The following is a 70,503-nucleotide window of genomic DNA, read 5'->3' as shown; positions in this document are numbered from 1 at the left end:
GGAGTGTTGAGGGGAAAAGTAGGGGTTTGGTGGATTTCTGAGATACAAGTGCGATTTTAGTGGAGCTCTGAGGGGAAAAGTGGGGGTTTTGTGGAGTGTTGAGAAGAAAAGGGGTTTTAGTGGAGTTCTGAGTGAACAAGTGGCGATTTGGAGGATTTTTGAGGGTAAAAGTAAGTTTTTGATGTGGTTCTGAGGGGAAAAATGGATTTTGGCAGAGTTTTGAGGGCAAAAGTGGAGGGTTTGTGGACTTCTGAGGAACAAGTGGGAATTTGGAGGAGCTTTGAGGGTATAAATGAAGTTTTGGTGGAGTTTTCAGATGAAAAGTGGAGTTTTGGTGGAGTGTTGAGGGAAAAAGTGGGGTTTTGGTAGAGCTTGGAGTGAAAAAGTGGGGGGTCGGTGGGTTTTTGAGGGTAAAAGTGGGGTTTTGGTGGGGTTTTGAGGGGAAAATGGGTTTTTTGTAGAGTTTTAAGGAGAAAAGAGTGGGATTGGTGGTCTGCTGAGGGGGAACAGTGGAGATTGGTGGGGTTCTGAGGGGAAAAGTGCAGGCTTGGTGGAGTCTGGAGTGGAAAAGTGGAGGTTCGGTGGGGTTTTGAGGGCGAAATTGGGTTTTTGATGGGGTTCTGAGGGGAAAAGTGGAGTTTTGGTGGAGTTTTCAGATGAAAAGTGGGGTTTTTTGTGGAGTGTTGAGAAGAACAGTGGGTTTTACTGGAGTTTGGAGTGAAAAAGTGGGGATTTGATGAATTTTTGAGAGTAAAAGTAGGTTTTCGGTGTGGATCTGAGGTGAAAATGAGTTTTTGTGGGGTTTTAAGGGGAAAAGTAAGGTTCTGGTGGAGTGTTGAGGGCAAAAGTGGGGTTTTGGTGAGATTCTGAGAGGAAAGAATTGGGTTTTGATGGTGTTGTGGGGAGAAAGTGGGATTGTGGTGTAGTCTTGAGAGGAAAACTGGGTTTTGGCAGAGTTTTGAGGGCAAAAGTGGGGGATTTGTGGACTTCTGAGGAACAAGTGGGAATTAGGAGGAACTTTGAGGGGGAAAGTGAAGTTTTGGTGGAGTGTTGAGGGAAAAAGTGGGGTTTTGGTGGAGCTTGGAGTTAAAATTGGCTGTTCAATGGGTTTTTGAGGGCGAAAGTGGATTTTTGATGGGATTCTGAGGGGGAAAATGGATTTTTTGGTGGAGTTTTAAGTGGAAAAGTGGAGGTTTGAGAAGAAAAGTGGGGATTTGGTGGACTTAAGAGGAACAAGTGGGATTTTGGAGGAGCTTTGAGGGGAAAAGTGGAGTTTTGGTGGGGTTTTTAGATTAAAAGTGTGGGTTTGGTGTATTTTTAAGGGCAAATGTGGGATTTTGTGGACTTTGGAGTGGTAAGGTGTGGGTTTGGTGGATATTTGGGGCAAAAGCGGGGTGTCTTGTGGTTCTGAGGGAAAAAGAGAGGGTTTGGTGGTCCACTGAAAGGAAAATGAGTTTTTGTGGAGTTTTAAGGGGAAAAGTGGGGTTTTGGTGGGGTTTTAAGATGAAAAATGCAGTTTTGGTGGAGTTTTCAGATGAAAAGTGGAGTTTTGGCTGCCCTCACGCCCCCCCAATCTCCGGGGTCCCCTTCAGCTGCCCACACCCCCCCCAATCCCTGAGGCCCCCCTCAGCTGCCCTCACGCCCCCCCAATCCCCGGGATCCCCCTCAGCTACCCTCACACTCCCCCAATCCCTGAGGCCCCCCTCAGCTGCCCTCACCCCCCACAATCCCCGGGATCCCCCTCAGCTACCCTCACACTCCCCCAATCCCTGAGGCCCCCCTCAGCTGCCCTCACGCCCCCCCAATCCCCGGGATCCCCCTCAGCTGCCCTCACGCCCCCCCAATCCCTGAGGCCCCCCTCAGCTGCCCTCACCCCCCACAATCCCCGGGGACCCCTCAGCTGCCCTCACGCCCCCCAGTCCTCGGGGACCCCTCAGCTGCCCTCACGCCCCCCAATCTCCGGGATCCCCTTCAGCTGCCCTCACGCCCCCCCAATCCCCGGGGACCCCTCAGCTGCCCTCACACTCCCCCAGTCCCCGGGGACCCCTCAGCTGCCCTCACCCCCCACAATCCCCGGGGACCCCTCAGCTGCCCTCACGCCCCCCAGTCCCCGGGGACCCCTCAGCTCACCTCCCGCCCGCCGCCCCGCTCCCGCCGGGCCCCTCACGGCCGCGCTTCCAGGCATGCGCACTGCACCCCGGCACCGCCCCTCCGCCAATCAGAGCGAGAGTTTCACCACGGAAGGCGGGCCCGGCGTCGTTACTAGGTGCCGCCTGCCATCCTCGCCCGCCCATTGGCTGCCGCCGTGTCTGTCATCGCTTCCTCCCTTCTTATTGGCTGAAGGGCGGCGGCAGCGGGAAGTTCGATCTGAGCCCCAGACGCTGCGGTCCCTGCGCGGCTCCGGGAGGTCTCGGATCGCCCCGGGCCGGGGAACGGCCCCGCTCCGCACGCCATGGAGCGGCAGCGGGAGGTCAAGGCCCTGCTGAAGAGCTGGGAAGCGGCTTTTGTCCGGGAGCAGCGGAGGAAGCCCGGCCAGGTGCCCGCTGCGGGGGGCGGGGATGGGGAGGGGCGGCGGGGCAAAGTGGGGTTTTAATGGGGTTCTGAGGGGAAAGGTGGAGTTTTGAGAGGAAAAGTGAGGGGTTTTGTGAATTTCTGAGGAGCAAGTGGGAATTGGGAGGAGCTTGGAGGGGAAAAGTGGGGTTTTGGTGGAGTGTTGAGGGGAAAAGTGGGGGTTTGGTGGATTTCTGAGATACAAGTGGGATTTGAGTGGAGCTCTGAGGGGAAAAGTGGGGGTTTTGTGGAGTGTTGAGAAGAAAAGGGGTTTTAGTGGAGTTCTGAGTGAACAAGTGGCGATTTGGAGGATTTTTGAGTCTAAAGGTAAGTTTTTGGTGCGGTTCTGAGGGGAAAAATGGGTTTGGGCAGAGTTTTGAGGGCAACAGTGGGTTTTACTGGAGTTTTGAGGGGAAAAGTGGGGGTTTGGTGGAGTTTTGAGGGGAAAAGTGTTTTACTGTGGGGTTCTGAGGGGAATAAAGGTTTTTGTAGAGCTTTAAGTAGAAAAGAGTGCGGTTGGTGGTCTGATGAGGGGGAACAGTGGAGATTGGTGGGGTTCTGAGGGGAAAAGTGGGGGTTTGGTGGAGTTTTGAGGGGAAAAGTGGAGTTTTGGTGGAGTGTTGAGGGGAAAAGTGGGTTTTTTTTGTGGAGTGTTGAGAAGAACAGTGGGTTTTACTGGAGTTTGGAATGAAAAAGTGAGGGTTTTGGTGGAGTGTTGAGGGGAAAAGGGGTTTTAGTGGAGTTTGGAGTGAAAAAGTGGCGATTTGGTGGATTTTTGAGGGTAAAAGTAGGTTTTTGGTGTGGTTCTGAGGGGAAAAATGGGTTTTGGTGGAGTTTTAAGGAGAAAAGAGTGGGGTTGGTTGTCTGGTGAGGGGGAACAGTGGAGATTGGTGGGGTTCTGAGGGGAAAAGTGCGGGCTTGGTGGAGTCTGGAGTTGAAAAGTGGAGGTTCGGTGGGGTTTTGAGGGCGAAAGTGGGTTTTTGATGGGGTTCTGAGGGGAAAAGTGGAGTTTTGGTGGAGTTTTGAGAGGAAAAGAGGGGAGTTTGTGAATTTCTGAGGAACAAGTGGGAATTGGGAGGAGCTTGGAGGGGAAAAGTGGGGTTTTGGTGGAGTGTTGAGGGGAAAAGTAGGGGTTTGGTGGATTTCTGAGATACAAGTGCGATTTTAGTGGAGCTCTGAGGGGAAAAGTGGGGGTTTTGTGGAGTGTTGAGAAGAAAAGGGGTTTTAGTGGAGTTCTGAGTGAACAAGTGGCGATTTGGAGGATTTTTGAGGGTAAAAGTAAGTTTTTGATGTGGTTCTGAGGGGAAAAATGGATTTTGGCAGAGTTTTGAGGGCAAAAGTGGAGGGTTTGTGGACTTCTGAGGAACAAGTGGGAATTTGGAGGAGCTTTGAGGGTATAAATGAAGTTTTGGTGGAGTTTTCAGATGAAAAGTGGAGTTTTGGTGGAGTGTTGAGGGAAAAAGTGGGGTTTTGGTAGAGCTTGGAGTGAAAAAGTGGGGGGTTGGTGGGTTTTTGAGGGTAAAAGTGGGGTTTTGGTGGGGTTTTGAGGGGAAAATGGGTTTTTTGTAGAGTTTTAAGGAGAAAAGAGTGGGATTGGTGGTCTGCTGAGGGGGAACAGTGGAGATTGGTGGGGTTCTGAGGGGAAAAGTGCAGGCTTGGTGGAGTCTGGAGTGGAAAAGTGGAGGTTCGGTGGGGTTTTGAGGGCGAAATTGGGTTTTTGATGGGGTTCTGAGGGGAAAAGTGGAGTTTTGGTGGAGTTTTCAGATGAAAAGTGGGGTTTTTTGTGGAGTGTTGAGAAGAACAGTGGGTTTTACTGGAGTTTGGAGTGAAAAAGTGGGGATTTGATGAATTTTTGAGAGTAAAAGTAGGTTTTCGGTGTGGATCTGAGGTGAAAATGAGTTTTTGTGGGGTTTTAAGGGGAAAAGTAAGGTTCTGGTGGAGTGTTGAGGGCAAAAGTGGGGTTTTGGTGAGATTCTGAGAGGAAAGAATTGGGTTTTGATGGTGTTGTGGGGAGAAAGTGGGATTGTGGTGTAGTCTTGAGAGGAAAACTGGGTTTTGGCAGAGTTTTGAGGGCAAAAGTGGGGGATTTGTGGACTTCTGAGGAACAAGTGGGAATTAGGAGGAACTTTGAGGGGGAAAGTGAAGTTTTGGTGGAGTGTTGAGGGAAAAAGTGGGGTTTTGGTGGAGCTTGGAGTTAAAATTGGCTGTTCAATGGGTTTTTGAGGGCGAAAGTGGATTTTTGATGGGATTCTGAGGGGGAAAATGGATTTTTTGGTGGAGTTTTAAGTGGAAAAGTGGAGGTTTGAGAAGAAAAGTGGGGATTTGGTGGACTTAAGAGGAACAAGTGGGATTTTGGAGGAGCTTTGAGGGGAAAAGTGGAGTTTTGGTGGGGTTTTTAGATTAAAAGTGTGGGTTTGGTGTATTTTTAAGGGCAAATGTGGGATTTTGTGGACTTTGGAGTGGTAAGGTGTGGGTTTGGTGGATATTTGGGGCAAAAGCGGGGTGTCTTGTGGTTCTGAGGGAAAAAGAGAGGGTTTGGTGGTCCACTGAAAGGAAAATGAGTTTTTGTGGAGTTTTAAGGGGAAAAGTGGGGTTTTGGTGGGGTTTTAAGATGAAAAATGCAGTTTTGGTGGAGTTTTCAGATGAAAAGTGGAGTTTTGGCTGCCCTCACGCCCCCCCAATCTCCGGGGTCCCCTTCAGCTGCCCACACCCCCCCCAATCCCTGAGGCCCCCCTCAGCTGCCCTCACGCCCCCCCAATCCCCGGGATCCCCCTCAGCTGCCCTCACGCCCCCCCAATCCCTGAGGCCCCCCTCAGCTGCCCTCACCCCCCACAATCCCCGGGGACCCCTCAGCTGCCCTCACGCCCCCCAGTCCTCGGGGACCCCTCAGCTGCCCTCACGCCCCCCAATCTCCGGGATCCCCTTCAGCTGCCCTCACGCCCCCCCAATCCCCGGGGACCCCTCAGCTGCCCTCACACTCCCCCAGTCCCCGGGGACCCCTCAGCTGCCCTCACCCCCCACAATCCCCGGGGACCCCTCAGCTGCCCTCACGCCCCCCAGTCCCCGGGGACCCCTCAGCTCACCTCCCGCCCGCCGCCCCGCTCCCGCCGGGCCCCTCACGGCCGCGCTTCCAGGCATGCGCACTGCACCCCGGCACCGCCCCTCCGCCAATCAGAGCGAGAGTTTCACCACGGAAGGCGGGCCCGGCGTCGTTACTAGGTGCCGCCTGCCATCCTCGCCCGCCCATTGGCTGCCGCCGTGTCTGTCATCGCTTCCTCCCTTCTTATTGGCTGAAGGGCGGCGGCAGCGGGAAGTTCGATCTGAGCCCCAGACGCTGCGGTCCCTGCGCGGCTCCGGGAGGTGGAGTTTTCAGATGAAAAGTGGAGTTTTGGTGGAGTGTTGAGGGGAAAAGTGTGGTTTTAGTGGACCTTGGAGTGAAAAAGTGGAGATTTGGTGGGTTTTTGAGGGCAAAAGTGCGTTTTTTGTGGGATTCTGAGGAGAAAAAGGTTTTTTTTGTAGAGTTTTAAGGAGAAAAGAGGGACGTTGGAGTTCTGCTGAGTTGGAAAAGATGCAGATTGGTGGGGTTCTGAGGCACCAGTGGGATTTTGGGGGAGCTTTGAGGGGAAAAGTGGAGTTTTGTTGGTGTTTTCAGATGACAAGTGTGCTTTTAGTGGATTTTGGAGTGAAAAAGTGGGGGGTTGGTGGATATTTGAGGGCAAAGGTGGGTTTTTGATGGGGTTCTGAGGGGAAGATGGGTTTTTGTGGAGTGTTGAGGGGAAAAGTGGTGCTTTGGTGGGGTTCTGATGAAAAAGTTGGGCTTTGGTGTAGTTTTGAGGGGAAAAGTGAGCTTTTTGTGAGTTTTGAAGGGAAATGTTGGGGTTTGGTGGAGTTTTAAGGGGGAAAAAGTGGGATTTTGGTGGAGTTCTGAGGGGAAAATTGGGGAGGTGATTTGAGGGAAAAAAAGTAGTGTTTTTGTGGTGGTGTTTGGACAAAAAGATAGAATATTGGGGTTTTGGTGGTGAAATCTCTACCAGGAGGCTGCAGTGAGTTGGAGGTCGGTCTCTGCTCCCAGTTAGTGAGTGACAGGCCAAGAGGAAAGGGGCTCAGGGTGCCCCAGGGGAGGCTGAGGCTGGAGCTGAGGCAGAACTGTTTCCCTGAGAGGGGTGTCAGCCCCTGTGCCAGGCTGCCCGGGAGCTGGGGGAGTGCCCAGCCCTGGAGGGACCCCAAAGCCCTGGAGCTGAGGTGCTGAGGGCTGTGGGTCAGTGGTGGCCGTGGCAGGGTGAGGGCTCAGGGCTGGGCTCCAGCAGCTCAAAGGGCTTTTCTAACTCAAATGATTCTGTGGTTTGCTCCCTGCAGCTGTGGCATCATCACAGATGCCAGTCCTGGGTCGCTCAGCACCATCTGCTGCCACGGCCTCCGCGGCCGCTACGTCACCGTCACCATCCTGGGCCGGGAGGAGCAGTTCACTCTCTGTGAGGTCGAGGTCTACACTGTCCACCCCGAGCCATGAGGGGCTTTTAAGGGGGACAAGGTGAGGAGTTTCCCCCCTGGCACCAGGACCCTCTGACATCAGATGCCCCTGGAGGCTCCCTGTCGTCAGAACCACCCTAATAAACATCCCCACGGGGCCTCTTTGTGCATCACCATCCCCACCCCATAGGCTCCAGAGGACCATGGCATCACCATCCCCACCCCGTGGGCTCCACAGGACCATGGCATCACCATCCCCACCCCGTGGGCTCCACAGAACCATGGCATCACCATCCCCACCCCGTGGGCTCCACAGGACCATGGCATCACCATCCCCATCCCATAGGCTCCAGAGGACCATGGCATCACCATCCCAACCCCACGGGACCTCCAGCCTCTTTCCATCACCACCCTTGAGGCCCATGGGGTTCCACCATCCTCATCCCCACTCTGTGGCTCCCCAGGACCTGTGGTGGCCACCTTGGGGTGGGGGTGGCCGTGGGAGGTCACTCACTCGCCCGTGAAGCCTTTGGAGATGGAGTGGAAGGAGGTGAGTTCCACCGAGTCCAGGTAGGGCGGCCCCATCTCTGTCAGCACCTTCCTGAAGGAGTGGAAGGCCGAACCCTCAGCATACACGTTGTCCTGGTACACCTGGAGGAGGGGGGAAACTGGTGGGGTTACCTAGATGTTGGGGTCCACCTCACATACCCCCCGAGTCTGAGGGTCCCACTCACCTCGTCAGCCATGAGGAAGAGCCTCTCCTCGAAGGCGAATTTGATGACGGCCTCAATGCACTGACGGCTCTGGACCTGCCCTGGGAGGGGGGAGAAGGGGGGAGGTTGGCATAGCGGAGTGGGGGGGTCCAGTCCCACTCCCACCATGGGTTTGGGGGGCCCAGTCCTGCTCCTGATGGGTTTTGGGGGGCTCAATCCCTTTTCCTGATAGGTTTGGGGGCCCAGTCTTGCTCCCTATGGGTTTGGGGTATGGGCTCAGCCCCACTCCTGATGGGTTTTAGGGGACTCAGTCTAGTTTCCCATGGGTATGGGGGGGCTTAGACCCCCTCTCCTGATAGGTTTGGGGGACCCAACCTGCCTCCCTATAGATTTGGGAGGAGAGTCATCCCCACTCCTGATGGGTTTGGGGGGGCTTAGCCCCTGCTCCTGATGGGTTTTGGGGCCTTCACCCCACTCCTGATGGATTTGAGGGGACTCAGTCCCACTTCCTATGGCTTTTGGAGGGTCTCAACCCAGTTCTTGGGTATGTTTTGGAGGTCTTAGTAGGACCAGTAAAGCACTGGGGGTCTCAGAATGGGACTGGGAGGGCACTGGGAGCTCACAGCCCTGGTACCAGAAGTCCCATCCCAACCTCAGGGTCCCATCCCAGCCCCAGGGTCCTATCCCCAGGGTCCCATCCCAGTCCCAGGATCCCATCCCATCCCTGATATCCCACCCCTGGGGTCCAATCCCACCCCTGGGGTCCCATCCCAGTCCCATCCCATCCCATCCCTGGGGTCCCATCCTAACCTCAGGGTCCCATCCCACCCCTGAGATCCCATCCCTGGAGTCCCATCCCATCCCTGGGGTCCCATCCCATCCCACCCCTGAAGTCCCATCCCTGGGGTCCCATCCCAACCTCAGGGTCCCATCCCACTCCTGGAGTTCCACCCCTGGGGACGCATCCCACCCCTGGGGTCCCATCCCAGTCTCATCCCACCCCTGGAGTCCCATCCCAGTCCTATCCCGTCCCACCCCTGGGGTCCCATCCCACCCCTGGGGTCCCATCCCACCCCTGGGGTCCCATCCCATCCTGTCCCATCCCATCCCACCCCTGGAGACTCATCCCATCCCTGTGGTCCCATCCCATCCCACCCCTGGGGTCCCAACCAGTCCCATCCCATCCCAAACCTGGGGTCCCATCCCACCCCTGGCGCCCCATCCCACCCCTGGGATCCCATCCCATCCCACCCCTGGGGACTCATCCCAACCCTGGGGTCCCATCCAGTCCCATGCCATCCCACCCCTGGGGACCCATCACATCCCATCCCACCCCTGGGGTCCGATCCCAACCCTGGGGTCCCATCCGTCCCATCCCATCCCACCCCTGGGGTCCCATCCCACCCCTAGGGTCCCATCCCACCCCTAGGGTCCCATCCCATCCCATCCCACCCCTGGGGTCCGATCCCAACCCTGGGGTCCCAGCAGTCCCATCCCATCCCACCCCTGGGGTCCCATCCCACCCCTGGGGTCCCATCCAGTCCCATCCAATCCCATCCCATCCCACCCCTGGGGTCCCATCCAGTCCCATCCAATCCCATCCCATCCCAGCCCTGGGGACTCATCCCATCCCAGCCCTGGGGACTCATCCCATCCCACCCCTGGTGTCCCATCACATCCCATCCCACCCCTAGGGTCCCATCCCCTCCCAACCCTTGGGTCCCATCCAGTCCCATCCCATCCCACCCCTGGGGTCCCATCCCATCCCAACCCTGGAGACCCATCCCATCCCTGAAGTCCTATCCCTATGGTCCCATCCCAACCTAGGGTCCCGTCCCACCCCTGGGGTCGCATCCCACCCCACCCCTGGGGTCCCATCCCATCCCTGGGTTCCCATCCCATCCCACCCCTGGGGTCCCAACCAGTCCCAACCCATCCCAAACCTGGGGTCCCATCCCACCCCTGGGGCCCCATCCCACCCCTGGGGCCCCATCCCATCCCTAGGGTCCCATCCCATCCCACCCCTGGGGTCCCATCCCACCCCTGGGGACTCATCCCATCCCTGTGGTCCCATCCCATCCCACCACTGAGGTCGCATGCCATCCCATCCCACCCCTGGGATCCCATCCAGTCCCATCCCAATCCTGGGGTCCCATCCCACCCCTGAACTCCAATCCTTGGGGTCCCATCCAAACCTCAGGGTCCAATCCCACCCCTGGGGTCCCAGCCCTGTGGTCACATCCCACCCCTGGGGTCCCATCCCAGTCCTATCCCATCCCACCCCTGAGGTCCCACCCCTGGGGTCCCATCCCACCCCTGGGGTCCCATCCAGTCCCATCCCATTCCATCCCATCCCACCCCTTGGGTCCCATCCCACCCCTGGGGTCCAATCCCACCCCTGGGGTCCCGTCCCATCCCACCCCTGGGGTCCCATCCCATCCCACCCTTGGGGACTCATCCCACCCCTGGGGTCCCATCCCATCCAATCCCACCCCTGGGTTCCCATCCTATCCCAACCCTGGGGTCCAATCCAGTACCATCCCATCCCATTCCATCCAACCCCTGGAGTCCCATCCCACCCCTACGGACCAATCCCAACCCTGGGATCCCATCCCACTCCACCCCTGGGGTCCCATCTCATCCCTGGGTTCCCATCCCATCCCACCCCTGGGGTCCCAAACCTGGGGTCCCATCCCATCCCAAACCTGGGGTCCCATCCCATCCCAAACCTGGGGTCCCATCCCATCCCACCCCTCGGGCCCCATCCCACCCCTGAGGCCCCATCCCATCCCTAGGGTCCCATCCCATCCCACCCCTGGGGTCCCATCCCACCCCTGGAGACTCATCCCATCCCTGGGGTCCCATCCCATCCCACCCCTGGGGTCCCAACCAGTCCCATCCCATCCCACCCCTGGGGTCCCATCCCACCCTGGCGCCCCATCCCACCCCTGGGATCCCATCCAGTCCCATTCCAATCCTGGGGTCCCATCCCACCCCTGAACTTCAATCCTCGGGGTCCCATCCCACCCCTGAACTTCAATCCTGGGGTCCCATCCCACCCCTGAACTTCAATCCTCGGGGTCCCATCCAAACCTCAGGGTCCCATCCCACCCCTGGGGTCCCACCCCTGGGGTCGCATTCCATCCCCGGATGGGACGCCAGGGGTCGGATGGGACCCTAGGGGTGAGATGGCACTGGATGGGACCCCAGGGGTGGGATGGGATGGGACCCCAGGGGTGGGATGGGATGGGACCCCAGGGGTGGGATGAGTTTCCAGGGGTGGGATGGGATGGGACCCCAGGGGTGGCATGGGATGGGTCCCTAGGGGTGGGATGGGATGGGACCCCAGGGGTGGCATGGGATGGGTCCCTAGGGGTGGGATGGGATGGATCCCATCCCATCCCACCCCTGGGGTCCCATCCCACCCTTGGGGTCCCATCCCACCCCTGGGGACTCATCCCACCCCTGGAGACTCATCCCACCCCTGGGGTCCCATCCCATCCTGTCCCATCCCACCCCACCCCTGGAGTCCCATCCCACCCCTGGAGACTCATCCCACCCCTGGGGTCCCAACCAGTCCCATCCCATCCCAAACCTGGGGTCCCATCCCACCCCTGGCGCCCCATCCCACCCCTGGGGCCCCATCCCATCCAATCCCACCACTGGGGACTCATCCCAACCCTGGGGTCCCATCCAGTCCCATGCCATCCCACCCCTGGGGACCCATCACATCCTATCCCACCCCTGGGGTCCCATCCCATCCCACCCCTGGGGACTCATCCCAGCCCTGGGGTCCCATCCCATCCCATCCCACCCCTGGGGTCCCATCCCATCCCACCCCTGGTTTCCCATCCAGTCCCATCCCATCCCACCCATAGGGTCCCAACCGATCCCACCCCTGGGGTCCGATCCCAACCCTGGGGTCCCAGCCAGTCCCATCCCATCCCACCCCTGGGGTCCCATCCCATCCCACCCCTGAGGTCGCATCCCACCCCACCCCTGGAGTCCCATCCCATCCCTGGGTTCCCATCCCATCCCACCCCTGGGGTCCCAACCAGTCCCATCCCAAACCTGGGGCCCCATCCCACCCCTGAGGCCCCATCCCATCCCTAGGGTCCCATCCCATCCCACCCCTGGGGCCCCATCCCACCCCTGGGGCCCCATCCCACCCCACCCCTGGGGTCCCATCCCATCCCACCCCTGGGGTCCCAACCAGTCCCATCCCATCCCAAACCTGGGGTCCCATCCCATCCCACCCCTGGGATCCCATCCCATCCCACCCCTGGGGACTCATCCCAGCCCTGGGGTCCCATCCCATCCCAGCCCTGGGGTCCCATCCCATCCCACCCCTGGGGACTCATCCCACCCCTGGGGTCCCATCCAGTCCCATCCCACCCCTGGGGTCCCATCCCACCCCTGGGGTCCCATCCTACCCCTGGGGACTCATCCCTTCCCACCCCTGGTTTCCCATCACATCCCATCCCACCCCTAGGGTCCCATCCCCTCCCAACCCTTGGGTCCCAGCCAGTCCCATCCCATCCCACCCCTGGGGTCCCATCCCATCCCAACCCTGGAGACCCATTCCATCCCTGAAGTCCTATCCCTGGGGTCCCATCCCAACCTAGGGTCCTGTCCCACCCCTGGGGTCGCATCCCACCCCTGGGGTCCCATCCCAGTCTCATCCCACCCCTGGATTCCCATTCCAGTCCTATCCTATCCCACTCCTGAGGTCCCACCCCTGGGGTCCCATCCCAACCCTGGGTCCCATCCACTCCCATCCCATCCCACCCCTGGGGTCCCATCCCACCCCTGGGGTCCCATCCCACCCCTAGGGTCCCATCCCATCCCATCCCACCCCTGGGGTCCGATCCCAACCCTGGGGTCCCAGCAGTCCCATCCCATCCCACCCCTGGGGTCCCATCCCACCCCTGGGGTCCCATCCAGTCCCATCCAATCCCATCCCATCCCAGCCCTGGGGTCCCATCCCATCCCAGCCCTGGGGACTCATCCCATCCCAGCCCTGGGGACTCATCCCATCCCACCCCTGGTGTCCCATCACATCCCATCCCACCCCTAGGGTCCCATCCCCTCCCAACCCTTGGGTCCCATCCAGTCCCATCCCATCCCACCCCTGGGGTCCCATCCCATCCCAACCCTGGAGACCCATCCCATCCCTGAAGTCCTATCCCTGGGGTCCCATCCCAACCTAGGGTCCCGTCCCACCCCTGGGGTCGCATCCCACCCCACCCCTGGGGTCCCATCCCATCCCTGGGGTCCCATCCCATCCCTGGGGTCCCATCCCATCCCACCCCTGGGGTCCCATCCCACCCCTGGGGACTCATCCCATCCCTGTGGTCCCATCCCATCCCACCCCTGGGGTCCCATCCCACCCCTGTGGTCCCATCCCATCCCACCCCTGGGGTCCCATCCCACCCCTGGGGTCCCATCCCACCCCTGGGGTCCCATCCAGTCCCATCCAATCCCATCCCACCCCACCCCTGGGGTCCCATCCCACCCCTGGGGCCCCATCCCACCCCTGAGGCCCCATCCCATCCCTAGGGTCCCATCCCATCCCACCCCTGGGGTCCCATCCCACCCCTGGGGACTCATCCCATCCCTGTGGTCCCATCCCATCCCACCCCTGGGGTCCCATCCCACCCCTGTGGTCCCATCCCATCCCACTCCTGGGGTCCCATCCCACCCCTGGGGTCCCATCCCACCCCTGGGGTCCCATCCAGTCCCATCCAATCCCATCCCATCCCACCCCTGGGGTCCCATCCCATCCCAGCCCTGGGGACTCATCCCATCCCAGCCCTGGGGACTCATCCCATCCCACCCCTGGTGTCCCATCACATCCCATCCCACCCCTAGGGTCCCATCCCCTCCCAACCCTTGGGTCCCATCCAGTCCCATCCCATCCCACCCCTGGGGTCCCATCCCATCCCAACCCTGGAGACCCATCCCATCCCTGAAGTCCTATCCCTGGGGTCCCATCCCAACCTAGGGTCCCGTCCCACCCCTGGGGTCGCATCCCACCCCACCCCTGGGGTCCCATCCCATCCCTGGGTTCCCATCCCATCCCACCCCTGGGGTCCCAACCAGTCCCAACCCATCCCAAACCTGGGGTCCCATCCCATCCCACCCCTGGGGCCCCATCCCACCCCTGGGGCCCCATCCCACCCCTGGGGCCCCATCCCACCCCTGAGGCCCCATCCCATCCCTAGGGTCCCATCCCATCCCACCCCTGGGGTCCCATCCCACCCCTGGGGACTCATCCCATCCCTGTGGTCCCATCCCATCCCACCACTGGGGTCGCATGCCATCCCATCCCACCCCTGGGATCCCATCCAGTCCCATCCCAATCCTGGGGTCCCATCCCACCCCTGAACTCCAATCCTTGGGGTCCCATCCAAACCTCAGGGTCCAATCCCACCCCTGGGGTCCCAGCCCTGTGGTCACATCCCACCCCTGGGGTCCCATCCCAGTCCTATCCCATCCCACCCCTGAGGTCCCACCCCTGGGGTCCCATCCCACCCCTGGGGTCCCATCCAGTCCCATCCCATTCCATCCCATCCCACCCCTTGGGTCCCATCCCACCCCTTGGGTCCCATCCCACCCCTGGGGTCCCGTCCCATCCCACCCCTGGGGTCCCATCCCATCCCACCCTTGGGGACTCATCCCACCCCTGGGGTCCCATCCCATCCAATCCCACCCCTGGGTTCCCATCCTATCCCAACCCTGGGGTCCAATCCAGTACCATCCCATCCCATTCCATCCAACCCCTGGAGTCCCATCCCACCCCTACGGACCAATCCCAACCCTGGGATCCCATCCCACTCCACCCCTGTCCCATCTCATCCCTGGGTTCCCATCCCATCCCACCCCTGGGGTCCCAAACCTGGGGTCCCATCCCATCCCAAACCTGGGGTCCCATCCAGTCCCATTCCAATCCTGGGGTCCCATCCCACCCCTGAACTTCAATCCTCGGGGTCCCATCCAAACCTCAGGGTCCAATCCCACCCCTGGGGTCCCACCCCTGGGGTCGCATTCCATCCCCGGATGGGACGCCAGGGGTCGGATGGGACCCTAGGGGTGAGATGGCACTGGATGGGACCCCAGGGGTGGGATGGGACCCCAGGGGTGGGATGGGATGGGACCCCAGGGGTGGGATGAGTTTCCAGGGGTGGGATGGGATGGGACCCCAGGGGTGGCATGGGATGGGTCCCTAGGGGTGGGATGGGATGGATCCCATCTCATCCCACCCCTTGAGTCCCATCCCACCCCTGGGGTCCCATCCCACCCCTGGGGACTCATCCCACCCCTGGGGACTCATCCCACCCCTGGAGACTCATCCCACCCCTGGGGTCCCATCCCATCCTGTCCCATCCCACCCCACCCCTGGGGTCCCATCCCACCCCTGGAGACTCATCCCACCCCTGGGGTCCCAACCAGTCCCATCCCATCCCAAACCTGGGGTCCCATCCCACCCCTGGCGCCCCATCCCACCCCTGGGGCCCCATCCCATCCAATCCCACCCCTGGGGACTCATCCCAACCCTGGGGTCCCATCCAGTCCCATGCCATCCCACCCCTGGGGACCCATCACATCCCATCCCACCCCTGGGGTCCCATCCCATCCCACCCCTGGGGACTCATCCCAGCCCTGGGGTCCCATCCCATCCCATCCCGCCCCTGGGGTCCCATCCCATCCCACCCCTGGTTTCCCATCCAGTCCCATCCCATCCCACTCCTAGGGTCCCAACCGATCCCAACCCTGGGGTCCGATCCCAACCCTGGGGTCCCAGCCAGTCCCATCCCATCCCACCCCTGGGGTCCCATCCCATCCCACCCCTGAGGTCGCATCCCACCCCAGCCCTGGGGTCCCATCCCATCCCTGGGTTCCCATCCCATCCCACCCCTGGGGTCCCAACCAGTCCCATCCCAAACCTGGGGCCCCATCCCACCCCTGAGGCCCCATCCCATCCCTAGGGTCCCATCCCATCCCACCCCTGGGGCCCCATCCCACCCCTGAGGCCCCATCCCACCCCTGGGGTCCCATCCCATCCCACCCCTGGGGTCCCAACCAGTCCCATCCCATCCCAAACCTGGGGTCCCATCCCATCCCACCCCTGGGGACTCATCCCAACCCTGGGGTCCCATCCAGTCCCATGCCATCCCACCCCTGGGGTCCCATCCCATCACACCCCTGGGGACTCATCCCAGCCCTGGGGTCCCATCACATCCCATCCCACCCCTGGGATCCCATCCCATCCCACCCCTGGGGACTCATCCCAGCCCTGCGGTCCCATCCCATCCCACCCCTGGGGACTCATCCCACCCCTGGCGTCCCATCCAGTCCCATCCCACCCCTGGGGTCCCATCCCACCCCTGGGTTCCCATCCTACCCCTGGGGACTCATCCCTTCCCACCCCTGGTTTCCCATCACATCCCATCCCACCCCTAGGGTCCCATCCCCTCCCAACCCTTGGGTCCCAGCCAGTCCCATCCCATCCCACCCCTGGGGTCCCATCCCATCCCACCCCTGGGGTCCCATCCCATCCCAACCCTGGAGACCCATCCCATCCCTGAAGTCCTATCCCTGGGGTCCCATCCCAACCTAGGGTCCTGTCCCACCCCTGGGGTCGCATCCCACCCCTGGGGTCCCATCCCAGTCTCATCCCACCCCTGGATTCCCATTCCAGTCCTATCCTATCCCACTCCTGAGGTCCCACCCCTGGGGTCCCATCCCAACCCTGGGTCCCATCCACTCCCATCCCATCCCACCCCTGGGGTCCCATCCCAACCCTGGGTCCCATCCACTCCCATCCCATCCCACCCCTGGGGTCCCATCCCAGCCCTGGGGTCCCATCACATCCCACCCCTCGGGGTCCCATCCCAACCCTGGGGTCCCAGCCAGTCCCATCCCACCACACCCCTGGGGTCCCATCCGATCCCTGAGGTCCCATCCCACCCGTGGGATCCCATCCCATCCATCCCATCCCATCCCTAGGGTCCCCTCCCATCCCACCCCTGGGGTCCCATTCCATCCCCTCCCATCCCACCCCTGGGGTCCCATCCCACCCCTGGGGACTCATCCCATCCCTGGGGTCCCATCCAATCCCATCCCACCCCTGGGGTCCCATCCCAACCCTGGAGACCCATCCCACCCCTGAAGTCCTATCCCTGGGGTCCCAACCCAACCTAGGGTCCCATCCCACCCCTGGGGTCGCATCCCACCCCTGGGGTCCCATCCCAGTCTCATCCCACCCCTGGATTCCCATCCCAGTCCTATCCCATCCCACTCCTCAGGTCCCACCCCTGGGGTCCCATCCCACCCCTGAGGTCCCATCCCATCCCACCCCTGGGGTCCCATCCCACCACTGGAGACGCATCCCACATTTGGGGTCCCATCCCAAGCCTGGGGTCCCATCCATTCCCATCCAATCCCATCCCATCCCACCCCTGGGGTCCCATCCCAGCCCTGGGGTCCCATCCAGTCCCATCCAATCCCATCCCATCCCACCCCTGGGGACTCATCCCAACCCTGGGGTTCCATCACATCCCATCCCACCCCTGGGGACTCCTCCCAGCCCTGGGGTCCCATCACATCCCATCCCACCCCTAGGGTCCCATGCCATCCCACCCCTGGGGTCCCATCCAGTCCCATCCCATCCCACCCCTGGGGTCCCATCCCATCCCACCCCTGGGGTCCCATCCCACCCCTGGGGTCCCAACCAACCCTGGGGTCCCAGCCAGTCCCATCCCATCCCACCCCTGTGGTCCCATCCCATCCCACCCTTGGGGTCTCATCCCATCCCTGAGGTCCCATCCCACCCGTGGGATCCCATCCCATCCATCCTATCCCTCCCTTAGGGTTCCCTCCCATCCCACCCCTGGGGTCCCATCCAGTCCCTCCCATCCCACCCCTGGGGTCCCATCCGAACCCTGGGGTCCCATCCAGTCCCATCCAATCCCATCCCATCCCACCCCTGGGGTCCCATCCCATCCCAACCCTGGAGACCCATCCCACCCCTGAAGTCCTATCCCTGGGGTCCCATCAAACCTCAGGGTCCCGTCCCACCCCTGGGGTCGCATCCCACCCCTGGGTCCCATCCCAGTCTCATCCCACCTCTGAATTCCCATCCCAGTCCTATCCCATCCCACTCCTGAGGTCCAAGCCCTAGGGTCCCATCCCACCCCTGGGGTCCCATCCCATCTCACCCCTGCGGTCCCATCCCACCACTGGGGTCCCCTCCCATCCCACCCCTGGGGTCCCATCCCATCCCCTCCCATCCCACCCCTGGGGACTCATCCCACCCCTGGGGTCCCATCCCAGTCTCATCCCACCCCTGGATTCCCATCCCAGTCCTATCCCATCCCACTCCTGAGGTCCCACCCCTGTGGTCGCATCCCATCCCACCCCTGTGGTCGCATCCCATCCCACCCCTGTGGTCGCATCCCATCCCACCCCTTTGGTCGCATCCCATCCCACCCCTTTGGTCGCATCCCATCCCACCCCTGGGGTCCCATCCCACCCCTGGGGTCCCATCCCAACCCTGGAGTCACATCCCACCACTGAAGTCCCATCCCTGGGGTCCCATCCCAACCTAGGGTCCCATCCCACCCCTGGGGTCCCATCCCACCCCTGGGGTTCCATCCCGTCCCATCCAGTCCCATCCCATCTCACCCCTGGGGTCCCATCCCATCCCACCCCTGGGGTCCCATCCCACCCCTGGGGTCCCATCCCACCCCTGGGGTCCCATCCCGTCCCATCCCGTCCCATCCCATCCCACCCCTGGGGTCCCATCCCAGCCCTGGGGTCCCATCACATCCCACCCCTCGGGGTCCCATTCCAACCCTGGGGTCCCATCCAGTCCCATCCCATCCCACCCCTGGGGTCCCATCCCATCCCACCACTGGGTCCCATCCACTCCCATCCCATCCCACCCCTGGGGTCCCATCTCAACCCTGGAGTCCCATCCCACCCCTGAAGTTCCACCCCTGAGGTCCCATCCCACCCCTGGGGTCCCATCCCATCCCACCCCTGGAGTCCCATCCCATCCCAACCCTGGCGTCCCAGCCAGTCCCATCCCATCCCACCCCTGGGGTCCCATCCCATCCCACCCCTGGGGTCCCATCCCACCCCTGGGGTCCCATCCTTCCCCTGTGGTCCCATCCCAACCCTGGGGTCCCTTCCAGTCCCATCCAACCCCTGAGGTCCCATCCCAACCCTGGGGTCCCATCCCATCCCACCCCTGGGAACTCATCCCACCCCTGGGGTCCCATCCCATCCCACCCCTGGGGACCCATCCCATCCCAACCCTGGTTTCCCATCCCGTCCCATCCCACCCCTGGGGTCCCAACCCGTCCCATCCAGTCCCATCCCAACCCTGGGGTCCCATCCCACCCCTGAAGTCCCATCCCTGGGGTCCCATTCCAACCTCAGGGTCCCATCCCACCCCTGGGGTTCCATCCCTAGTGTCCCATCCCATCCCAACCCTGGTGTCCCATCCAGTACCATCCCATCCCATCCCACCCCTGGGGTCCCGTCCCAGCCCTTGGTGCCGCAGGGTACCGGTGGGGTTGCCAGGGTTGATGATGCACAGCACCCGTGGGCAGCAGTGCCGGCGGCCCTCGGCCAGCGCCCGCCGCAGCTCACTCAGCGCCAGTGCCCAGCACCGTTCCTCGTCCAGGTAGTAGCCGAGCTGCACGGCCCCCAGCTCGGCGATGGTGGCCGAGTACAGCGGGTACTGCAGGATGGGCATCAGCACCCGCGTGCGAGAGGGCGCCGAGCCCGTCACCAGCAGCTTCAGGATTGTTTGAGGGCACAGGCATGGCATGATGGGGGGCGACGGGGGGCTGCGGACACGATGGGGGGGGACACGGGGATGGTGAGGGGAGAAGGGGGTGGTGAGGGGCACAGTGTGAGCACAGGGATGGTGATGGTACACGGGGGGGGTGAGGGGACATGCGGCTGGTGAGGGGACACGGGGGTGGTGAGGGGAGAAGGGGAAGATGAGAGGACATGGGGGTGGTGAGGGGATAAGGGCATGTTGAGGGTATACGGGGATTGTGAGGGGACACGGGGCTGGTGAGGGGACAAGGGCGTGGTGAGGGAAGAAAGGGATGATGAGGGGATACCGGGGTGGTGAGGGGAGAAGGGGATGGTGAGGGGACACGGGGGTGGTGAGGGGACATGGGCGGGTCAGGGTACAAGGCGTTGTGGAGGGGACATTGGGCAGGTGAGGGGACACGGGGCTGGTGAGGGGACACGGGTGGGGTGAGGGGATAAGGGGATGGTGAGGGGAGACGGGGATGGTGAGGGGACATGGGGATGGTGAGGGGAGACGGGCATGGTGAGGGGAGAAGGGGAGGTTGAGGGGAAAAGGGGGTGGTGAGGGGCCACGGGGCTGGTGAGGGGACACTGGGATGGTGAGGGTACAAGGGAGTAGTGAGGGGAGAATGGTATGGTGAATGGACACGGGGATGGTGAGCAGAGAAGGGGATGGTGAGGGGACATGGGACTGGTGAGGGGACACAGCGGGTGGTGAGGGGAGATGGGGATGGTGAGGGGAGAAGGGGAGGTTGAGGGGACAAGGGAGTGGTGAGCGGACAAGGGGGTGGTGACGGGGCGTGGGGCAGGTGCGGGGACACGGGGGTGGTGAGCGGAGAAGGGGACGGTGAGGGGACACGGGGATGGTGAGGGGACATGGTATGGGCATAGGGATGGTGTGGAGCACGATGTGGGCACAGGGATGGTGTGGGACACTGTTTGTACATGGACAATGAGGGGACATTGTGTGGGCATAGGGACAGTGTGGGGGCACAGTGTGGGCACAGGGATGGTGAGGGACATGGTGTCGGCACAGGGATGTTATGGGTCATGGTGTGGGCACATTGATAGTGAGGGGACACAGTGTGGGCATAGGTAAGGTGGGGGGACACGGTGTGGGCACAGGGACAATGAGGGGACACGGTGTGGGTACAGGGATGGTGAGGGGACATGGTGTCCGGGCACAGGGATGGTGGGGGGCCACAGTGTGGGCACATGGATTGGGAGGGGCACAGTGTGGTCATAGGGATGGTGTGGGACATGGTGTGGGTACAGGGATGGTGAGGGCACACTGTGGGCACAGGGACAATGAGGGGACACGGTGTGGGCACAGGGATGGTGTCAGACATGGTGTGGGCATAAGGATGGTGTGGGACAAGGTGTGGGCACAGCGATGGTGTGGGACACGATGTCGGTACAAGGATGGTGTGGGACACGGTGTGGGCACAGTGACAATGAGGGGACACGCTGTGGGCACAGGGATGGTGTGAGACACAGTGTGGGCACAGGGATGGTGAGGGTCACAGTGTGGGCACAGGAACAATGAGGGTCCCATCCCAGTCTCATCCCACCCCTGGAGTCCCATCCAGTCCTATCCCATCCCACCCCTGAGGTCCCACCCCTGGGATCCTATCCCATCCCAACCCTAGGGTCCCATCCAGTCCCATCCCATCCCATTCCATCCCACCCCTGGGGACTCATCCCACCCCTGGGGTCCCATTCCATCCCATCCCAACCATTGGGTCCCATCCCAAATCTGGGGTCCCATCCCACCCCAACCCTGGGGTCGCATCCAATCCCAACCCTGGGGTCCCATCCCACCCCTGGGGTCCCATTCCATCCCACCCCTGAAGACTCATCCCTCCCCTGGGTTCCCATCCCATCCCACCACACCCCTGGGTTCCCATCCCATCCCACCACACCCCTGGGGTCCCATCCCACCCCTGGGGTCCCATCCAATCCCACCCCTGGGGTCCCATCCCATCTCAACCCTGGGGTCTCATCCCACCTCTGAGGTCGCATCCCACCCCTGCGGTCCCCTCCCATCCCACCCCTGGGGACTCATCCCACCCTTGGGGTCACATCCCATCCCACCCCTGGGTTCCCATCCCATCCCAACCCTGGGGTCACATCCCATCCCACCCCTGTGGTCGCATCCCACCCTTGGGGTCCCATCCTAGTCTCAATCCACCCCTGGAGTCCCATCCCAGTCCTATCCCATTCCATCCCATCCCACCCCTGGGATCCCATCCCATTCCATCCCATCCCACCCCTGGGGTATCATCCCATCCCAACCCTGGGGTCCCATCCAGTCCCATCCCACCCCTGTGGACCCCTCCCACCCCTGGGGTCCAATCCCACCCCTGGGGACCCATCCCAACCCTGGGGTCCCATCCAGTCCCATCCCATCCCACCCCTGGGGTCCCATCCCACCCTTGGGGTCCCATCCCATCCCACCCCTGGGGACTCATCCCACCCCTAGGGTCCCATCCCAACCCTGGGATCCCATCCAGTCCCATCCCAACCCTGGGATCCCATCCCACCCCTGAGGTCGCATCCCACCCTTGGGGTCCCATCCCATCCCACTCCTGGGGACTCATCCCACCCCTGGAGTCCCATCCAGTCCCATCCCAACCCTGGGGTCCCATCCCACCCCTGAAGTCCCATCCCTGGCGTCCCATTCGAACCTCAGGGTCCCATCCCACCCTTGGGGTCCCATCCCACTCTCATCCCATCCCTAGGGTACCATCCAGTTCCATCCCATCCCATCCCACCCCTGGGGTCCCATCCCACCCCTGGGGTCCCATCCCACCCCTGGGGTCCCATCCAACCTCTGGGGTCCCATCCCATCCCACCCCTGGGGACCCATCCCATCCCACCGCTGGGGTCCCATCCCATCCCACCCCTGGGGTCCCATCCCAACCCTGAGGTCCCATCACACCCCTGGAGTCCTATCCCATCACACTATTGGGGACTCATCCCACCCCTGGGGTCCCATCCCATCCCAACCCTGGGGTCCCATCCAGTCCCATCCCAACCCTGGGATCCCATCCCACCCCTGAGGTCGCATCCCACCCCTGGGGTCCCATCCCATCCCACCCCTGGGGACCCATCCAGTTCCCATCCCACTCCTGGGGTCCCATCCCATCCCACCCCTGGGGACCCATCCCACCCCTAAGTTCCCATCCCTGGGGTCCCATCCCAACCTCCGGGTCCCATCCCACCCCTGGCTCCCACCCCTGGGGTCGCATCCCACCCCTGGGGTCCCATCCCAGTCTCATCCCACCCCTGGAGTCCCAATCCAGGTCCCATCCCAACCCTAGGGTTCCATCCAGTCCCATCCCATCCTATTCCATCCCACCCCTGGGTATCCATCCCATCCCACACCTGGGGTCCCATCCCATCCCACCCCTGGGTACCCATCCCATCCCACCCCTGGGTACCCATCCCATCCCACACCTGGGGTCCCATCCCAACCCTGGGGTCCCATCCCATCCCACCCCTGGGGACCCATCCCAACCCTGGGGTCCAATCCAATCCCATCCCACCCCTGGGGTCCCATTCCATCCCACCCCTGAAGACTCATCCCACCCCTGGGGACTCATCCCACCCCTGGGGAACTATCCAACCCTGGTGTCCCATCCAGTCCCATCCCACCCCAGCGGTCCCATCCAGTCCCATCCCACCCCTGGGGTCTCATCCCACCCCTGAAGTCCCATCCCTGGGGTCCCATTCCAACCTCAGGGTCCCATCCCACCCTTGGGGTCCCACCCCTGGGGTCGCATCCCACCCCTGGGGTCCCATCCAGTCTCATCCCACCCCTGGAGTCCCATCCCAATCCTATCCCATCCCACCCCTGAGGTCCCACCCCTAAGGTCCCATCCCATCCCAACCCTAGGGTCCCATCCAGTCCCATCCCATCCCACCCCTGGGGTCCCATCCCATCCCACCCCTGGGGTCCCATCCCATCCCATCCAACCCCTGGGGACCCATCCCAACCCTGGGGTCCAATCCAGTCCCATCCCATCCCACCCCTGGGGTCCTATCCCACCCCTGGGGTCCCATCCCATCCCACCTTTGGGGACTCATCCCACCCCTAGGGTCCCATCCCATCCCAACCCTGGGATCCCATCCCACCCCTGAGGTCGCATCCCGCCCCTGGGGTCCCATCCCATCCCACTCCTGGGGACTCATCCCACCCCTGGGGACCCATCCAGTCCCATCCCAAACCTGGAGTCCCATCCCACCCCTGAAATCCCACCCCTGGGGTCCCATTCCAACCTCAGGGTCCCATCCCACCCTTGGGGTCCCACCCCTGGGGTCGCATCCCACCCCTGGGGTCCCATCCCAGTCTCATCCCACCCCTGGAGTCCCATCCCAGTCCTATCCCATTGCACCTCTGAGGTCCCACCCCTAAGGTCCCATCCCATCCCAACCCTAGGGTCCCATCCAGTCCCATCCCATCCCATCCCACCCCTGGGGTCCCATCCCATCCCACCCCTGGGGTCCCATCCCATCACCCCCTGAGGACTCATCCCAACCCTGGGGTCCCGTCCCATCCCACCCCTGGGGTCCCATCCCATCCCACCCCTGGGGACCTATCCAACCCTGAGGTCCCATCCAGTCCCATCCCACCCCTGGGGTCTTATCCCACCCCTGAAGTCCCATCCCTGGGGTCCCATTCCAACCTCAGGGTCCCATCCCACCCTTGGAGTCCCACCCCTGGGGTCGCATCCCACCCTGGGGTCCCATCCCAGTCTCATCCCACCCCTGGAGTCCCATCCCAGTCCTATCCCATCCCACCCCTGAGGTCCCATCCCTAAGGTCCCATCCCATCCCAACCCTGGTGTCCCATCCAGTACCATCCCATCCCATCCCAACCCTGGGTTCCCATCCCGTCCCATCCCAACCCTGGATTCCCATCCCAACACTGGAGTCCCATCCCATTCCACCCCTGGGGTCCCATCCCATTCCACCCCTGGGGTCCCAACCCGTCCCATCCAGTCCCATCCCAACCCTGGGGTCCCATCCCAGCCCTGAATTCCCATCCCTGGGGTCCCATCCCAACCTCAGGGTCCCATCCCACCTCTGGAGTCCCACCCCTGGGGTCGCATCCCACCCCTGGGGTCCCATCCCAGTCCTATCCCATCCCACCCCTGAGGTCCCACCCCTGGGGTCCGATCCCAACCCTGGTGTCCCATCCTATCTCACCCCTGGGGACTCATCCCAGCCCTGGGGTCCCATCCCATCCTACCCCTGGGGTCCAATCCAGTCCCATCCCATCCCATCCCACCCCTGGGGTCCCATCCCACCCCTGGGGACCCATCCCCCCCCTGGGGACTCATCCCACCCCAAGGATCCCATCCCACCCCTGGGGTCCCATCCCATCCCACCCCTGGGGTCCCATCCCATCCCACCCCTTGGGACCCATCCCAACCCTAGGGTCCCATCCCAACCCTAGGGTCCCATCCCACCCCTTGGGTCCCATCCTATCCCAACCCTGAGGTTCCATCCAGTCCCATCCCATCCCACCCCTGGGGTCCCATCCCATCCCACCCCTGGGGTCCCATCGCACCCCTAAGTTCCCATCCCTGGGGTCCCATCCCAACCTCCGGGTCCCATCCCACCCCTGGCTCCCACCCCTGGGGTCCCATCCCAGTCTCATCCCACCCCTGGAGTCCCATCGCAGTCCTATCCCATCCCACATCTGAGGTCCCACCCCTGGGGTCCCATCTCATCCCAACCCTTGGGTCCAATCAAGTCCCATCCCATCCCATTCGATCCCAACCCTGGGGTCCCATCCCATTCCATCCCATCCCACCCCTGAGGTCCCATCCCACCCCTGAGGTCCCATCCCACCCCTGGGGTCCCATCCAGTCCCATCCCAATCCTGGGGTCCCATCCCATCCCTGAACTCCCATCCCTGGGGTCCCATCCCAACCTCAGGGTCCCATCCCACCTCTGGAGTCCCACCCCTGGGGTCGCATCCCACCCCTGGAGTCCCATCCCACTCCTATCCCATCCCACCTCTGAGGTCCCACCCCTGGGGTCCCATCCAGTCCCATCCCATCCCACCCCTCGGGTCCCATCCCATCCCACCCCTCGGGTCCCATCCCATCCCACCCCTGGGGTCCCATCCCATCCCAACCCTGGGGTGCCATCCCACCCCTGAAGTCCCATCTCTGGGGTCCCATCCCAACCTCAGGGTCCCATCCCAGTGTCATCCCACCCCTGGAGTCCCATCGTAGTCCTATCCCATCCCACCCCTGAGGTCCCACCCCTGGGGTCCCATCTCATCCCACCCCTGGGGTCCCATCCAGTCCCATCCCATCCCATTCCATCCCATCCCACCCCTGGGGTCCCATCCCACCCCTGTAGTCCCATCCCATCCCACCCCTGGGGTCCCATCCCACCCCTGGAGTCCCATCCCATCCCACCCCTGGGGTTCCATCCCTAGGGTCCCATCCCATCCCAACCCTGGTGTCCCATCCAGTACCATCCCATGCCATCCCACCCCTGGGGTCCCGTCCCAGCCCTTGGTGCCGCAGGGTACCGGTGGGGTTGCCAGGGTTGATGATGCACAGCACCCGTGGGCAGCAGTGCCGGCGGCCCTCGGCCAGCGCCCGCCGCAGCTCACTCAGCGCCAGTGCCCAGCAGCGTTCGTCGTCCAGGTAGTAGCCGAGCTGCACGGCCCCCAGCTCGGCGATGGTGGCCGAGTACAGCGGGTACTGCAGGATGGGCATCAGCACCCGCGTGCGAGAGGGCGCCGAGCCCGTCACCAGCAGCTTCAGGATGGTCTGAGGGCACAGGCATGGCATGATGGGGGGCGACGGGGGGCTGCAGACACGATGGGGGGGGACACGGGGATGGTGAGGGGACACGGGGATTGTGGAGGGGAGAAGGGGGTGGGGAGGGGACACGGGGGAGATGAGGGGACATCGAGATGGTGAGGGAACATGGGGCTGGTGAGGGAACACGGGGGTTTTGGAGGGGAGAAGGGGGTGGTGAGGGGACACAGGGATGGTGAGGGGAAAACGGGGTTGGTGAGGGGACAGGGGGTGGTGAGGGTAAAAGGGTTGGTGAGGGGACACAGGGGTGGTGAGGGGAAAATGGGTTAGTGAGGGGACACGGGGGGCGTGAGGGGACATGGGGGGGTGAGGGGACACGGGGACGGTGAAGGGAGTAGGGGATAGTGAGGGGACACAGGGGTGGTGAGGGGAGAAGGGTTGTGAGGGGAGAAGGGGATGGTGAGGGGACATGGGGGTGGTGAGGGGACACGGGGGGGGTGAGGGGAAAAGGGGCTCGTGAGGGGCCACGGGGCAGTTGACGGGACACGGGGGTGGTGAGGGGAGAAGGGGAAGGTGAGGGGACAAGGGGGTGGTGAGGGGACATTTGGCAGGTGAGGGGACACGGGGGTCGTGAGGGGTCACGGGGCTGGTGAGGGGACACGGCGGGGGTGAGGGGACACGGCGGGGGTGAGGGGACACGGGGATGGTGAGGGGACAATGGGATGGTGACGGGTACAGTGTGGGCACAGGGATGGTGAGGGTACATGGGACTGGTGAGGGGACACAGCGGGTGGTGAGGGGACACGGGGGTTGGTGAGGGGAGATGGGGATGGTGAGGGGAGAACGGGGTGGTGAGGGGACACGGGGATGGTTAGGGGACAAGGGGATAGTGAGAGGACACAAAGGTGTGGGCACAGGGATTGTGAGGGGCACAGTGTGGGCACAGGGATGGTGAGGGGACATGGTATGGGCACAGGGATGGTGTGGAGCACGGTGTGGGCACAGGGATGGTGTGGGACACTGTACATGGACAATGAGGGGACATTGTGTGGGCATAGGGACGGTGTGGGGACACAGTGTGGGCACAGGGATGGTGAGGGGACATGATGTGGGCACAGGAACAATGAGGGTCCCATCCCAGTCTCATCCCACCCCTGCAGTCCCATCCCAATCCTATGCCATCCCACCCCTGAGGTCCCACCCCTGGGATGCCATCCCATCCCAACCCTGGGGTCCCATCCAGTCCCATCCCATCCCACCCATGGGGTCCGATCCCATCCCTAGGGACCCATCCCACCCCTGGGGTCCAATCCAGTCCCATCCCACCCCTGGGGTCCCATCCCATCCCACGCCTGGGGACTCATCCCACCCCTGGGGTCGCATCCAATCCCAACCCTGGGGTCCCATCCCATCCCACCATTGGGGTCCCATAGCACCCCTGAAGTCCCATCCCACCCCTGGGGTCCCATCCCATCCCACCCCTGGGGTCCCATCCAGTCTCATCCCACCCCTGGAGTCCCATCCCAATCCTATCCCATCCCACCCCTGAGGTCCCACCCCTAAGGTCCCATCCCATCCCAACCCTAGGGTCCCATCCAGTCCCATCCCATCCCATCCCACCCCTGGGGTCCCATCCCATCCCACCCCTGGGGTCCCATCCCATCCCATCCAACCCCTGGGGACCCATCCCAACCCTGGGGTCCAATCCAGTCCCATCCCATCCCACCCCTGGGGTCCTATCCCACCCCTGGGGTCCCATCCCATCCCACCTTTGGGGACTCATCCCACCCCTAGGGTCCCATCCCATCCCAACCCTGGGGTCCCATCCAGTCCCATCCCAACCCTGGGATCCCATCCCACCCCTGAGGTCGCATCCCGCCCCTGGGGTCCCATCCCATCCCACTCCTGGGGACTCATCCCACCCCTGGGGACCCATCCAGTCCCATCCCAAACCTGGAGTCCCATCCCACCCCTGAAATCCCACCCCTGGGGTCCCATTCCAACCTCAGGGTCCCATCCCACCCTTGGGGTCCCACCCCTGGGGTCGCATCCCACCCCTGGGGTCCCATCCCAGTCTCATCCCACCCCTGGAGTCCCATCCCAGTCCTATCCCATTGCACCTCTGAGGTCCCACCCCTAAGGTCCCATCCCATCCCAACCCTAGGGTCCCATCCAGTCCCATCCCATCCCATCCCACCCCTGGGGTCCCATCCCATCCCACCCCTGGGGTCCCATCCCATCACCCCCTGAGGACTCATCCCAACCCTGGGGTCCCGTCCCATCCCACCCCTGGGGTCCCATCCCATCCCACCCCTGGGGACCTATCCAACCCTGAGGTCCCATCCAGTCCCATCCCACCCCTGGGGTCTTATCCCACCCCTGAAGTCCCATCCCTGGGGTCCCATTCCAACCTCAGGGTCCCATCCCACCCTTGGAGTCCCACCCCTGGGGTTGCATCCCACCCTGGGGTCCCATCCCAGTCTCATCCCACCCCTGGAGTCCCATCCCAGTCCTATCCCATCCCACCCCTGAGGTCCCATCCCTAAGGTCCCATCCCATCCCAACCCTGGTGTCCCATCCAGTACCATCCCATCCCATCCCATCCCAACCCTGGGTTCCCATCCCGTCCCATCCCAACCCTGGATTCCCATCCCAACACTGGAGTCCCATCCCATTCCACCCCTGGGGTCCCATCCCATTCCACCCCTGGGGTCCCAACCCTGGGGTCCCATCCAGTCCTATCCCAACCCTGGGGTCCCATCCCAGCCCTGAATTCCCATCCCTGGGGTCCCATCCCAACCTCAGGGTCCCATCCCACCTCTGGAGTCCCACCCCTGGGGTCGCATCCCACCCCTGGGGTCCCATCCCAGTCCTATCCCATCCCACCCCTGAGGTCCCACCCCTGGGGTCCGATCCCAACCCTGGTGTCCCATCCTATCTCACCCCTGGGGACTCATCCCAGCCCTGGGGTCCCATCCCATCCTACCCCTGGGGTCCAATCCAGTCCCATCCCATCCCATCCCACCCCTGGGGTCCCATCCCACCCCTGGGGACCCATCCCCCCCCTGGGGACTCATCCCACCCCAAGGATCCCATCCCATTCCTAGGGTCCCATCCCATCCCACCCGTGGGGTCCCATCCCATCCCACCCCTTGGGACCCATCCCAACCCTAGGGTCCCATCCCAACCCTAGGGTCCCATCCCACCCCTTGGGTCCCATCCTATCCCAACCCTGAGGTTCCATCCAGTCCCATCCCATCCCACCCCTGGGGTCCCATCCCATCCCACCCCTGGGGTCCCATCGCACCCCTAAGTTCCCATCCCTGGGGTCCCATCCCAACCTCCGGGTCCCATCCCACCCCTGGCTCCCACCCCTGGGGTCCCATCCCAGTCTCATCCCACCCCTGGAGTCCCATCGCAGTCCTATCCCATCCCACATCTGAGGTCCCACCCCTGGGGTCCCATCTCATCCCAACCCTTGGGTCCAATCAAGTCCCATCCCATCCCATTGGATCCCAACCCTGGGGTCCCATCCCATTCCATCCCATCCCACCCCTGAGGTCCCATCCCACCCCTGAGGTCCCATCCCACCCCTGGGGTCCCATCCAGTCCCATCCCAATCCTGGGGTCCCATCCCATCCCTGAACTCCCATCCCTGGGGTCCCATCCCAACCTCAGGGTCCCATCCCACCTCTGGAGTCCCACCCCTGGGGTCGCATCCCACCCCTGGAGTCCCATCCCACTCCTATCCCATCCCACCTCTGAGGTCCCACCCCTGGGGTCCCATCCAGTCCCATCCCATCCCATCCCTGGGGTCCCATCCCACCCCTCGGGTCCCATCCCATCCCACCCCTGGGGTCCCATCCCATCCCAACCCTGGGGTGCCATCCCACCCCTGAAGTCCCATCTCTGGGGTCCCATCCCAACCTCAGGGTCCCATCCCAGTGTCATCCCACCCCTGGAGTCCCATCGTAGTCCTATCCCATCCCACCCCTGAGGTCCCACCCCTGGGGTCCCATCTCATCCCACCCCTGGGGTCCCATCCAGTCCCATCCCATCCCATTCCATCCCATCCCACCCCTGGGGTCCCATCCCACCCCTGTAGTCCCATCCCATCCCACCCCTGGGGTCCCATCCCACCCCTGGAGTCCCATCCCATCCCACCCCTGGGGTTCCATCCCTAGGGTCCCATCCCATCCCAACCCTGGTGTCCCATCCAGTACCATCCCATGCCATCCCACCCCTTGGGTCCCGTCCCAGCCCTTGGTGCCGCAGGGTACCGGTGGGGTTGCCAGGGTTGATGATGCACAGCACCCGTGGGCAGCAGTGCCGGCGGCCCTCGGCCAGCGCCCGCCGCAGCTCACTCAGCGCCAGTGCCCAGCACCGTTCCTCGTCCAGGTAGTAGCCGAGCTGCACGGCCCCCAGCTCGGCGATGGTGGCCGAGTACAGCGGGTACTGCAGGATGGGCATCAGCACCCGCGTGCGAGAGGGCGCCGAGCCCGTCACCAGCAGCTTCAGGATGGTCTGAGGGCACAGGCATGGCATGATGGGGGGCGACGGGGGGCTGCGGACACGATGGGGGGGGACACGGGGATGGTGAGGGGACACGGGGATTGTGGAGGGGAGAAGGGGGTGGGGAGGGGACACGGGGGAGATGAGGGGACATCGAGATGGTGAGGGAACATGGGGCTGGTGAGGGAACACGGGGGTTTTGGAGGGGAGAAGGGGGTGGTGAGGGGACACAGGGATGGTGAGGGGAAAACGGGGTTGGTGAGGGGACAGGGGGTGGTGAGGGTAAAAGGGTTGGTGAGGGGACACAGGGGTGGTGAGGGGAGAAGGGTTGTGAGGGGAGAAGGGGATGGTGAGGGGACATGGGGGTGGTGAGGGGACACGGGGGGGGTGAGGGGAAAAGGGGCTCGTGAGGGGCCACGGGGCAGTTGAGGGGACACGGGGGTGGTGAGGGGAGAAGGGGAAGGTGAGGGGACAAGGGGGTGGTGAGGGGACATTTGGCAGGTGAGGGGACACGGGGGTCGTGAGGGGTCACGGGGCTGGTGAGGGGACACGGCGGGGGTGAGGGGACACGGCGGGGGTGAGGGGACACGGGGATGGTGAGGGGAGAAGGGGGTGGTGAGGGGAGAAGGGGATGGTGAGGGGAGAAGGGGGTGGTGAGGGGAAAAAGGGGTGGTGAGGGGACACGGCGGGGGTGAGGGGACACTGGGATGGTGAGGGGACACTGGGGTGGTGAATGGACACGGGGATGGTGAATGGACACGGGGATGGTGAGGGGACAATGGGATGGTGACGGGTACAGTGTGGGCACAGGGATGGTGAGGGTACATGGGACTGGTGAGGGGACACAGCGGGTGGTGAGGGGAGATGGGGATGGTGAGGGGAGAACGGGGTGGTGAGGGGACACGGGGATGGTTAGGGGACAAGGGGATAGTGAGAGGACACAAAGGTGTGGGCACAGGGATTGTGAGGGGCACAGTGTGGGCACAGGGATGGTGAGGGGACATGGTATGGGCACAGGGATGGTGTGGAGCACGGTGTGGGCACAGGGATGGTGTGGGACACTGTACATGGACAATGAGGGGACATTGTGTGGGCATAGGGACGGTGTGGGGACACAGTGTGGGCACAGGGATGGTGAGGGGACATGATGTGGGCACAGGAACAATGAGGGTCCCATCCCAGTCTCATCCCACCCCTGCAGTCCCATCCCAATCCTATGCCATCCCACCCCTGAGGTCCCACCCCTGGGATGCCATCCCATCCCAACCCTGGGGTCCCATCCAGTCCCATCCCATCCCACCCCTGGGGTCCGATCCCATCCCTAGGGACCCATCCCACCCCTGGGGTCCAATCCAGTCCCATCCCACCCCTGGGGTCCCATCCCATCCCACGCCTGGGGACTCATCCCACCCCTGGGGTCGCATCCAATCCCAACCCTGGGGTCCCATCCCATCCCACCATTGGGGTCCCATAGCACCCCTGAAGTCCCATCCCACCCCTGGGGTCCCATCCCATCCCACCCCTGGGGTCCCATCCCACCCCACCCCTGGATACTCATCCCACCCCTGGGGTCCCATCCCATCCCACCCCTGGGGTCCCATCCCACCCCTGGGGTCCCATCCTATCTCACCCCTGGGGACTCATCCCACCCCTGGGGTCCCATCCCATCCTACCCCTGGGTCCAATCCAGTCCCATCCCATCCCACCCCTGGGGACCCATCCCACCCCTGGGGTCCCATCCCACCCCACCCCTTGGGACCCATCCCAACCCTAGGGTCCCATCCCAACCCATCCCATCCCACCCCTTGGGTCCCATCCTATCCTAACCCTGAGGTTCCATCCAGTCCCATCCCATCCCACCCCTTGGGTCCCATCCCATCCCACCCCTGGGGTCCCATCCCACCCCTAAGTTCCCATCCCTGGGGTCCAATCCCAACCTCCGGGTCCCATCCCACCCCTGGCTCCCACCCCTGGGGTCGCATCCCACCCCTGGGGTCCCGTCCCAGTCTCATCCCACCCCTGGAGTCCCATCGCTGTCCTATCCCATCCCACATCTGAGGTCCCACCCCTGGGGTCCCATCACATCCCAACCCTTGGGTCCAATCAAGTCCCATCCCATCCCATTCGATCCCAACCCTGGGGTCCCATCCCATTCCATCCCATCCCACCCTGGGGTCCCATCCCACCCCTGGGGTCCCATCCAGTCCCATCCCAATCCTGGGGTCCCATCCCATCCCTGAACTCCCATCCTTGGGGTCCCATCCCAACCTCAGGGTCCCATCCCAGTGTCATCCCACCCCTGGAGTCCCATCCCAGTCCTATCCCATCCCACCTCTGAGGTCCCAACCCTCGGGTCCCATCCAGTCCTATCCCATCCCATCCCACCCCTGGAGTCCCATCCCATCCCAACCCTGGGGTGCCATCCAGTCCCATCCCAACCCTGGGGTCCCATCCCACCCGTGAAGTCCCATCTCTGGGGTCCCATCCCAACCTCAGGGTCCCATCCCAGTGTCATCCCACCCCTGGAGTCCCATCGTAGTCCTATCCCATCCCACCCCTGGAGTCCCATCGTAGTCCCATCCCATCCCACCCCTGGGGTCCCATCCCACCCCACCCCTGGATACTCATCCCACCCCTGGGGTCCCATCCCATCCCACCCCTGGGGTCCCATCCTATCTCACCCCTGGGGACTCATCCCACCCCTGGGGTCCCATCCCATCCTACCCCTGGGTCCAATCCAGTCCCATCCCATCCCACCCCTGGGGACCCATCCCACCCCTGGGGTCCCATCCCACCCCACCCCTTGGGACCCATCCCAACCCTAGGGTCCCATCCCAACCCATCCCATCCCACCCCTTGGGTCCCATCCTATCCCAACCCTGAGGTTCCATCCAGTCCCATTCCATCCCACCCCTTGGGTCCCATCCCATCCCACCCCTGGGGTCCCATCCCACCCCTAAGTTCCCATCCCTGGGGTCCAATCCCAACCTCCGGGTCCCATCCCACCCCTGGCTCCCACCCCTGGGGTCGCATCCCACCCCTGGGGTCCCGTCCCAGTCTCATCCCACCCCTGGAGTCCCATCGCAGTCCTATCCCATCCCACATCTGAGGTCCCACCCCTGGGGTCCCATCACATCCCAACCCTTGGGTCCAATCAAGTCCCATCCCATCCCATTCGATCCCAACCCTGGGGTCCCATCCCATTCCATCCCATCCCACCCTGGGGTCCCATCCCACCCCTGGGGTCCCATCCAGTCCCATCCCAATCCTGGGGTCCCATCCCAGTGTCATCCCACCCCTGGAGTCCCATCCCAGTCCTATCCCATCCCACCTCTGAGGTCCCAACCCTCGGGTCCCATCCAGTCCTATCCCATCCCATCCCACCCCTGGAGTCCCATCCCATCCCAACCCTGGGGTGCCATCCAGTCCCATCCCAACCCTGGGGTCCCATCCCACCCGTGAAGTCCCATCTCTGGGGTCCCATCCCAACCTCAGGGTCCCATCCCAGTGTCATCCCACCCCTGGAGTCCCATCGTAGTCCTATCCCATCCCACCCCTGAGGTCCCACCCCTGGGGTCCCATCTCATCCCACCCCTGGGGTCCCATCCAGTCCCATCTCATCCCATTCCATCCCATCCCATTCCATCCCATCCCACCCCTGGGGTCCCATCCCATCCCATCCCACCCCTGGAGTCCCATCCCATCCCACCCCTGGGGATCCATCCCACCCCTGGGGTCCCGTCCCAGCCCTTGGTGCCGCAGGGTACCGGTGGGGCTGCCAGGGTTGATGATGCACAGCACCCGTGGGCAGCAGTGCCAGCGGCCCTCGGCCAGCGCCCGCCGCAGCTCACTCAGCGCCAGTGCCCAGCACCGTTCCTCGTCCAGGTAGTAGCCGAGCTGCACGGCCCCCAGCTCGGCGATGGTGGCCGAGTACAGCGGGTACTGCAGGATGGGCATCAGCACCCGCGTGCGAGAGGGCGCCCAGCCCGTCACCAGCAGCTTCAGGATTGTTTGAGGGCACAGGCAAGGCATGATGGAGGGCGACGGGGGGCTGCGGACACGATGGGGGGGGACACGGGGATGGTGAGGGGAGAAGGGGGTGGTGCGGGGAGAAGGGGATGGTGAGAGGACACAATGGTGAGGGCACAGGGACGGGGAGGGGACACGGTGTGGGCACAGGGATGGTGTGGGGAACAGTGTGGGCATAGGGATTGTGAGGGGAGACGGGGATGGTGAGGGGACATGGGGCTGGTGAGGGGAGAAGGGGCTGGTGATGGGATACGGGGGTGGTGACGGGAGAAGGGGCTGGTGAGGGGACATGGGGATGGTGAGGGGGCACGCGACGGTGAGGGAGAAGGGAACGGTGAGGGGAGAATGGGACGGTGAGGGGACACGGGGACGGTGAGGGGACACGGGAGTGGTGAGGGGAGAAGGGGTTTCTGAGGGGATATGGGGGGGGGGGTGAGGGAACATGGGGATGGTGAGGGGGCACGGCGACGGTGAGGGGACACGGGGGTGGTGGGGGGAGAAAGGGGGTGGTGAGGGGAGAAGGGGCTGGTGAGGGGATACGGGGGGGGTGAGTGGACATGGGGATGGTGAGGGGGCACGGCGACGGTGAGAGGAGAAGGGGACGGTGAGGGGACACGGGGGGGTGAGGGGATAAGGGGTTGGTGATAGGAGAAGGGGGTGGTGAGGTGACATTGGGATGGTGAGGGGAGAAAGGGGTGGTGAGGGGAAACGGGGCTGGTGAGGGGACACAGGGGTTGTGAGGGGAGAAAGGGGTGCTGAGGGGACACGAGGTGTGTGAGGGGACACGGGGGTGGTGAGGGGAGAAGGGGATGGTCAGGGGACACGGGGGTGGTGAGGGGACACGGGGGTGGTGAGGGGATACGGGGGTGGTGAGGGGAGACGGGAGTGGTGAGAGGAGAAGGGGATGTTGAGGGGACACGGGGATGGTGAGGGGACACCAGGATGGTGAGGGGAGAAGGGGATGGTGATGGGAGAAGGAGTTGCTGAGGGGACACGGGGGGGATGAGGGGACACGGGGAGGGTGAGGGGAGAAGGGGGTGGTGAGGGCAGAAGGGGGTGGTGAGGGGAGAAGGGGGTGGTGACGAGAGAAAGGGATGGTTTGGGGAGAAGGGGATGCTGAGGGGAGAAGGGGATGGTAAGGGGAGAAGGGGAAGGTGAGAAGACACGGGGAGGGTGAGGAGATACGGGGGTTGTGAGGAGAGAAGGGGGTGGTGATGGCAGAAGAGGTTTCTGAGGGGACACGGGGGCGGTGAGGGGACACGGGGGTGGTGAGGGGAGAAGGCGATGGTGAGGGGACACGGGGACAGTGAGTGGACACGGGGGTGGTGACGGGAGAAGAGGTTTCTGAGAGGACACGGGGGGGGGTGAAGGGATACAGGGGCGGTGAGGGGACATGGGAGTGGTGAGGGGAGAAGGAGTTGCTGAGGGGACATGGGGCTGGTGAGGGGACACGGGGGGGTGAGGGGAGAAGGAGTTGCTGAGGGGACATGGGGCTGGTGAGGGGACACGGGGGGGGTGATTGGATAGGGGGGTGGTGAGGGGAGAAGGGGGTGGTGAGGGGACACGGGGGGGGTGAGGGGACACGGGGGTGGTGACGAGAGAAGGGGGTGGTGATGGGAGAAGGGGTTTCTGAGGGGATACATGGGGGGGTCAGGGGACACGGGGGCGGTGAGTGGACATGGGGGAGGTGAGGGGACACGGGTGTGGTGATGGGACACAGGGACGGTGAGGGGACACGGGGGGGGTGAGGGGACACGTGGGTGGTGAGGGGAAAAGGCGATGGTGAGGGGACCAGGAGGTGGTGAGGGGACATGGGAGGGGTGAGTGGACACGGGGACAGTGAGGGGAGAAAGGGATGGTAAGGGGACACGGGGGTGGTGAGGGGACACGGGGATGTTGAGGGGAGAATGGGATTGTGAGGGGACACGGGGGTGGTGAGGGTAGAAGGGGATGGTGAGGCGACACCGGTATGGTGAGAGGATAAGGGGATGGTGAGGGGAGAACGGGATGGTTAGGGGACACGGGGGTGGTGAGGGGAGAAGGGGATATTGAGGGGACATGGGGCTGGTGAGGGGACGGGGGGGGGTGAGGGGAGAAGAGGATGGTGAGGGGAGAAGAGGATGGTGAGGGGAGAAGTGGATGGTGAGGGGAGAAGGGGATGGTGTGGGGACACGGGAATGGTGAGAGGAGAAGAAAAATGCTTTTCCCAAGTGCCTTCGGGTGACATGGGACGGTGAGGGTGGGGGGCACCCACAGGGGAGGGGGCACCCCAGGAGCACACATGGGTGGGGAGGGGGTGGGGTGGCACAGGACACCCATCAGAGTCCAGAGATGTGTAAAGAGAGTTATTAATTAGAAGCCCCTAATTATCAACCCAGATGCTGATTTCTCCTCGGGGTTGGGGGGGCCATGGAGGGGAAGGGGGGGGGGTCCCCAAAGTGGAGGGTCTTCAAGGTGGGTGTCACAAGGAAGGGGGTCCCCAAAGTGGTGGGTGTCCCCAGGGGAGGGGTCCCCAAAGTGGGAGTTCTTAAGGTGGGAGGGGTCCCCAAAGTTGAGGGGGATGTCTCCAAGGTGGAAGGGGGGGGGGGGGTCACTGAATGGGAGGGTGTCCTTAAGGTGAGGGGTCCCCAAAGTGGGAGTCCTTGAGGTGGGGGGGGGTCCCCAAGGTGGGTGTCACTAAGGTGGGGGTGTCCCCAAAGTAGGGAGGGAGGGTCCCCAGGGTGAGAGGGGATCCCCAAGATGGGTGTCCCCAGGGGGAGGGGAGGTCCTCAAGGTGGGTCACCGAGGTGGGGGGGGTCCCCAAGGCGCAGGGTGTCCCCAGGGTGAGGGGGGGTCCCCAAGGCGCAGGGGGTCCCCGAGGTGGATGTCACAGGGTGAGGGGGGTCCCGGGGTGGGGGGACCCCCAGCGCTACCTCCCAGCTCTGCTCACTGCCAGGCGTGGGGGGGAGGGGGCACAGGGGGAGAGTGGGGGGTGACACCGGTGTGTGGGGGGGTCCCCCAGGGCCGGGAGGGGTCCCCACTTCCTCTGTTCCCATTTAACCCTTTCCCCCCCTCAGCTTTTGTATTTCCCCTCTCTCTTTTCCCCCTTTTTCCCCTTTTTCCCCCTTTTTTTCCGTTTCAGCCTTTTATTTATTATGAAGCCGACTCCGAGCATCTCCCCGAGCCCCCCCCCCCCCCCCGCGGCTGTGGGACCCTCCCCGCGCGTGGGCCGGGGGCGTGGGGGGGGGGGGGGGATCCAGATTGGGGGGAGGGGTCCAGAGGCACCACCCCCCCCGCCCCTCCCCCCACGGCGTGTGAATAAAAAGCGTCTGGCTGGTGCTGCTCGTTCCCTCTGGAGCCCGTCAGTGGGGGGCTACGGGGGGCTATATGGGCTATGGGGGGCTATATGGGCTATAAGGGGGCTATGGGGGGCTGTAGGGGCTATGCTGAGGCTATGGGGGGCTACCAAGATACTATGGGGGCTATGAGGAGGCTATGGGGGGCTATGAAGGGTCTATGGGGGGCTATGAGGGGGATATGAGGAGGCTATGGGGGGCTATATGGGCTATAAGGAGGCTATGGGGGGCTATAGGGGCTATGAAGGGGTTATAGGGGATATGAAGGGGCTATATGGGCTATGGGGGGCTATATGGGCTATGAGGGGCTATAGGGGCTATGAGGATGCTATGGGGGCTATGGGAGCTATGAGGGGTTTATAGGGGCTATGAAGAGACTATGGGGGGCTATGAGGGGGCTATAGGGGCTATGAGGATGCTATGGGGGCTATAGGGGCTATGGGGGGCTATGAAGGGGCTATAGGGACTATGAGAAGGCTATGGGGGGCTATGAAGGGGCTATAGGGACTATGAGAAGGCTATGGGGGGCTATGAGGAGGCTATAGGGGCTATGAGAAGGCTATGGGGGGATATATATGGTGTCTATAGGCTTCGGGGATGCCTATAGGGATATATGTGGGTGCCTACAGAGTTATGGGGGTGTCTGTATGGTCATGTGTGTGTCTATAGGGATACGTGTGTGTGTGTCAGTAGGGTTATGGGGGTGTCTATAGGGATATATGTGGGTGCCTATATGGTTATGGGGGATGCCTATAGGGATCTATGGGGGTGTCTATAGGGTTAAGGGGGTGTCTGTAAGGTTATGGGAGTGTCTCTAGGGGTACGTATGAGTGTCAGTAGGGTTATGGGGGTGTCTGTAGGGATATATGTGGGTGTCTATAGGGTTAAGGGGGTGTCTGTATGAGTGTCAGTAGGGTTATGGGATGTCTCTAGGGATATATGTGGGTGTCTATAGGGTTAAGGGCGTGTCTGTAAGGATCCGAGAGGATCCCCAACGGATCCTGGGCAGAACCCCCCCAAAAAAGACCTCAACGAACCCAGGACAGAGGCTGGATGGATGCTGGATGGATCCCAACCGGATCCCAGCACAGAACCCAAACAGATCCTGGACAGTCTCCCCCAAAAAGACCTAAATGGACCCAGAGCAGAGGCTGGATGGATCCCAAATGGATCCCAGGCAACCTCCCCCTCCCCAAAAGGCTCTGAATAGACCCAGGATACAGCCTGGATGGATCCCAGCCCAGAGACAAAACAGATCCTGGACAACCCCCCCCCAAAAAGACCCTAAATGGACCCAGGACACAACCTGGATGGATCCCAGCCCAGAGACAAAACAGATCCTGCACAACCCCCGCCCCCCCAAAAAGACCCTAAATGGACCCAGGACACAACCTGGATGGATCCCAGCCCAGAGACAAAACAGATCCTGCACAACCCCCGCCCCCCCAAAAGACCCTAAATGGACCCAGGGCAGAGCCTGGATGGATCCCAGACAAACCCCCCCCTCCCCAAAAGGCTCTAAATGGACCCAGGACACAACCTGGATGGATCCCAGCCCAGAGACAAAACGGATCCTGGACAAAACCCCCATGAAAAGACTGTAAATGGACCCAGGGCAGAGCCTGGATGGCCCCTGGATGGATCCCAGATGGCCCCTGGATGGATCCCAGCCAGATCCCATTTGGCCCTTGCACCTGCCTTGGGATTTTGAGGCTTTTCCCCTTTTTTTCTGCAGCTTTTCCTGGATGACACCAAAGTGAAGAACTTCATCACTTGCTTCAAAGGTACTGGGATCCCCCCAAAAGCCCCCCAAATCCTCCCCCTCAAAAATGACCCCTCAAAATGCCCCCAAAAACCAAAATCCTCCCAAAATTATCCCCCAGATCCTCTCTGACCCCTTCCAAAGACCCAAATCCCACCCTAAAACCCCCACAAATAAGCCTCCCAAATCCCCCCAAAAAACCAAACCCCAACTCCCCCCGACCTCAAAAGCCCCCAAATCCCAACAATCCCCCTCAAATCCCCCCAGAGCATCCCAAAACCTCCCAAATCCCCCCCAAAAAGCCTCCAAATTCTCTCCAACCCCCCAAAAAATGTCAAAATCCACCCAAACCCCCCAAAATATCCCCCCAAACAATCCCCAAAGTCTCCAAATCCCCTCAAATCACCCCAAAAAACACAAAAGCCCCCCAGAAACCCCCAAATCCTCTCCAGCCCCCCCAAAATAAATCCCCCGAAAATCCCCAAAGCCCCCAAATCCCCCCCAAAAAACCCCAAATCCCCTCCAACTCTCTCCAAAAGCAATCAAAATCCCCCCAACCCCCCCAAATCTCCTCAGAACCCCTCCAAAAAACCAAATCACCCCAAAATCCCTCCTCCCCATCACCATTCAGTAGCGTTTTAGCCTTAATTAGGGTCTTTAATTAGAGACTCATCTTTATTTGGGGTCTCATCTGTATTGGGGGGGCTGTGGAGTGGGGAGAAGATACTCTCATCCCCTTCATGGCCTTCGTAGGTGCCAAAACATCCTCCTCTCAACCTAATTTGCATATTAATCACCACCTTAATTAACCACTTCCTGCCCTTAATTGCTCCCAGGCACTTGGTAACACTGATCCCTACTCACCCCCCCCTCCCCCCGTCCCCCAAACCTCCCTCAGCCCCTTCAAATCGCTTTCCCATTAAGGAACACCCCCCTTTCTCCGGTGTTAATTAGGGGAGGGTTAATTAACGAGGGTGTGAGGTTAATTAACGTTGCCTTCCTCACTCACCTGGAGCTGAACCCCGGCAGCCTCTATGGGAGGGTTCATTATGGAGAATTGGGGGTTAGTTAGGAGGGTTGGGGTTAATTAGGAGGGTGGGAGTTAATTAGGAGGTTTAGGGGTTAATTAGTGGGGTTACTTAGGGTCCATCCTGGCAGGTATCACCTTCCTCTTCCTCACTCCCTTAGCAGTGGTTGTTCTGAGCAGCTTTAATCATGAGAGGACTGAGGGTTGGAGGTTAATTAGGAGGGTTGGAGGTTAAATTAGGAGGGTTGGGGTTAATTAAGAGCACTGGGGGTTAATTGTGGGAAGGGGTTATCCCAGCAGACGTTGCCTTTCTCATCTTCTTCTTCCTCACCCTCCCTTAGAATCGCAGTGGTTGTTTTGAGGGGGTTAACCATGGGGGGACTGGGGGTTAGTTAGGGGCGTTGGAGGTTAATTAGGGGGATTGGAGGTTAATTAGGAGCACAGGGAGTTAATTCAGGGAAGGGGTTAATGATGGTTTATCCCAGCAGACGTTGCCTTCCTCCTCCTCATCTTCTTCCTCACCCTCCCTTAGAACCGCAGTTGTTCCAAGTGGGTTAATCATGGGGACACTGGGGGTTAGTTAGGGGGGCTGGAGGTTAATTAGGAGGGTTGGAGGTTAATTAGGAGCACACGGAGTTAATTGTGGGAAGGGGTTAATGATGGTTTATCCCAGCAGACGTTGCCTTCCTCCTCCTCTTCTTCCTCACCCTCCCTTCGCAGCCCCGCAGCGGCCGTTCCCAGCGGGCTAACCACGAGCGGCGATGCGGCTTAATTAAAAGGGGGGGCTGTTAATTAAGGAGAGGCGCGGGTTAATGAGGGTCCATCCCGGCAGACGTGACCTTCCTCACGTTCTTCTTCACGCGGCTGGAGCGGAACCGCAGCGGCCGCTACGAGCGCGAATTCCCGTTCGTGTCCCGCTGCGGCGCGGAGCGCAACCTCCTGCGCTGCGAGCACAGACCCATCGTCTTCACCCGCCTCCTGCCCCCGGACGCCTCCTCCTCAGCCTCCTCCTGCTCCCGCCGCGCCGTGCTGTCGTTCTGCGGCGGCGGGGAGCGGCTGGCCGTGCCGTTCCGGCCCGAGGCGCTGGTGATGCTGCCGGAGAACGGGCGCTTGTACCACCCGGCGCCGGGCCGGGCGGGGGGCGCGGGGCCGGTGCGCTCGGCGCTGGCTCTGGAGTGGGGGTCCCGCTTGGAGTACGAGCAGGGGCCGGAGCAGCCCCCGACTCACTTTTGGTGGGAGGGGAAGAGGTATCGGCTCACGGGGGAGCTGGTGGAGCTGCTGCGGGGAGGGGAAGGGGCGGGGGAGGCGGAGAGCGGCGGGGCCGCGGGGCGGGGGTGAGGCTTGGAGGGGGTGGGAAGGGGCATTGCATGGCCCCGGGCGAGGAGGAGGAGGAGGAGGCAGAGCTGGTGCTCAGCCACACCGTGTGGCTGATGCTGTGGTGAGGTGGGCGTTGCCGGTGCCAGGGATGTGGGTGTTGTGTGTGGGTCCCCCACTGTGATATTAAAGGTCTCTGGCAATTGAAATGAGCCTAGAGGTGATGGGTGCCACTGCAGCAGTGTGGGTGCAGCTGTGGAGAGGTTGGTGCTGCTATGGTGAGGTTGGTGCAGCTGTGGTGGGTGACACACGGTGCTACTGCCACAGTGTGGGTGTCCCCACGGGTGCTGCCACGCTGACAGTGTTGCTGCCACACTGTGGGTGCCACTGTGGTGATGTTGGCTGGTGTGTAGAGGGAAGGGAAGTTCTTCAGAGGGATGTGGCCATGGGCTGAGGTTGCCCGAGGGCAAGGAGCCAGCAGCGTGCCCAAGGGGGCAAGAAGGCCAGTGGCAGCCTGGCTGGGCTGAGCAGTGGGGTGGCAGCAGCCCCAGGGCAGGGATTGTCCCCTGTGCTGGGCCCTGGGGAGGCTGCAGCTCCAGGGCTGTGCTCAGTGCTGGGCCCCCTCACTCACTGCCACAGGGACACTGAGGGGCTGCAGGGAGAGAAGATGCACTGGGAAGCTCTGGGCTAAATGAGGGTACCTGAGGCAAAGGTTCAGTCTGCAGAGAACGAGGCTCAGAGGAGACCTGATCACTCTGACTCCCTGGCTGTGGCTGAGAGGGTCGGTCTCTGCTCCCAAGTTAAAAGCTACAGGCCAAGAGGAAAGGGGCTCAGGGTGCCCCAGGGGAGGTTGAGGCTGGAGCTGAGGCAGAACTGTTTCCCTGAGAGGGGTGTCAGCCCCTGTGCCAGGCTGCCCAGGGAGCTGGGGGAGTGCCCAGCCCTGGAGGGGTCCCAGAGCCGTGGGGCTGAGGTGCTTGAGGGCCGTGGCTCAGTGGTGCCTGTGGCACTGTGGGGTCAGGGTTGGACTCCAGCAGCTCAAAGGGCTTTTCCATCTGTAATGATTCTCTGGTCAGTGCCCTGTGTGCCAGAACAGCAGCCAGCTCTCTCCTTGGTCCATTAAAAGCAGAAGAGCTCCATCCCCTCCGCTGAGCTCTGCCACTTCCTCCTGCCAAGCATCCCAGGAGGACTTGGGTTAATCGGGCAAGGTGGGGTTGGCTTTAATGAACTCACCATAACCGAGTGGCACAGCCCAGAGCCCGGCACAGCGCCCCGAGGTGAAGCTTCCCTGGGGGGGGGATGCTACAAGCTGAAGTAGTCGATGGCTCCGTAGCGCTGGAGGCTGGTCGCCCACACGGCGTCTGCTCTACCCGCGCTCGCCAGCAGCCGGCACAGCTCCGCCGGGAAACCCTCCTCCCCCTGCGTGGGGGTGTGGTGGCCGGAGCCCCGCGGCGGCTGCGAGTAGCCCACGAGGCGCAGGTCGGGCAGGGCCGCGCAGCGCCGCCGCGCTCAGGGGGTGCCGAGGAGACCGAGGCAGCGCAGGCGGCGGCAGCGGCGCAGCGCCGGCAGCAGCAGCTCCAGCTCCGCGTCCCCCAGCTGACACTCCAGCAGCTCCAGCTGCAGCAGCGAGCACGAAGCGGCTTCCAGCAGCGTCCGCAAGGGTTGCAGGAGGCTGGGGGACGTGAGGTTGTGGCAGCTCAGGTCCAGCTGGAGCAGGGAGGGCGCGTGGAGGCTCGAGGACAGGAAGATGAGGTCGGAGGGGAGCAGGCAGCAGAAGGCCAGCGCCAGACTCTCCAGGGGAGTCTGCAGCTCGCTGGGAGGACAGGATGGGGTGGCAGAGTGGGGAACCCCCAAAGCACCCCCAAACCACCACGAGGCTCCCCCACCTCCAAATCCCCTGAGGCCTTCCCCAAACCAGCCACAGACCCCTAAAACCCTGAGGCTGCCCAAATTCCACCCCCAGGATCCCCCAAAATCCCTCAGCTCCCTCAAAGTCTCCCCCAACCCCCGTGAGGTATCCCCAAACCTCCTGAGACCAGACCCCTGAGCTGAGGCAGAGCTGCTCTGGGACTCCATCTCCTCATAAGTGTAGACAGTTGCACAGTGCCAAACTGGGCAACTCCCCTAAAACCCCCTGAGCCAAGGCAGAGCTGCTGTGGGACTCCATCCCCTCTTAAATCTTTGCCCACAGGGTGTAGACAGTTCCCCAATGCCAAACCCCAACCCCAAAACACCCTGAGGCTGCCCAAAACATCTTCAGGCACCCCAAACCCCTCTTTTATGCCTCCCCTGAGCCGAGGCAGAGCTGCTGTGGGACTCCATCCCCTCTTAAATCTTTGCCCAAGGGGCAAATGCCAAACCTTCCAAACCTTCCCCCCAAAACACCCTGAGCCCCCCCAAAACCCCCTGAGACCAGCCCCCTGAGGTGAGGCACAGCTGCTGTGGGACTCCCATCTCCTCTTAAATCTTTGCCCACGGGGCAAATGCCAAACCTTCCCCCCAAAACCCCCTGAGACCAGCCCCCTGAGCTGAGGCAGAGCTGCTGTGGGACTCAATCCCCTCTTAAATCTTTGCTCACAGGGCAAATGCCAAACCTTCCAAACCCTCTCCCCAAAACCCCCTGAGACCAACCCCTGAGGTAGTGCAGAGCTACTGTTGGATTCCAGCCCCTCTTAAATCTGCCCCCACAGGGTGTGGGTGATACCCCAATGCCACCCCCCACACACACACACACATTCCCTCCCGCTGCAGCGTGTGAAGGTTTTGGAGTCCCTCCCCCAGCGGGCAGCTTACCCCAGGAGCTGCCTGAGTCTCCCAGAAAGCCTGGAGGAGTACAAATCGAGTTCCTTGAGGGCAGGCAGGGCCCGGAGGTGAGCGGCCAAGCAGCGGATGCCAGCGTCCGTGCCCGGGGGCTGTGCGGCGCACGTCCACGTTGCTGTAGGGCAGCTTGAGGCTGCGCAGCGCGGGGAAGCGGCTGAGGTGAGGCAGCACTGCGCACAGCCCCGCCAGCCCCAGGTTGTTGAAGCGTGAAACAACTCTGCGGACGGCGGCAGGCTCCAGGGAGTCCAGCAGGGAGACGACGGTGGAGACGGAGAGCTCCTCGGCGTGGAAGTCGCGGCAGAGCAGGTGCAGGGGGGGCGCAGGGCGAGCAGAGGGCGGCGCGCAGCAATAGGCGCGTAGCAATAGGGCACCCCTAACCCAGCCCCCATCAATAGGGCATCCTATAGCACCCCTAAGCCAGCCCCCATCAATAGGGCATCCTATAGCACCCCTAAGCCAGCCCCCATCAATAGGGCATCCTATAGCACCCCTAACCCAGCCCCCATCAATAGGGCATCCTATAGCACCCCTAAGCCAGCCCCCATCAATAGGGCATCCTATAGCACCCCTAACCCAGACCCCATCAATAGGGCATCCTATAGCACCCCTAACCCAGACCCCATCAATAGGGCATCCTATAGCACCCCTAACCCAGACCCCATCAATAGGGCATCCTATAGCACCCCTAAGCCAGCCCCCATCAATAGGGCATCCTATAGCACCCCTAACCCAGACCCCATCAATAGGGCATCCTATAGCACCCCTAAGCCAGCCCCCATCAATAGGGCATCTTATAGCACCCCTAAGCCAGCCCCCATCAATAGGGCATCCTATAGCACCCCTAACCCAGCCCCCATCAATAGGGCATCCTATAGCACCCCTAACCCAGACCCCATCAATAGGGCATCTTATAGCACCCCTAAGCCAGCCCCCATCAATAGGGCATCCTATAGCACCCCTAACCCAGACCCCATCAATAGGGCATCCTATAGCACCCCTAAGCCAGCCCCCATCAATAGGGCATCTTATAGCACCCCTAACCCAGCCCCCATCAATAGGGCATCCTATAGCACCCCTAAGCCAGCCCCCATCAATAGGGCATCCTATAGCACCCCTAACCCAGCCCCCATCAATAGGGCATCCTATAGCACCCCTAACCCAGACCCCATCAATAGGGCATCCTATAGCACCCCTAACCCAGACCCCATCAATAGGGCATCTTATAGCACCCCTAAGCCAGCCCCCATCAATAGGGCATCCTATAGCACCCCTAACCCAGACCCCATCAATAGGGCATCCTATAGCACCCCTAACCCAGCCCCCATCAATAGGGCATCCTATAGCACACCTAAGCCAGCCCCCATCAATAGGGCATCCTATAGAACCCCTAAGCCAGCCCCCATCAATAGGGCATCCTATAGCACCCCTAAGCCAGCCCCCATCAATAGGGCATCCTATAGCACCCCTAAGCCAGCCCCCATCAATAGGGCATCCTATAGCACCCCTAACCCAGACCCCATCAATAGGGCATCCTATAGCACCCCTAACCCAGCCCTCTATCTATAGGGCATCCTATAGCACCCCTAAGCCAGCCCCCATCAATAGGGCATCCTGTAGCACCCCTAACCCAGACCCCATCAATAGGGCATCCTATAGCACCCCTAAGCCAGCCCTCTATCTATAGGGCATCCTATAGCACCCCTAAGCCAGCCCCCATCAATAGGGCATCCTATAGCACCCCTAAGCCAGCCCCCATCAATAGGGCATCCTGTAGCACCCCTAACCCAGCCCCCATCAATAGGGCATCTTAGAGCACCCCTAACCCAGCCCCCATCAATAGGGCATCCTATAGCACCCCTAAGCCAGCCCCCATCAATAGGGCATCCTATAGCACCCCTAACCCAGCCCCCATCAATAGGGCATCCTATAGCACCCCTAACCCAGCCCCCATCAATAGGGCATCCTATAGCACCCCTAAGCCAGCCCCCATCAATAGGGCATCTTATAGCACCCCTAAGCCAGCCCCCATCAATAGGGCATCCTATAGCACCCCTAACCCAGACCCCATCAATAGGGCATCTTAGAGCACCCCTAAGCCAGCCCCCATCAATAGGGCATCTTATAGCACCCCTAAGCCAGCCCCCATCAATAGGGCATCCTATAGCACCCCTAACCCAGCCCCCATCAATAGGGCATCCTATAGCACCCCTAAGCCAGCCCCCATCAATAGGGCATCCTATAGCACCCCTAAGCCAGCCCCCATCAATAGGGCATCCTATAGCACCCCTAAGCCAGCCCCCATCAATAGGGCATCCTATAGCACCCCTAAGCCAGCCCCCATCAATAGGGCATCCTATAGCACCCCTAACCCAGACCCCATCAATAGGGCATCTTAGAGCACCCCTAACCCAGACCCCATCAATAGGGCATCCTATAGCACCCCTAACCCATACCCCACCAATAGGGCATCCTATAGCACCCCTAACCCAGCCCTCTATCTATAGGGCATCCTATAGCACCCCTAAGCCAGCCCCCATCAATAGGGCATCCTGTAGCACCCCTAACCCAGACCCCATCAATAGGGCATCCTATAGCACCCCTAAGCCAGCCCTCTATCTATAGGGCATCCTATAGCACCTCTAATCCAGCCCCCCATCAATAGGGCACCCCACAGCACCCCTAGATCTGCACCTCATCAATAGGGTACCCCTAACCCAGCCCTCTCTCAATAGGACCTCCCATAGCACTCCTAACCCTATCCCCCATTAATAGGGCACCCTATAGCACTCCTAACCCAGCTCCCCATCAATAGGGAACTCCAGGGCAGGACCCATGACCCACCCCTCTTAATGAGGGGTACCCCCAGCACCCCATAAAGGAAGCCTACAGCAGGATCTCCAACACCCCCCTTCCCTCCCTGGGCCCCCCTGTGCTGCCCTCACACCCCTCGACCCCCCTCAGCTGCCCTCACCCCCCCTCGATCCCCAGGGTCCCCCTCAGCTGCCCTCACCCCCCCCAATCCCCGGGGTCCCCTTCATCTGCCCTCAATCCCCCAGTCCCTGGGGACCCCTTCAGCTGCCCTCACGCCCCCCAATCCCCGAGGCCCCCCTCAGCTGCCCTCACGCCCCCCCCAATCTCCGGGGTCCCCTTCAGCTGCCCTCAACCCCCTAATCCCCGGGGTCTCCCTCAGCTGCCCTCACGACCCCAATCCCCGGGGACCCCTCAGCTGCCCTCACGCCCCCCAGTCCCCGGGGACCCCTCAGCTGCCCTCACGCCCCCAGTCCCCGGGGACCTCTCAGATGCCCTCACGCCCCCCAATCCCCGGGATCCCCCTCAGCTGCCCTCACGCCCCCAATCCCTGAGGACCCCTCAGCTGCCCTCACGCCCCCCAATCCCCGGGATCCCCCTCAGCTGCCCTCACGCCCCCAGTCCCCGGGGACCCCTCAGCTCCCCTCACGCCCCCCCATCCCCGAGATCCCCCTCAGCTACCCTCACACTCCCCCAATCCCCGGGGACCCCTCAGCTGCCCTCACCCCCCACAATCCCCGGGGTCCCCCTCAGCTGCCCTCACGCCCCCAATCCCCGGGATCCCCCTCAGCTGCCCTCACGCCCCCAATCCCCGGGATCCCCCTCAGCTGCCCTCACGCCCCCCCAATCCCCGGGGACCCCTCAGCTGCCCTCACACTCCCCCAGTCCCCGGGGACCCCTCAGCTGCCCTCACCCCCCACAATCCCCGGGGACCCCTCAGCTGCCCTCACGCCCCCCAGTCCCCGGGGACCCCTCAGCTCACCTCCCGCCCGCCGCCCCGCTCCCGCCGGGCCCCTCACGGCCGCGCTTCCAGGCATGCGCACTGCACCCCGGCACCGCCCCTCCGCCAATCAGAGCGAGAGTTTCACCACGGAAGGCGGGCCCGGCGTCGTTACTAGGTGCCGCCTGCCATCCTCGCCCGCCCATTGGCTGCCGCCGTGTCTGTCATCGCTTCCTCCCTTCTTATTGGCTGAAGGGCGGCGGCAGCGGGAAGTTCGATCTGAGCCCCAGACGCTGCGGTCCCTGCGCGGCTCCGGGAGGTCTCGGATCCCCCCGGGCCGGGGAACGGCCCCGCTCCGCACGCCATGGAGCGGCAGCGGGAGGTCAAGGCCCTGCTGAAGAGCTGGGAAGCGGCTTTTGTCCGGGAGCAGCGGAGGAAGCCCGGCCAGGTGCCCGCTGCGGGGGGCGGGGATGGGGAGGGGCGGCGGGGCAAAGTGGGGTTTTAATGGGGTTCTGAGGGGAAAGGTGGAGTTTTGAGAGGAAAAGTGAGGGGTTTTGTGAATTTCTGAGGAGCAAGTGGGAATTGGGAGGAGCTTGGAGGGGAAAAGTGGGGTTTTGGTGGAGTGTTGAGGGGAAAAGTGGGGGTTTGGTGGATTTCTGAGATACAAGTGCGATTTTAGTGGAGCTCTGAGGGGAAAAGTGGGGGTTTTGTGGAGTGTTGAGAAGAAAAGGGGTTTTAGTGGAGTTCTGAGTGAACAAGTGGCGATTTGGAGGATTTTTGAGTCTAAAGGTAAGTTTTTGGTGCGGTTCTGAGGGGAAAAATGGGTTTGGGCAGAGTTTTGAGGGCAACAGTGGGTTTTACTGGAGTTTTGAGGGGAAAAGTGGGGGTTTGGTGGGGTTTTGAGGGGAAAAGTGTTTTACTGTGGGGTTCTGAGGGGAATAAAGGTTTTTGTAGAGCTTTAAGGAGAAAAGAGTGGGGTTGGTTGTCTGCTGAGGGGGAACAGTGGAGATTGGTGGGGTTCTGAGGGGAAAAGTGCGGGCTTGGTGGAGTCTGGAGTGGAAAGGTGGAGGTTCGGTGGGGTTTTGAGGGTGAAAGTGGGTTTTTGATGGGGTTCTGAGGGGAAAAGTGGAGTTTTGGTGGAGTGTTGAGGGGAAAAGTGGGGGTTTGGTGGATTTCTGAGATACAAGTGGGATTTGAGTGGAGCTCTGAGGGGAAAAGTGGGGGTTTTGTGGAGTGTTGAGAAGAAAAGGGGTTTTAGTGGAGTTCTGAGTGAACAAGTGGCGATTTGGAGGATTTTTGAGTCTAAAGGTAAGTTTTTGGTGCGGTTCTGAGGGGAAAAATGGGTTTGGGCAGAGTTTTGAGGGCAACAGTGGGTTTTACTGGAGTTTTGAGGGGAAAAGTGGGGGTTTGGTGGAGTTTTGAGGGGAAAAGTGTTTTACTGTGGGGTTCTGAGGGGAATAAAGGTTTTTGTAGAGCTTTAAGGAGAAAAGAGTGGGGTTGGTGGTCTGATGAGGGGGAACAGTGGAGATTGGTGGGGTTCTGAGGGGAAAAGTGGGGGTTTGGTGGAGTTTTGAGGGGAAAAGTGGAGTTTTGGTGGAGTGTTGAGGGGAAAAGTGGGTTTTTTTTGTGGAGTGTTGAGAAGAACAGTGGGTTTTACTGGAGTTTGGAATGAAAAAGTGGGGGTTTTGGTGGAGTGTTGAGGGGAAAAGGGGTTTTAGTGGAGTTTGGAGTGAAAAAGTGGCGATTTGGTGGATTTTTGAGGGTAAAAGTAGGTTTTTGGTGTGGTTCTGAGGGGAAAAATGGGTTTTGGTGGAGTTTTAAGGAGAAAAGAGTGGGGTTGGTTGTCTGGTGAGGGGGAACAGTGGAGATTGGTGGGGTTCTGAGGGGAAAAGTGCGGGCTTGGTGGAGTCTGGAGTTGAAAAGTGGAGGTTCGGTGGGGTTTTGAGGGTGAAAGTGGGTTTTTGATGGGGTTCTGAGGGGAAAAGTGGAGTTTTGGTGGAGTTTTGAGAGGAAAAGAGGGGAGTTTGTGAATTTCTGAGGAACAAGTGGGAATTGGGAGGAGCTTGGAGGGGAAAAGTGGGGTTTTGGTGGAGTGTTGAGGGGAAAAGTAGGGGTTTGGTGGATTTCTGAGATACAAGTGCGATTTTAGTGGAGCTCTGAGGGGAAAAGTGGGGGTTTTGTGGAGTGTTGAGAAGAAAAGGGGTTTTAGTGGAGTTCTGAGTGAACAAGTGGCGATTTGGAGGATTTTTGAGGGTAAAAGTAAGTTTTTGATGTGGTTCTGAGGGGAAAAATGGATTTTGGCAGAGTTTTGAGGGCAAAAGTGGAGGGTTTGTGGACTTCTGAGGAACAAGTGGGAATTTGGAGGAGCTTTGAGGGTATAAATGAAGTTTTGGTGGAGTTTTCAGATGAAAAGTGGAGTTTTGGTGGAGTGTTGAGGGAAAAAGTGGGGTTTTGGTAGAGCTTGGAGTGAAAAAGTGGGGGGTTGGTGGGTTTTTGAGGGTAAAAGTGGGGTTTTGGTGGGGTTTTGAGGGGAAAATGGGTTTTTTGTAGAGTTTTAAGGAGAAAAGAGTGGGATTGGTGGTCTGCTGAGGGGGAACAGTGGAGATTGGTGGGGTTCTGAGGGGAAAAGTGCAGGCTTGGTGGAGTCTGGAGTGGAAAAGTGGAGGTTCGGTGGGGTTTTGAGGGCGAAATTGGGTTTTTGATGGGGTTCTGAGGGGAAAAGTGGAGTTTTGGTGGAGTTTTCAGATGAAAAGTGGGGTTTTTTGTGGAGTGTTGAGAAGAACAGTGGGTTTTACTGGAGTTTGGAGTGAAAAAGTGGGGATTTGATGAATTTTTGAGAGTAAAAGTAGGTTTTCGGTGTGGATCTGAGGTGAAAATGAGTTTTTGTGGGGTTTTAAGGGGAAAAGTAAGGTTCTGGTGGAGTGTTGAGGGCAAAAGTGGGGTTTTGGTGAGATTCTGAGAGGAAAGAATTGGGTTTTGATGGTGTTGTGGGGAGAAAGTGGGATTGTGGTGTAGTCTTGAGAGGAAAACTGGGTTTTGGCAGAGTTTTGAGGGCAAAAGTGGGGGATTTGTGGACTTCTGAGGAACAAGTGGGAATTAGGAGGAACTTTGAGGGGGAAAGTGAAGTTTTGGTGGAGTGTTGAGGGAAAAAGTGGGGTTTTGGTGGAGCTTGGAGTTAAAATTGGCTGTTCAATGGGTTTTTGAGGGCGAAAGTGGATTTTTGATGGGATTCTGAGGGGGAAAATGGATTTTTTGGTGGAGTTTTAAGTGGAAAAGTGGAGGTTTGAGAAGAAAAGTGGGGATTTGGTGGACTTAAGAGGAACAAGTGGGATTTTGGAGGAGCTTTGAGGGGAAAAGTGGAGTTTTGGTGGGGTTTTTAGATTAAAAGTGTGGGTTTGGTGTATTTTTAAGGGCAAATGTGGGATTTTGTGGACTTTGGAGTGGTAAGGTGTGGGTTTGGTGGATATTTGGGGCAAAAGCGGGGTGTCTTGTGGTTCTGAGGGAAAAAGAGAGGGTTTGGTGGTCCACTGAAAGGAAAATGAGTTTTTGTGGAGTTTTAAGGGGAAAAGTGGGGTTTTGGTGGGGTTTTAAGATGAAAAATGCAGTTTTGGTGGAGTTTTCAGATGAAAAGTGGAGTTTTGGCTGCCCTCACGCCCCCCCAATCTCCGGGGTCCCCTTCAGCTGCCCACACCCCCCCCAATCCCTGAGGCCCCCCTCAGCTGCCCTCACGCCCCCCCAATCCCCGGGATCCCCCTCAGCTACCCTCACACTCCCCCAATCCCTGAGGCCCCCCTCAGCTGCCCTCACCCCCCACAATCCCCGGGATCCCCCTCAGCTACCCTCACACTCCCCCAATCCCTGAGGCCCCCCTCAGCTGCCCTCACGCCCCCCCAATCCCCGGGATCCCCCTCAGCTGCCCTCACGCCCCCCCAATCCCTGAGGCCCCCCTCAGCTGCCCTCACCCCCCACAATCCCCGGGGACCCCTCAGCTGCCCTCACGCCCCCCAGTCCTCGGGGACCCCTCAGCTGCCCTCACGCCCCCCAATCTCCGGGATCCCCTTCAGCTGCCCTCACGCCCCCCCAATCCCCGGGGACCCCTCAGCTGCCCTCACACTCCCCCAGTCCCCGGGGACCCCTCAGCTGCCCTCACCCCCCACAATCCCCGGGGACCCCTCAGCTGCCCTCACGCCCCCCAGTCCCCGGGGACCCCTCAGCTCACCTCCCGCCCGCCGCCCCGCTCCCGCCGGGCCCCTCACGGCCGCGCTTCCAGGCATGCGCACTGCACCCCGGCACCGCCCCTCCGCCAATCAGAGCGAGAGTTTCACCACGGAAGGCGGGCCCGGCGTCGTTACTAGGTGCCGCCTGCCATCCTCGCCCGCCCATTGGCTGCCGCCGTGTCTGTCATCGCTTCCTCCCTTCTTATTGGCTGAAGGGCGGCGGCAGCGGGAAGTTCGATCTGAGCCCCAGACGCTGCGGTCCCTGCGCGGCTCCGGGAGGTCTCGGATCCCCCCCGGGCCGGGGAACGGCCCCGCTCCGCACGCCATGGAGCGGCAGCGGGAGGTCAAGGCCCTGCTGAAGAGCTGGGAAGCGGCTTTTGTCCGGGAGCAGCGGAGGAAGCCCGGCCAGGTGCCCGCTGCGGGGGGCGGGGATGGGGAGGGGCGGCGGGGCAAAGTGGGGTTTTAATGGGGTTCTGAGGGGAAAGGTGGAGTTTTGAGAGGAAAAGTGAGGGGTTTTGTGAATTTCTGAGGAGCAAGTGGGAATTGGGAGGAGCTTGGAGGGGAAAAGTGGGGTTTTGGTGGAGTGTTGAGGGGAAAAGTGGGGGTTTGGTGGATTTCTGAGATACAAGTGCGATTTTAGTGGAGCTCTGAGGGGAAAAGTGGGGGTTTTGTGGAGTGTTGAGAAGAAAAGGGGTTTTAGTGGAGTTCTGAGTGAACAAGTGGCGATTTGGAGGATTTTTGAGTCTAAAGGTAAGTTTTTGGTGCGGTTCTGAGGGGAAAAATGGGTTTGGGCAGAGTTTTGAGGGCAACAGTGGGTTTTACTGGAGTTTTGAGGGGAAAAGTGGGGGTTTGGTGGAGGTTTGAGGGGAAAAGTGTTTTTTTGTGGGATTCTGAGGGGAATAAAGGTTTTTGTAGAGCTTTAAGGAGAAAAGAGTGGGGTTGGTTGTCTGCTGAGGGGGAACAGTGGAGATTGGTGGGGTTCTGAGGGGAAAAGTGGGGGTTTGGTGGGGTTCTGAGGGGAAAAGTGCGGGCTTGGTGGAGTCTGGAGTGGAAAGGTGGAGGTTCGGTGGGGTTTTGAGGGTGAAAGTGGGTTTTTGATGGGGTTCTGAGGGGAAAAGTGGAGTTTTGGTGGAGTGTTGAGGGGAAAAGTGGGGGTTTGGTGGATTTCTGAGATACAAGTGGGATTTGAGTGGAGCTCTGAGGGGAAAAGTGGGGGTTTTGTGGAGTGTTGAGAAGAAAAGGGGTTTTAGTGGAGTTCTGAGTGAACAAGTGGCGATTTGGAGGATTTTTGAGTCTAAAGGTAAGTTTTTGGTGCGGTTCTGAGGGGAAAAATGGGTTTGGGCAGAGTTTTGAGGGCAACAGTGGGTTTTACTGGAGTTTTGAGGGGAAAAGTGGGGGTTTGGTGGAGTTTTGAGGGGAAAAGTGTTTTACTGTGGGGTTCTGAGGGGAATAAAGGTTTTTGTAGAGCTTTAAGGAGAAAAGAGTGGGGTTGGTGGTCTGATGAGGGGGAACAGTGGAGATTGGTGGGGTTCTGAGGGGAAAAGTGGGGGTTTGGTGGAGTTTTGAGGGGAAAAGTGGAGTTTTGGTGGAGTGTTGAGGGGAAAAGTGGGTTTTTTTTGTGGAGTGTTGAGAAGAACAGTGGGTTTTACTGGAGTTTGGAATGAAAAAGTGGGGGTTTTGGTGGAGTGTTGAGGGGAAAAGGGGTTTTAGTGGAGTTTGGAGTGAAAAAGTGGCGATTTGGTGGATTTTTGAGGGTAAAAGTAGGTTTTTGGTGTGGTTCTGAGGGGAAAAATGGGTTTTGGTGGAGTTTTAAGGAGAAAAGAGTGGGGTTGGTTGTCTGGTGAGGGGGAACAGTGGAGATTGGTGGGGTTCTGAGGGGAAAAGTGCGGGCTTGGTGGAGTCTGGAGTTGAAAAGTGGAGGTTCGGTGGGGTTTTGAGGGCGAAAGTGGGTTTTTGATGGGGTTCTGAGGGGAAAAGTGGAGTTTTGGTGGAGTTTTGAGAGGAAAAGAGGGGAGTTTGTGAATTTCTGAGGAACAAGTGGGAATTGGGAGGAGCTTGGAGGGGAAAAGTGGGGTTTTGGTGGAGTGTTGAGGGGAAAAGTAGGGGTTTGGTGGATTTCTGAGATACAAGTGCGATTTTAGTGGAGCTCTGAGGGGAAAAGTGGGGGTTTTGTGGAGTGTTGAGAAGAAAAGGGGTTTTAGTGGAGTTCTGAGTGAACAAGTGGCGATTTGGAGGATTTTTGAGGGTAAAAGTAAGTTTTTGATGTGGTTCTGAGGGGAAAAATGGATTTTGGCAGAGTTTTGAGGGCAAAAGTGGAGGGTTTGTGGACTTCTGAGGAACAAGTGGGAATTTGGAGGAGCTTTGAGGGTATAAATGAAGTTTTGGTGGAGTTTTCAGATGAAAAGTGGAGTTTTGGTGGAGTGTTGAGGGAAAAAGTGGGGTTTTGGTAGAGCTTGGAGTGAAAAAGTGGGGGGTTGGTGGGTTTTTGAGGGTAAAAGTGGGGTTTTGGTGGGGTTTTGAGGGGAAAATGGGTTTTTTGTAGAGTTTTAAGGAGAAAAGAGTGGGATTGGTGGTCTGCTGAGGGGGAACAGTGGAGATTGGTGGGGTTCTGAGGGGAAAAGTGCAGGCTTGGTGGAGTCTGGAGTGGAAAAGTGGAGGTTCGGTGGGGTTTTGAGGGCGAAATTGGGTTTTTGATGGGGTTCTGAGGGGAAAAGTGGAGTTTTGGTGGAGTTTTCAGATGAAAAGTGGGGTTTTTTGTGGAGTGTTGAGAAGAACAGTGGGTTTTACTGGAGTTTGGAGTGAAAAAGTGGGGATTTGATGAATTTTTGAGAGTAAAAGTAGGTTTTCGGTGTGGATCTGAGGTGAAAATGAGTTTTTGTGGGGTTTTAAGGGGAAAAGTAAGGTTCTGGTGGAGTGTTGAGGGCAAAAGTGGGGTTTTGGTGAGATTCTGAGAGGAAAGAATTGGGTTTTGATGGTGTTGTGGGGAGAAAGTGGGATTGTGGTGTAGTCTTGAGAGGAAAACTGGGTTTTGGCAGAGTTTTGAGGGCAAAAGTGGGGGATTTGTGGACTTCTGAGGAACAAGTGGGAATTAGGAGGAACTTTGAGGGGGAAAGTGAAGTTTTGGTGGAGTGTTGAGGGAAAAAGTGGGGTTTTGGTGGAGCTTGGAGTTAAAATTGGCTGTTCAATGGGTTTTTGAGGGCGAAAGTGGATTTTTGATGGGATTCTGAGGGGGAAAATGGATTTTTTGGTGGAGTTTTAAGTGGAAAAGTGGAGGTTTGAGAAGAAAAGTGGGGATTTGGTGGACTTAAGAGGAACAAGTGGGATTTTGGAGGAGCTTTGAGGGGAAAAGTGGAGTTTTGGTGGGGTTTTTAGATTAAAAGTGTGGGTTTGGTGTATTTTTAAGGGCAAATGTGGGATTTTGTGGACTTTGGAGTGGTAAGGTGTGGGTTTGGTGGATATTTGGGGCAAAAGCGGGGTGTCTTGTGGTTCTGAGGGAAAAAGAGAGGGTTTGGTGGTCCACTGAAAGGAAAATGAGTTTTTGTGGAGTTTTAAGGGGAAAAGTGGGGTTTTGGTGGGGTTTTAAGATGAAAAATGCAGTTTTGGTGGAGTTTTCAGATGAAAAGTGGAGTTTTGGCTGCCCTCACGCCCCCCCAATCTCCGGGGTCCCCTTCAGCTGCCCACACCCCCCCCCAATCCCTGAGGCCCCCCTCAGCTGCCCTCACGCCCCCCCAATCCCCGGGATCCCCCTCAGCTGCCCTCACGCCCCCCCAATCCCTGAGGCCCCCCTCAGCTGCCCTCACCCCCCACAATCCCCGGGGACCCCTCAGCTGCCCTCACGCCCCCCAGTCCTCGGGGACCCCTCAGCTGCCCTCACGCCCCCCAATCTCCGGGATCCCCTTCAGCTGCCCTCACGCCCCCCCAATCCCCGGGGACCCCTCAGCTGCCCTCACACTCCCCCAGTCCCCGGGGACCCCTCAGCTGCCCTCACCCCCCACAATCCCCGGGGACCCCTCAGCTGCCCTCACGCCCCCCAGTCCCCGGGGACCCCTCAGCTCACCTCCCGCCCGCCGCCCCGCTCCCGCCGGGCCCCTCACGGCCGCGCTTCCAGGCATGCGCACTGCACCCCGGCACCGCCCCTCCGCCAATCAGAGCGAGAGTTTCACCACGGAAGGCGGGCCCGGCGTCGTTACTAGGTGCCGCCTGCCATCCTCGCCCGCCCATTGGCTGCCGCCGTGTCTGTCATCGCTTCCTCCCTTCTTATTGGCTGAAGGGCGGCGGCAGCGGGAAGTTCGATCTGAGCCCCAGACGCTGCGGTCCCTGCGCGGCTCCGGGAGGTGGAGTTTTCAGATGAAAAGTGGAGTTTTGGTGGAGTGTTGAGGGGAAAAGTGTGGTTTTAGTGGACCTTGGAGTGAAAAAGTGGAGATTTGGTGGGTTTTTGAGGGCAAAAGTGCGTTTTTTGTGGGATTCTGAGGAGAAAAAGGTTTTTTTGTAGAGTTTTAAGGAGAAAAGAGGGACGTTGGAGTTCTGCTGAGTTGGAAAAGATGCAGATTGGTGGGGTTCTGAGGCACCAGTGGGATTTTGGGGGAGCTTTGAGGGGAAAAGTGGAGTTTTGTTGGTGTTTTCAGATGACAAGTGTGCTTTTAGTGGATTTTGGAGTGAAAAAGTGGGGGGTTGGTGGATATTTGAGGGCAAAGGTGGGTTTTTGATGGGGTTCTGAGGGGAAGATGGGTTTTTGTGGAGTGTTGAGGGGAAAAGTGGTGCTTTGGTGGGGTTCTGATGAAAAAGTTGGGCTTTGGTGTAGTTTTGAGGGGAAAAGTGAGCTTTTTGTGAGTTTTGAAGGGAAATGTTGGGGTTTGGTGGAGTTTTAAGGGGGAAAAAGTGGGATTTTGGTGGAGTTCTGAGGGGAAAATTGGGGAGGTGATTTGAGGGAAAAAAAGTAGTGTTTTTGTGGTGGTGTTTGGACAAAAAGATAGAATATTGGGGTTTTGGTGGTGAAATCTCTACCAGGAGGCTGCAGTGAGTTGGAGGTCGGTCTCTGCTCCCAGTTAGTGAGTGACAGGCCAAGAGGAAAGGGGCTCAGGGTGCCCCAGGGGAGGCTGAGGCTGGAGCTGAGGCAGAACTGTTTCCCTGAGAGGGGTGTCAGCCCCTGTGCCAGGCTGCCCGGGAGCTGGGGGAGTGCCCAGCCCTGGAGGGACCCCAAAGCCCTGGAGCTGAGGTGCTGAGGGCTGTGGGTCAGTGGTGGCCGTGGCAGGGTGAGGGCTCAGGGCTGGGCTCCAGCAGCTCAAAGGGCTTTTCTAACTCAAATGATTCTGTGGTTTGCTCCCTGCAGCTGTGGCATCATCACAGATGCCAGTCCTGGGTCGCTCAGCACCATCTGCTGCCACGGCCTCCGCGGCCGCTACGTCACCGTCACCATCCTGGGCCGGGAGGAGCAGTTCACTCTCTGTGAGGTCGAGGTCTACACTGTCCACCCCGAGCCATGAGGGGCTTTTAAGGGGGACAAGGTGAGGAGTTTCCCCCCTGGCACCAGGACCCTCTGACATCAGATGCCCCTGGAGGCTCCCTGTCGTCAGAACCACCCTAATAAACATCCCCACGGGGCCTCTTTGTGCATCACCATCCCCACCCCATAGGCTCCAGAGGACCATGGCATCACCATCCCCACCCCGTGGGCTCCACAGGACCATGGCATCACCATCCCCACCCCGTGGGCTCCACAGAACCATGGCATCACCATCCCCACCCCGTGGGCTCCACAGGACCATGGCATCACCATCCCCATCCCATAGGCTCCAGAGGACCATGGCATCACCATCCCAACCCCACGGGACCTCCAGCCTCTTTCCATCACCACCCTTGAGGCCCATGGGGTTCCACCATCCTCATCCCCACTCTGTGGCTCCCCAGGACCTGTGGTGGCCACCTTGGGGTGGGGGTGGCCGTGGGAGGTCACTCACTCGCCCGTGAAGCCTTTGGAGATGGAGTGGAAGGAGGTGAGTTCCACCGAGTCCAGGTAGGGCGGCCCCATCTCTGTCAGCACCTTCCTGAAGGAGTGGAAGGCCGAACCCTCAGCATACACGTTGTCCTGGTACACCTGGAGGAGGGGGGAAACTGGTGGGGTTACCTAGATGTTGGGGTCCACCTCACATACCCCCCGAGTCTGAGGGTCCCACTCACCTCGTCAGCCATGAGGAAGAGCCTCTCCTCGAAGGCGAATTTGATGACGGCCTCAATGCACTGACGGCTCTGGACCTGCCCTGGGAGGGGGGAGAAGGGGGGAGGTTGGCATAGCGGAGTGGGGGGGTCCAGTCCCACTCCCACCATGGGTTTGGGGGGCCCAGTCCTGCTCCTGATGGGTTTTGGGGGGCTCAATCCCTTTTCCTGATAGGTTTGGGGGCCCAGTCTTGCTCCCTATGGGTTTGGGGTATGGGCTCAGCCCCACTCCTGATGGGTTTTAGGGGACTCAGTCTAGTTTCCCATGGGTATGGGGGGGCTTAGACCCCCTCTCCTGATAGGTTTGGGGGACCCAACCTGCCTCCCTATAGATTTGGGAGGAGAGTCATCCCCACTCCTGATGGGTTTGGGGGGGCTTAGCCCCTGCTCCTGATGGGTTTTGGGGCCTTCACCCCACTCCTGATGGATTTGAGGGGACTCAGTCCCACTTCCTATGGCTTTTGGAGGGTCTCAACCCAGTTCTTGGGTATGTTTTGGAGGTCTTAGTAGGACCAGTAAAGCACTGGGGGTCTCAGAATGGGACTGGGAGGGCACTGGGAGCTCACAGCCCTGGTACCAGAAGTCCCATCCCAACCTCAGGGTCCCATCCCAGCCCCAGGGTCCTATCCCCAGGGTCCCATCCCAGTCCCAGGATCCCATCCCATCCCTGATATCCCACCCCTGGGGTCCAATCCCACCCCTGGGGTCCCATCCCAGTCCCATCCCATCCCATCCCTGGGGTCCCATCCTAACCTCAGGGTCCCATCCCACCCCTGAGATCCCATCCCTGGAGTCCCATCCCATCCCTGGGGTCCCATCCCATCCCACCCCTGAAGTCCCATCCCTGGGGTCCCATCCCAACCTCAGGGTCCCATCCCACTCCTGGAGTTCCACCCCTGGGGACGCATCCCACCCCTGGGGTCCCATCCCAGTCTCATCCCACCCCTGGAGTCCCATCCCAGTCCTATCCCGTCCCACCCCTGGGGTCCCATCCCACCCCTGGGGTCCCATCCCACCCCTGGGGTCCCATCCCATCCTGTCCCATCCCATCCCACCCCTGGAGACTCATCCCATCCCTGTGGTCCCATCCCATCCCACCCCTGGGGTCCCAACCAGTCCCATCCCATCCCAAACCTGGGGTCCCATCCCACCCCTGGCGCCCCATCCCACCCCTGGGATCCCATCCCATCCCACCCCTGGGGACTCATCCCAACCCTGGGGTCCCATCCAGTCCCATGCCATCCCACCCCTGGGGACCCATCACATCCCATCCCACCCCTGGGGTCCGATCCCAACCCTGGGGTCCCATCCGTCCCATCCCATCCCACCCCTGGGGTCCCATCCCACCCCTAGGGTCCCATCCCACCCCTAGGGTCCCATCCCATCCCACCCCTGGGGTCCGATCCCAACCCTGGGGTCCCAGCAGTCCCATCCCATCCCACCCCTGGGGTCCCATCCCACCCCTGGGGTCCCATCCAGTCCCATCCAATCCCATCCCATCCCACCCCTGGGGTCCCATCCAGTCCCATCCAATCCCATCCCATCCCACCCCTGGGGACTCATCCCATCCCAGCCCTGGGGACTCATCCCATCCCACCCCTGGTGTCCCATCACATCCCATCCCACCCCTAGGGTCCCATCCCCTCCCAACCCTTGGGTCCCATCCAGTCCCATCCCATCCCACCCCTGGGGTCCCATCCCATCCCAACCCTGGAGACCCATCCCATCCCTGAAGTCCTATCCCTATGGTCCCATCCCAACCTAGGGTCCCGTCCCAACCCTGGGGTCGCATCCCACCCCACCCCTGGGGTCCCATCCCATCCCTGGGTTCCCATCCCATCCCACCCCTGGGGTCCCAACCAGTCCCAACCCATCCCAAACCTGGGGTCCCATCCCATCCCACCCCTGGGGCCCCATCCCACCCCTGGGGCCCCATCCCACCCCTGGGGCCCCATCCCATCCCTGGGGTCCCATCCCATCCCACCCCTGGGGTCCCATCCCACCCCTGGGGACTCATCCCATCCCTGTGGTCCCATCCCATCCCACCACTGGGGTCGCATGCCATCCCATCCCACCCCTGGGATCCCATCCAGTCCCATCCCAATCCTGGGGTCCCATCCCACCCCTGAACTCCAATCCTTGGGGTCCCATCCAAACCTCAGGGTCCAATCCCACCCCTGGGGTCCCAGCCCTGTGGTCACATCCCACCCCTGGGGTCCCATCCCAGTCCTATCCCATCCCACCCCTGAGGTCCCACCCCTGGGGTCCCATCCCACCCCTGGGGTCCCATCCAGTCCCATCCCATTCCATCCCATCCCACCCCTTGGGTCCCATCCCACCCCTTGGGTCCCATCCCACCCCTGGGGTCCCGTCCCATCCCACCCCTGGGGTCCCATCCCATCCCACCCTTGGGGACTCATCCCACCCCTGGGGTCCCATCCCATCCAATCCCACCCCTGGGTTCCCATCCTATCCCAACCCTGGGGTCCAATCCAGTACCATCCCATCCCATTCCATCCAACCCCTGGAGTCCCATCCCACCCCTACGGACCAATCCCAACCCTGGGATCCCATCCCACTCCACCCCTGGGGTCCCATCTCATCCCTGGGTTCCCATCCCATCCCACCCCTGGGGTCCCAAACCTGGGGTCCCATCCCAAACCTGGGGTCCCATCCCATCCCACCCCTCGGGCCCCATCCCACCCCTGAGGCCCCATCCCATCCCTAGGGTCCCATCCCATCCCATCCCTGGGGTCCCATCCCATCCCACCCCTGGGGTCCCAACCAGTCCCATCCCATCCCACCCCTGGGGTCCCATCCCACCCTGGCGCCCCATCCCACCCCTGGGATCCCATCCAGTCCCATTCCAATCCTGGGGTCCCATCCCACCCCTGAACTTCAATCCTCGGGGTCCCATCCCACCCCTGAACTTCAATCCTGGGGTCCCATCCCACCCCTGAACTTCAATCCTCGGGGTCCCATCCAAACCTCAGGGTCCCATCCCACCCCTGGGGTCCCACCCCTGGGGTCGCATTCCATCCCCGGATGGGACGCCAGGGGTCGGATGGGACCCTAGGGGTGAGATGGCACTGGATGGGACCCCAGGGGTGGGATGGGATGGGACCCCAGGGGTGGGATGGGATGGGACCCCAGGGGTGGGATGAGTTTCCAGGGGTGGGATGGGATGGGACCCCAGGGGTGGCATGGGATGGGTCCCTAGGGGTGGGATGGGATGGATCCCATCTCATCCCACCCCTGGGGTCCCATCCCACCCCTGGGGTCCCATCCCACCCCTGGGGTCCCATCCCACCCCTGGGGACTCATCCCACCCCTGGAGACTCATCCCACCCCTGGGGTCCCATCCCATCCTGTCCCATCCCACCCCACCCCTGGAGTCCCATCCCACCCCTGGAGACTCATCCCACCCCTGGGGTCCCAACCAGTCCCATCCCATCCCAAACCTGGGGTCCCATCCCACCCCTGGCGCCCCATCCCACCCCTGGGGCCCCATCCCATCCAATCCCACCACTGGGGACTCATCCCAACCCTGGGGTCCCATCCAGTCCCATGCCATCCCACCCCTGGGGACCCATCACATCCTATCCCACCCCCGGGGTCCCATCCCATCCCACCCCTGGGGACTCATCCCAGCCCTGGGGTCCCATCCCATCCCATCCCACCCCTGGGGTCCCATCCCATCCCACCCCTGGTTTCCCATCCAGTCCCATCCCATCCCACCCCTAGGGTCCCAACCGATCCCACCCCTGGGGTCCGATCCCAACCCTGGGGTCCCAGCCAGTCCCATCCCATCCCACCCCTGGGGTCCCATCCCATCCCACCCCTGAGGTCGCATCCCACCCCACCCCTGGGGTCCCATCCCATCCCTGGGTTCCCATCCCATCCCACCCCTGGGGTCCCAACCAGTCCCATCCCAAACCTGGGGCCCCATCCCACCCCTGAGGCCCCATCCCATCCCTAGGGTCCCATCCCATCCCACCCCTGGGGCCCCATCCCACCGCTGAGGCCCCATCCCACCCCTGGGGTCCCATCCCATCCCACCCCTGGGGTCCCATCCCATCCCACCCCTGGGGTCCCAACCAGTCCCATCCCATCCCAAACCTGGGGTCCCATCCCATCCCACCCCTGGGATCCCATCCCATCCCACCCCTGGGGACTCATCCCAGCCCTGGGGTCCCATCCCATCCCAGCCCTGGGGTCCCATCCCATCCCACCCCTGGGGACTCATCCCACCCCTGGGGTCCCATCCAGTCCCATCCCACCCCTGGGGTCCCATCCCACCCCTGGGGTCCCATCCTACCCCTGGGGACTCATCCCTTCCCACCCCTGGTTTCCCATCACATCCCATCCCACCCCTAGGGTCCCATCCCCTCCCAACCCTTGGGTCCCAGCCAGTCCCATCCCATCCCAGCCCTGGGGTCCCATCCCATCCCACCCCTGGGGACTCATCCCACCCCTGGGGTCCCATCCAGTCCCATCCCACCCCTGGGGTCCCATCCCACCCCTGGGGTCCCATCCTACCCCTGGGGACTCATCCCTTCCCACCCCTGGTTTCCCATCACATCCCATCCCACCCCTAGGGTCCCATCCCCTCCCAACCCTTGGGTCCCAGCCAGTCCCATCCCATCCCACCCCTGGGGTCCCATCCCATCCCAACCCTGGAGACCCATCCCATCCCTGAAGTCCTATCACTGGGGTCCCATCCCAACCTAGGGTCCTGTCCCACCCCTGGGGTCGCATCCCACCCCTGGGGTCCCATCCCAGTCTCATCCCACCCCTGGATTCCCATTCCAGTCCTATCCTATCCCACTCCTGAGGTCCCACCCCTGGGGTCCCATCCCAACCCTGGGTCCCATCCACTCCCATCCCATCCCACCCCTGGGGTCCCATCCCACCCCTGGGGTCCCATCCCACCCCTAGGGTCCCATCCCATCCCACCCCTGGGGTCCGATCCCAACCCTGGGGTCCCAGCAGTCCCATCCCATCCCACCCCTGGGGTCCCATCCCACCCCTGGGGTCCCATCCAGTCCCATCCAATCCCATCCCATCCCAGCCCTGGGGTCCCATCCCATCCCAGCCCTGGGGACTCATCCCATCCCAGCCCTGGGGACTCATGCCATCCCACCCCTGGTGTCCCATCACATCCCATCCCACCCCTAGGGTCCCATCCCCTCCCAACCCTTGGGTCCCATCCAGTCCCATCCCATCCCACCCCTGGGGTCCCATCCCATCCCAACCCTGGAGACCCAACCCATCCCTGAAGTCCTATCCCTGGGGTCCCATCCCAACCTAGGGTCCCGTCCCACCCCTGGGGTCGCATCCCACCCCACCCCTGGGGTCCCATCCCATCCCTGGGTTCCCATCCCACCCCTGGGGTCCCAACCAGTCCCAACCCATCCCAAACCTGGGGTCCCATCCCATCCCACCCCTGGGGCCCCATCCCACCCCTGGGGCCCCATCCCACCCCTGAGGCCCCATCCCATCCCTAGGGTCCCATCCCATCCCACCCCTGGGGTCCCATCCCACCCCTGGGGACTCATCCCATCCCTGTGGTCCCATCCCATCCCACCACTGGGGTCGCATGCCATCCCATCCCACCCCTGGGATCCCATCCAGTCCCATCCCAATCCTGGGGTCCCATCCCACCCCTGAACTCCAATCCTTGGGGTCCCATCCAAACCTCAGGGTCCAATCCCACCCCTGGGGTCCCAGCCCTGTGGTCACATCCCACCCCTGGGGTCCCATCCCAGTCCTATCCCATCCCACCTCTGAGGTCCCACCCCTGGGGTCCCATCCCACCCCTGGGGTCCCATCCAGTCCCATCCCATTCCATCCCATCCCACCCCTTGGGTCCCATCCCACCCCTTGGGTCCCATCCCACCCCTGGGGTCCCGTCCCATCCCACCCCTGGGGTCCCATCCCATCCCACCCTTGGGGACTCATCCCACCCCTGGGGTCCCATCCCATCCAATCCCACCCCTGGGTTCCCATCCTATCCCAACCCTGGGGTCCAATCCAGTACCATCCCATCCCATTCCATCCAACCCCTGGAGTCCCATCCCACCCCTACGGACCAATCCCAACCCTGGGGTCCCATCCCACTCCACCCCTGGGGTCCCATCTCATCCCTGGGTTCCCATCCCATCCCACCCCTGGGGTCCCAAACCTGGAGTCCCATCCCATCCCAAACCTGGGGTCCCATCCCATCCCACCCCTCGGGCCCCATCCCACCCCTGAGGCCCCATCCCATCCCTAGGGTCCCGTCCCATCCCACCCCTGGAGACTCATCCCATCCCTGGGCTCCCATCCCATCCCACCCCTGGGGTCCCAACCAGTCCCATCCCATCCCACCCCTGGGGTCCCATCCCACCCCTGGCGCCCCATCCCACCCCTGGGATCCCATCCAGTCCCATTCCAATCCTGGGGTCCCATCCCACCCCTGAACTTCAATCCTCGGGGTCCCATCCAAACCTCAGGGTCCAATCCCACCCCTGGGGTCCCACCCCTGGGGTCGCATTCCATCCCCGGATGGGACGCCAGGGGTCGGATGGGACCCTAGGGGTGAGATGGCACTGGATGGGACCCCAGGGGTGGGATGGGATGGGACCCCAGGGGTGGGATGGGATGGGACCCCAGGGGTGGGATGAGTTTCCAGGGGTGGGATGGGATGGGACCCCAGGGGTGGCATGGGATGGGTCCCTAGGGGTGGGATGGGATGGATCCCATCTCATCCCACCCCTTGAGTCCCATCCCACCCCTGGGGTCCCATCCCACCCCTGGGGACTCATCCCACCCCTGGGGTCCCATCCCATCCTGTCCCATCCCACCCCACCCCTGGGGTCCCATCCCACCCCTGGAGACTCATCCCACCCCTGGGGTCCCAACCAGTCCCATCCCATCCCACCCCTGGCGCCCCATCCCACCCCTGGCGCCCCATCCCACCCCTGGGGCCCCATCCCATCCAATCCCACCCCTGGGGACTCATCCCACCCCTGGGGTCCCATCCAGTCCCATGCCATCCCACCCCTGGGGACCCATCACATCCCATCCCACCCCTGGGGTCCCATCCCATCCCACCCCTGGGGACTCATCCCAGCCCTGGGGTCCCATCACATCCCATCCCACCCCTGGGGTCCCATCCCATCCCACCCCTGGTTTCCCATCCAGTCCCATGCCATCCCACCCCTGGGGTCCCATCCCATCCCACCCCTAGGGTCCCATCCCATCCCACCCCTTGGTTCCCATCCCATCCCAACCCTGGAGACCCATCCCATCCCTGAAGTCCTATCCCTGGGGTCCCATCCCAACCTAGGGTCCCGTCCCACCCCTGGGGTCGCATCCCACCCCACCCCTGGGGTCCCATCCCATCCCTGGGTTCCCATCCCATCCCACCCCTGGGGTCCCAACCAGTCCCATCCCATCCCAACCCTGGAGACCCATCCCATCCCTGAAGTCCCACCCCTGGGGTCCCGTCCCACCCCTGGGGTCCCATCCCACCCCTGGGGACTCATCCCACCCCTGGGGTCCCATCCCATCCTGTCCCATCCCATCCCATCCCACCCCTGGGGTCCCATCCCACCCCTGGAGACTCATCCCATCCCTGGGGTCCCATCCCATCCCACCCCTGGCGCCCCATCCCACCCCTGGGGACTCATCCCAACCCTGGGGTCCCATCCAGTCCCATGCCATCCCACCCCTGGGGACCCATCACATCCCATCCCACCCCTGGGGTCCCATCCCATCCCACCCCTGGGGACTCATCCCAGCCCTGGGGTCCCATCCAGTCCCATCCCACCCCTGGGGTCCCATCCCACCCCTGGTTTCCCATCCAGTCCCATCCCATCCCAACCCTGGGGTCCCATCCCATCCCACCCTTAGGGTCCCATCCCACCCCTGGGGTCCCATCCCAACCCTGGGGTCCCATCCAGTCCCATCCAATCCCATCCCATCCCAGCCCTGGGGTCCCATCCCATCCCACCCCTGGGGTCCCATCCCACCCCTGGGGACTCATCCCATCCCACCCCTGGTGTCCCATCACATCCCATCCCACCCCTAGGGTCCCATCCGCTCCCAACCCTTGGGTCCCATCCAGTCCCATCCCATCCCACCCCTGGGGTCCCATCCCATCCCAACCCTGGAGACCCATCCCATCCCTGAAGTCCTATCCCTGGGGTCCCATCCCAACCTAGGGTCCCGTCCCACCCCTGGGGTCGCATCCCACCCCTGGGGACTCATCCCAACCTCCGGGTCCCATCCCATCCTATCCCATCCCACCCCACCTCTGGGGTCCCATCCCACCCCTGGAGACTCATCCCATCCCTGGGGTCCCATCCCATCCCACCCCTGGCGCCCCATCCCACCCCTGGGATCCCATCCCATCCCACCCCTGGGAACTCATCCCAACCCTGGGGTCCCATCCAGTCCCATGCCATCCCACCCCTGGGGACCCATCACATCCCATCCCACCCCTGGGTTCCCATACCATCCCACCCCTGGGGACTCATCCCAGCCCTGGGGTCCCATCACATCTCATCCCACCCCTGGGGTCCCATCCCATCCCACCCCTGGTTTCCCATCCAGTCCCATCCCATCCCACCCCTAGGGTCCCATCCCATCCCACCCCTGGGGTCCGATCCCAACCCTGGGGTCCCAGCCAGTCCCATCCCATCCCACCCCTGGGGTCCCATCCCATCCCACCCCTAGGGTCCCATCCCATCCCACCCCTGGGGTCCGATCCCAACCCTGGGGTCCCAGCCAGTCCCATCCCATCCCACCCCTGGGGTCCCATCCCAAACCTGGGGTCCCATCCAGTCCCATCCCATCCCACCCCTGGGGTCCCATCCCACCCCTGGGGACTCATCCCATCCCACCCCTGGTGTCCCATCACATCCCATCCCACCCCTAGTGTCCCATCCCCTCCCAACCCTTGGGTCCCATCCAGTCCCATCCCATCCCACCCCTGGGGTCCCATCCCATCCCAACCCTGGAGACCCATCCCATCCCTGAAGTCCTATCCCTGGGGTCCCATCCCAACCTAGGGTCCCGTCCCACCCCTGGGGTCGCATCCCATCCCACCCCTGGGGTCGCATCCCATCCCACCCCTGGGGTCCCATCCCATCCCTGGGTTCCCATCCCACCCCTGGGGTCGCAACCCATCCCACCCCTGGGGTCGCATCCCATCCCACCCCTGGGGCTCCATCCCATCCCACCCCTGGGGCTCCATCCCATCCCACCCCTGGGGCCCCATCCCACCCCTGGGGCCCCATCCCACCCCTGGGGCCCCATCCCACCCCTGGGGTCCCATCCCACCCCTAGGGTCCCATCCCATCCCTGGGGACTCATCCCACCCCTGGGGTCCCATCCCATCCTGTCCCATCCCACCCCACCCCTGGGGTCCCATCCCACCCCTGGAGACTCATCCCATCACTGTGGTCCCATCCCATCCCACCCCTGGGGACTCATCCCACCCCTGGGGCCCCATCCCATCCCATCCCACCCCTGGGGACTCATCCCAACCCTGGGGTTCCATCCCGTCCCATCCCATCCCACCCCTTGGGTCCCATCCCACCCCTTGGGTCCCATCCCACCCCTGGGGTCCCGTCCCATCCCACCCCTGGGGTCCCATCCCATCCCACCCTTGGGGACTCATCCCACCCCTGGGGTCCCATCCCATCCAATCCCACCCCTGGGTTCCCATCCTATCCCAACCCTGGGGTCCAATCCAGTACCATCCCATCCCATTCCATCCAACCCCTGGAGTCCCATCCCACCCCTACGGACCAATCCCAACCCTGGGGTCCCATCCCACTCCACCCCTGGGGTCCCATCTCATCCCTGGGTTCCCATCCCATCCCACCCCTGGGGTCCCAAACCTGGAGTCCCATCCCATCCCAAACCTGGGGTCCCATCCCATCCCACCCCTCGGGCCCCATCCCACCCCTGAGGCCCCATCCCATCCCTAGGGTCCCGTCCCATCCCACCCCTGGAGACTCATCCCATCCCTGGGCTCCCATCCCATCCCACCCCTGGGGTCCCAACCAGTCCCATCCCATCCCACCCCTGGGGTCCCATCCCACCCCTGGCGCCCCATCCCACCCCTGGGATCCCATCCAGTCCCATTCCAATCCTGGGGTCCCATCCCACCCCTGAACTTCAATCCTCGGGGTCCCATCCAAACCTCAGGGTCCAATCCCACCCCTGGGGTCCCACCCCTGGGGTCGCATTCCATCCCCGGATGGGACGCCAGGGGTCGGATGGGACCCTAGGGGTGAGATGGCACTGGATGGGACCCCAGGGGTGGGATGGGATGGGACCCCAGGGGTGGGATGGGATGGGACCCCAGGGGTGGGATGAGTTTCCAGGGGTGGGATGGGATGGGACCCCAGGGGTGGCATGGGATGGGTCCCTAGGGGTGGGATGGGATGGATCCCATCTCATCCCACCCCTTGAGTCCCATCCCACCCCTGGGGTCCCATCCCACCCCTGGGGTCCCATCCCACCCCTGGGGACTCATCCCACCCCTGGGGTCCCATCCCATCCTGTCCCATCCCACCCCACCCCTGGGGTCCCATCCCACCCCTGGAGACTCATCCCACCCCTGGGGTCCCAACCAGTCCCATCCCATCCCACCCCTGGCGCCCCATCCCACCCCTGGCGCCCCATCCCACCCCTGGGGCCCCATCCCATCCAATCCCACCCCTGGGGACTCATCCCACCCCTGGGGTCCCATCCAGTCCCATGCCATCCCACCCCTGGGGACCCATCACATCCCATCCCACCCCTGGGGTCCCATCCCATCCCACCCCTGGGGACTCATCCCAGCCCTGGGGTCCCATCACATCCCATCCCACCCCTGGGGTCCCATCCCATCCCACCCCTGGTTTCCCATCCAGTCCCATGCCATCCCACCCCTGGGGTCCCATCCCATCCCACCCCTAGGGTCCCATCCCATCCCACCCCTTGGTTCCCATCCCATCCCAACCCTGGAGACCCATCCCATCCCTGAAGTCCTATCCCTGGGGTCCCATCCCAACCTAGGGTCCCGTCCCACCCCTGGGGTCGCATCCCACCCCACCCCTGGGGTCCCATCCCATCCCTGGGTTCCCATCCCATCCCACCCCTGGGGTCCCAACCAGTCCCATCCCATCCCAACCCTGGA

The 70,503-nt window shown here is 61.8% G+C and overlaps 1 protein-coding gene across 1 annotated transcript; it reads left to right on the top strand.

The window, feature by feature from the left end:
• Positions 1 to 36,572: 36,572 nt before the first annotated feature.
• Positions 36,573 to 43,794, top strand: LOC133626463 (UPF0598 protein C8orf82 homolog). Its single transcript, XM_062006005.1, has 5 exons — positions 36,573 to 36,581; positions 38,016 to 38,110; positions 39,967 to 40,013; positions 41,851 to 42,298; positions 43,713 to 43,794. Exons 1-5 carry the CDS (start codon positions 36,573 to 36,575, stop codon positions 43,792 to 43,794), a joined length of 681 nt encoding a protein of 226 aa, XP_061861989.1.
• Positions 43,795 to 70,503: the final 26,709 nt, after the last annotated feature.

Source organism: Colius striatus, chromosome 12 (genome assembly GCF_028858725.1).
Source record: "Colius striatus isolate bColStr4 chromosome 12, bColStr4.1.hap1, whole genome shotgun sequence".
Taxonomy (NCBI): Eukaryota; Metazoa; Chordata; class Aves; order Coliiformes; family Coliidae; genus Colius; species Colius striatus.
Note: the sequence above shows the minus strand (reverse complement) of the source record. Positions and strands in the feature narration are given on the sequence as shown.

Bases quoted from the DNA above. Each gene is read 5' to 3' on its own strand.
- LOC133626463 (XM_062006005.1), top strand. The intron at 38,111-39,966 runs GTGGGGGGGGGG...TTTTCTGCAGCT, and splicing joins CCCGCGCGTGGGCCGGGGGC to TTTCCTGGATGACACCAAAG. The intron at 42,299-43,712 runs GCGGGGAGGGGA...CGCGCTCGCCAG, and splicing joins GGGGAGCTGGTGGAGCTGCT to CAGCCGGCACAGCTCCGCCG.